This window comes from Electrophorus electricus, chromosome 1 (genome assembly GCF_013358815.1).
Source record: "Electrophorus electricus isolate fEleEle1 chromosome 1, fEleEle1.pri, whole genome shotgun sequence".
Lineage (NCBI taxonomy): Eukaryota > Metazoa > Chordata > Actinopteri > Gymnotiformes > Gymnotidae > Electrophorus > Electrophorus electricus.
Window position 1 is genome coordinate 29,477,095 of NC_049535.1, and position 72,089 is coordinate 29,549,183.

The 72,089-nt window shown below is 40.6% G+C and overlaps 3 protein-coding genes across 6 annotated transcripts; 1 reads left to right on the plus strand and 2 right to left on the minus strand.

Moving 5' to 3' along the window:
- Nucleotides 1-9,869: 9,869 nt before the first annotated feature.
- Nucleotides 9,870-16,991, minus strand: copz2 (COPI coat complex subunit zeta 2). Of its 4 annotated transcripts, XM_026998007.2 has the most exons (10): nucleotides 16,917-16,991; nucleotides 15,297-15,365; nucleotides 14,839-14,923; nucleotides 13,803-13,894; nucleotides 13,490-13,545; nucleotides 13,284-13,361; nucleotides 13,131-13,182; nucleotides 11,768-11,806; nucleotides 11,332-11,364; nucleotides 9,870-10,905 (listed from the first exon to the last, which is right to left on the minus strand). In XM_026998007.2, the coding sequence occupies exons 1-10, from the start codon at nucleotides 16,932-16,934 to the stop codon at nucleotides 10,858-10,860; spliced, it is 570 nt and encodes a 189-aa protein (XP_026853808.1). In that variant the 5' UTR covers nucleotides 16,935-16,991; the 3' UTR covers nucleotides 9,870-10,857. The 4 variants fall into 4 exon arrangements, 2 of the variants coding, with proteins under 2 accessions (XP_026853808.1, XP_026853809.1); XM_026998008.2 differs by lacking the exon at nucleotides 11,332-11,364; XR_003409849.2 differs by lacking the exon at nucleotides 11,332-11,364 and having other exon boundaries at nucleotides 10,845-10,905; nucleotides 11,768-12,683.
- A 1,386-nt stretch (nucleotides 16,992-18,377) lies between these two features.
- nfe2l1a (nuclear factor, erythroid 2-like 1a) lies at nucleotides 18,378-26,550 on the plus strand. The gene is given in 7 exon segments (XM_026997982.2): nucleotides 18,378-18,476; nucleotides 19,329-19,964; nucleotides 22,924-23,112; nucleotides 23,871-23,960; nucleotides 24,575-24,706; nucleotides 25,142-25,432; nucleotides 25,434-26,550. Coding segments are annotated over 6 exon segments (2,223 nt in total). The 5' UTR covers nucleotides 18,378-18,476; nucleotides 19,329-19,457; the 3' UTR covers nucleotides 26,448-26,550.
- Nucleotides 26,551-29,064: 2,514 nt separating this feature from the next.
- Nucleotides 29,065-38,830, minus strand: cbx1a (chromobox homolog 1a (HP1 beta homolog Drosophila)). The gene is made up of 6 exons (XM_026998010.2): nucleotides 38,649-38,830; nucleotides 35,373-35,476; nucleotides 33,252-33,426; nucleotides 31,792-31,975; nucleotides 31,404-31,498; nucleotides 29,065-30,424 (listed from the first exon to the last, which is right to left on the minus strand). Exons 2-6 carry the CDS (start codon nucleotides 35,419-35,421, stop codon nucleotides 30,280-30,282), a joined length of 648 nt encoding a protein of 215 aa, XP_026853811.1. The 5' UTR covers nucleotides 35,422-35,476; nucleotides 38,649-38,830; the 3' UTR covers nucleotides 29,065-30,279.
- Nucleotides 38,831-72,089: the final 33,259 nt, after the last annotated feature.

Here is a 72,089-nt window from a genome sequence, read left to right on the forward strand (position 1 = left end):
GGTTAGAGATTTAATGAGAGAAATTGCATCATGCAAAAGGTGAAATTCATGTCTGTATATCAGCAGCTAGAGAGAGATGCTCTTACTGCCAAGCACAGACCATGAGGCAGCACCAAAAAAAGGCACCAAAGTATAAACAGGCTAATTTGACCACACTAAGGCTAACGTGCAACTGTTCCTCCTACACATCAAACTGAATCCATGCATAACTTGCATAAAAAATTTAAAATCTTTTGGTCCACAGCAGCATCAGTTCTCTCTCTCTCTCTCTCTCTCTCTCTCTCTCTCTCTCTGTCTGTCTCTCTGTCATTCTTTCTCCCTGCAGTGTTTCAGAGTAAACAAGTAGATAGGACCATAAAGAAAGGGGTCATGCATTGGCATTGAGTGAGTTTTGATTGACCAGACGGGGTTGTCGAGGGTGAACTCTGACCCCACTCCCATCAGCTAGAGGGAAAGCATAACCCATTTAGGGGACAAAGAGGAGAGCCAGTCGGCCTGACTGAGACAGCTCTGAGAGAGCTCACACACACGCAAACACACATCAGCATTTCATGTGCAGAAGTACAGTGGTTAATGATAATATAAATATCAAGTTAATTTTGTATAATAAAACTGTTTTTGTATAATTAAACAATGTATGTTAGTGTGCACTGTTTAAAAATAATTTGAATGAAACAGACTGTGAGACTCATGAACTTAGAAATATTGGAGTGTTGTTCATGTGTTCATATCACTCTAGTTTGTTTTACTGACACCAGCATATCTACAGAAATGCAGACACAATTTAACTGAATTAAAGCACGGTGTTCAATGATTATACAAATATGTAAGGCATTTTGTTTCTTCCTTTATTCTCCAAAATAAAAAGCATGTGTCTGTGTGTGTGTTCTGTGTATTTTCATTTAAGCCCTCTTTAGTTCACACACGCTAACACGTGCGCACACACACACACACACACTACGGCTGACAGACAGCTTGAAGACATACTCAGCAGTCTGTGACTCAGTAAGACTCCCTGCCATGCCAATTTCTTCTTTCATCACCAGTTTTTTATCCCCTCACTGACTTCATGAATATGCAGGGCCTGAGGACTACAATGCTTTTTCATGATCCCTGGCATGGAAAGAGCAAGGACTGACACTTGAGTACCACACAATGCAGGCCATTCCGTGTCCAAGGCAGCACTGTAGATGTGATGCAGTAGCAGGCCGACTGTGTGCATAGCACACTAATCCACTCTATTAGTTCAAAACGTAGGCATGTTTCCCAGATGGGACAGAATATCGATCTAATATTCTGGGTTCCTTTACAAAACCTATTTCAAAAGGGTTCTTCCTGAGACAAAAAAAAAAAAAAGTTTTGTTTCTTAGCAAGCATTTGCAGTAATTTTATGGATCACATGGCAAACTTTTTTAGTTTGTTGGTAAAAGTATTTTTCTTCTGCTATTAATAAAATAACAGTGCATAAAAAAACCTCTTCTAAACCTAGACTTATAAACTTAATCAGACACGGTGCAATATGCAAGTTCTCATCCCAGAGAGCTGCTCTGCTCAGCGTCAGCTATTTCGACCTTTAAGGGATTACAGTGATGTCATTGGCAAGGTCTCACCCCTATTGGCAGTCATCCTGCTGCAGGTCACCGTTAAGTCCGAGCAGCGTGGCTTTTGCATGTGCAATAATTCAGCCTCTGACTTTGATGATAATAGCACTAATAATGGTTTGACAGTGACGGATGGATGCAGGCGATTTGGAGGCCGGTGAAGTGACCCCCAGCCCAATCACAGTACTTCCAGGTTAAACGTGACCCCAGGCAGCTTGAGAAAGGGTCCTCTGCAGATCTGCCGAGATGCAGAATGAATGAAGAGTAAAAGAGGAGAAAAAAGGAGAGAGGGTGAGAGGAAGAGGGAGAACAGTGACCGAAAAGGGCAGGTTGAAGCACATTGAAATGTGAACACTGTAGGTAATACATATACACATATACAGTATCACCAACATTTAGCTGCAATTCAGATTCCAACACCTAATCATACTGTGTAGCTCTAAGAGGAACCAAAATGCCACAGTTGCCACATCCCAACTGTTGCACTCAGCACGCTACCTCCATGCTTTCCAGATCCCTGCAGTTTCACAATACAACCCTCTGGCCACAGTCACAGTCGCTTGATCAAGCCAGGCGCCTCTCTCGGCAGTGGTGGGAATGCTTGGCCAGGGCCATGTGTTAGACATTAAACGCAATCAGTGAGTGGGTTTTTCGCGAGCACGCCAAGAGATTGAGAGGAAAGCAGATCCAGGTTGATGAATAGCAGAGCCCTTCTCATGGCTGTCTGCTTACAGGGAGCCTGGATAATCAAACTGAGGCCCGCTTTCTTTATTTACGCCACCCGTCAGCATGGGAGATTTATCGGTATTGCGCAACAACTCTTGATTAGCAGAACTATGCAAGCAGCTAAGTGCAAAAATGCCTACTGGTGCTTCTCATCCCAGAAACAAGCTTTGTTTTGAGCCATCATGAGCAAAACTAAATGGTGCCATGGGAAAAACATGCATGAGTGAAATTGGTTTGAAATCAGAGAGGTGACAGGGACAAAGTGTCCTTTGAGGTAAAGATCATGGCACATTGTGTGTTCTCTGATCATTAGCAACAAGCTGCCTTCTAGTTTAGCTCACAAACAACTAACATCTGATTACCATATAGCTAGATCATCAATAAATGAGACAGAAACACTAGAGATGGCACCAGACAGAAAAAAATATTCTAAGGGAATGCTTTGATTACACGAGTCTCATGATTTAAACCAAACAACTGTTAAATATATATGTTGATCAATCAAATAAACAAGTCTTCTGATGTACTTATGGTTTCATGTCTGACACACAAAGCTACATCATGCCCTGCCAAATGCAAATGGTGCAATAAGAATAATCAGGACAGAATAATCTTCCCTCTTCCATTAAGAGTAAGCCATTCTCCACCATTCTTACACTCTCATTGATCCTCCTCTATCACCCTTAATCACCACTACCATAGCTTAGCAACTCGAGAAGTGCCAAGTAACAGGCTACCTGTCAGATGCACTCAAGGTAAGTATTAATTGAATCCTGGGGGTAAAGTTTGGACAGTGAGCAGTGTGAGTGTGCTGAATATCGAGCCCTGGGGCACCCCTGCAAGTCATAACTCAGAGATTAAGAGCGGCAGCCTGCCCAAAGAAGCATCATCTGCCAATTGATTTAATGTCATCCTAGGTCTCACCTTCTCCAGATGATTATGTGCCTTATTAAGTAATTTGCTGAGCTTGACAGATTTAGTTTATTAGCTATTTTCTATTGCAGTTTTTGCTACTTGATCTTGCATTTATTTAAATTGGCTCTGTGTCCTTCCACTTGTTATTTTATATTGCTCTTTTTTGTGAGAGATTCAAACATTCAGATACTTTGCCAAACTGACTGCTGTTTCTGTAATATTTGAAATTTCCTTATCCCTTTTAAGTTTATCAGCTTTGTTATGACTCTAAATGGTCACGGCAAATAAAGCTGGAATACTTTACTATCAAAACAGTGTTAGAGAACAAGGATGTGCCCTGCTGAGAAAACCGATTTGCCTTCAACCTTTTCTGAGACTGGGAGGTTATGCATACATATATACTACGAAGATTTATAAGCTTAGTGTTTGATTGAATATGTGTGTGGAAAATTTCATTTGTGATTTTATCACAACCATAAGCATTTGCCAAGTACAACAAGACCTTTTTCCTCTTCAAAGTTTACACTTGGGTAAGGATGCTTTTTATTAAAAAAGGTCTCGTATGTGAAATTACTAGAAACCACTCAAGGTAATGTCTTCATCCTCAATGCTGGATAGATTCCTGGAAGAATGAGGTAGATGTAGACTGCCATGAAAATCAAGTGATTTAGTGGATTACTCTAAATGACCTGAAATCCAGATTTTACAGGCCTCAGTCATGGATTTCACATTAACATGCTTACACTTAACATATCTACATGAAATGTAAATGAGTAAACAAATATTACTGTCTTAATGTAAATGTTTCCATAGCATATAATTATATGCCTTTAGTTTGATGGAATCATAGCAGCTATCTGTAGTTTAGAAGTCAAACCTGTGAACCTAATTTCAGAAAGGCATACTTACTATGTGGCATTATGTTCAAGACACATCTTACTTCTGAATATGTGGGTGGGCTGTGTGTGTTTACATGTTTTTATGCATGTGTGTTACCCTCATCAGAGATTAGACCTGCCATAGATATTTCCCACCATGCACTGCACTATAGAGGGTCATTCTGTGGCCTACGCACTCAGTAAATGCTTGCTCACCAGGAGCTCACTGCACAAGCCAACAAAAGAGGTGGCCAGTAGCCCTGAATGCTCTTGTACTGACTAGACTGAAACAGCCAGTGAATGGAGCTGTCATTCCTGTCATTCTTACTTTCTGTGGCACAATCGCCCTATCACACCCACGCATGCCATCATGTCTGCCTCAATTACAGCCCAAAAAGGACACCTCCAGGCACAAGCTCCACCTCTTGAATGACAACACTGAAACAACCAATCAGCTTATTCTCCAGCCGAGAGAGAGAGAGAGAGAGAGAGAGAGAGAGAGAGAGAGAGAGAGAGAGAGAGAGAGAGAGAGAGAGAGAGAGAGAGAGAGACTGGTGTATTAATTACTGAATACAATACAAATAAAATATTTTATGGCTTAAGGAATGTAGTGATATGCATTCTTACAAATGATAAATTATGATAAATAAAATACAGCAGTTAGTCAGAACAAACAATATATTAGGACAGGAAGGTTTAAACTTTTATTCAGGCATGCGGTCAAATCATAGCTTTTTCCAAGGTTTTCCAAGCTTTTTCTCTTGCTTGTAGAATTCACATATCTGCCAGAACGCCTTTAGAACCCTGTGATAACGTCGTAGGATTGGTTCTCATATTAATTTTGATGGCAGTCTTCCATGGCAGTCTAAATGTGTGTTACAGTCGTCATGTCTTAGAGAAAATGCAGCGAGCCTTGTACTAATTCGGTAACTGCTCACCGATACTCGTATGCCCTCTGCTGGCTACAGTGAGGTTTACAATATAATGATATTGAAATATAATGCAATAAGATGGGGAAACTCATTTTGAAAAATACAAACTGTCTCTCTAATTAGCATTGGAATAAAGGCCAATACGTTATGTTGAATCTTATGAGCCTGATTTTATGTGTATAACATAAATACCTTTTGTATATCGACCTTGATGGGTCTATTTTACTGCTTCTGCAATTTTCAGCATGGTAGGCTAATAAAAACTGTTATCTCAGGACATCTAAATCTCTCAGTATATTCCAGTCTAAAATATCAACAAAGGTAGTAGTAGAAATAATAATAATAATAATAATAATAATAATAATAATAATAATAATAATAATAATAATAATAATTATGAAGCATTCATTTCTATGTGATATTTTATGTGACACACATCTTATGTCATCGTGGGCCTTTCCAACATGAACTCGATAGAGTTTGTTCAGCATACATTTGAGAGGGTAAATTACCTCTTTGTACCTCTTTGTTACAAATAGTTTTGAGAGGTAAGCTAGAGAGAACCACTCCGTGCTGGAATAATTTATTTCTCCAAATGACTTCAACTTCACTTTCGCTTGATTGCTTTCCTGTTGACGATATATTCTCTGAAACCTCGCCACTCCACCCGTCTTCACATATTTTCAGGGACCTGTCGCCGTGTTTACTCTTCGTGAGAATAAATCGTCCTTTTTTCCTTCCTACGCTTCAGCCTCCACGTAAATTTCGCTGAGCCTAAGGCCTAGAATTGCGCGAGAGTTTATTTGTTTAGGAGAGCGCTATCATTTATTTCCCGCGTGCTCTGTTTAGGCAGATGGCGGGCTTAGATACGCCAAACGGACTCACGTGTTTATTTGAAATGGGGAGCGTGGCACGCGAGGGTATTGAGGAACCCCGCGGACCATGTGTTTCTGGAGGCCCTGACCGAGAGATCGGAGGTTGGCAGGCGGCCTTAGCTTTTGACAAGAACCAGGAGAGAAAATGGTGTTAGTCTGGACAGAACCGTTTCTCTGTAAGCGCAGGCCTTCCATACGGCGTGGGCTGCCTGGTAGAAAGTGCCTTGGTTCCATGGATGGAATAATTTAATGATGCGCCGAGGTCAGACATAAAACGTAATTTCATGTGATTTTAAATTATGGAACTTTATAATGTGGTATAATATAAAGCGTAACGGGCATTAAAAAACTTTCACATGTATCTTTATTTAATGTGAAAGTACGAGTTTCATATGGCAAAATGTGAGTTTGCACCGTGAACAGCGTTATGAAGACCTAATGGAGTTTTATTTTATTTTACAAGTTATACATTTTTTCTCAAACTCAAGCTGGTAAATAAAATTCGTCTTGTACTACAACAAAGTTGTACTACCAAGTATTCTTGCAATGGTTCTTTTGTGTGCAAAGCCCCGATGATTGACAGCACACATAATACTAGCCACCTCCCCAAAGTTTGGCCCTGCCCATCACACCGAAACGTCATGTTTTGGAGAAACCAATCAGTACATGACCAATCCATCAATGTCTTCTCGTTCACCAATCAAGTTGGACCTAGTTTATAGTAGGCAACCAATCACACTCGCCTTGTTTACATGTCGCTATATATATGCAGGAACTCGAAGTCACGGATCATATGCTAGGGATTTATGGAAAGATACGTGATATTTAAAGGCTCAAGGGAGAAAGAAGCTACTGTAATGCAGCCTCTTAATTACTACTTTGGAATTATTATTGTTTATTTATTTGTTTATGAACTGTTAGAAATGGAATATTTTAGAAAAAAGGCCCCAGATAAAGAAGAAAGCACAACAATGATAAATACGTTTCAGTCTAATGATGAGGCTATTTTGCCTCTAAGGTATATTTGCATTAAGTGAAATGTTGCACCTAACGCACACGTACATCTTAAAGACTTGACTGGGCTGACTGTTAAAACCAACACACCAAATGTTTTACAAACCTCTTTCCCCTTTTACGAACGTACACCTCATTATGCTCTTTCGCAACGTACACACACCAGCATAAATCACTAACATAAAATGCACTGAAAAATGAGGAACGGTTCAAAGGTCTTCCCATTCACCAGCTGACCCTGGCATAACGTGACATCAGTTCTATGTAGCCATGCCATATGGAAGAGATATGCATAGATATAAAGACAGCATAGGCCCGGGTTTTTCGTCCTTTGTGGCCAACATAATACATGATATATCGTATGCCAAATATAAGTCTAACCGTTGTAAGGTGGCGCGCTGTCCTTGGTACCGAAAAAACATCTGACTGACAGCCGTCAAAGTGGAGCGTTCTTCGAGGTGAAAAACGAACTCTTAGCGAAAATGGTGATTAAAGAGCTAGCACTAATAGTGGAGTGAATATTTCTTATGTGTTAAAAGTGAGAAGCGAAGAAAAATACTGGACGGACTGGTTACTGCAAAGTTCAACTTCAAGTTTTTATGAAACGTCTGGGAACTGACCATAGTGACCTCATAGAAGGATGTCCCGTTTAAGCCGTGTGCACGTGCGGTGCAGGGAAGATTCTTTAAAAGTTTTGAAGAACCCGTGGCAGGTGGAAGTGGATTTGATTTATTTTACATCCTCTTTCATCGATGGTTATTAAAGAGGCTATAGGGACAGGTGTGTCACATGCCTACAATGCCTACAAGAAAATAGTGTCTAATAAGTTTGAGGGCAGATTAGATTGACGGACGGATATTGATAAAACGAACAACAGGGTAAAGTTCGAACAATGTGGAAAAAATTGCGAAGATTGTTAAGCATTTAAATTTAAATTATTAAAAAAAAATCTGGGTTTCTTAGAGAGACCCAGGCATATTCGCATTTGACCACTAGATGGGGCTACTCACGCACCAGAAAGCGCCTTTCGCTTATTATTATATGGCAGTGCTTTTTCAACCTTTCAGTCACCAAGGCGCATTTAAAGCGTCGAAAATGTGTAAAGTACCTTAAGTGCATTTAATAATGTTGAAAATAAAACCATTTCAGATTTAAAATAGTCTACATTATGATAATTCGGCGTTATGCCTTTTCTTGTTTTAGCCCAATGGTCCTGTGTGGCAAATTTAAAATAATAATAATCATCATCATCATAATCTGGCTGTTGCCTGTGTGTTTTAAAACTGCAACTATGAATTAATAATAGCAATAATTAAAATGTGTTTTACAATGTATTTAAGCACAGAAAAACAGAATATTCGTTTGTTTTGTGATATTATGACAAAACACATTTTACTTTCCTCCGAGAAGGTCCTTATTTATTAGAAAGTCTACATTAGACGTGTAATACCGTAACAAATTCACAGTTGACACTGAACACAAATTATGATTTAAAAAAAAAAAAGTGTAATAGAATCCCAAGGCATTTCACTTCACTTATTGACTTTTCACTAATTAACCTTTAATATGATTACGTACGATGAGCTGGCTGTATAACTGTATGTGACGTATTTAGCTGACGTACATCAGACACGCCCGTACTGATTCACAATATTAATCATGTAGAATTTCTGAAAAGAATCTAGGAAAGTTGGAAAAACAGCACACACTTTCAGGTTTTCAGTGTTGAAATAATACACTAGTTCGCACGAGGCATATGACAGTAATTTTAAAATCACACACACATGCACACACAGAAGCAAAGCAAACGTAACGTAAACGCTCTTTAATGATGTTGATTTTTTTGTTTATGTTGTTGCTGACGATAACAAGAACAACAACAACAATAATAATCGTAATAACAATATATTTGCTAGAACTACGACAATTATAGTTAATTAAAGATAATTATTTGGCTATTTGGGTTTTATCCCGCCCCCTCCTCAAATTAATAATAATAATAATAATGATAAGAAGAAAAAGAAGAAGAAGAACAAACGACAAACCAAACAAAATTAAATAAAACAAAAAAATAGACGAAACAAAATTAAATTAAAAAGAAAATAACACCAGACGAAGTTCCAACAGACCAGTCACAACATAACATTTTCAATATTATTGCTGTTGTACTTATTGGTCGGCCTATGCTGTATTATTCTTTATAGCTTTTATTTGCTTACATTTATTCGCCAAATGTGATGCCATTGGATGATCAGGTAGAAAAATACAGCATTAAAAGTATAACAGTCCGTACATGCATTGAAAGTATAAGTGCGTACCTGCTTTTCACCTTTTAGTGGAGAATTATTCAAAAAAGATTTTGTATTTGTCTTGTTTTATAATTGGGCAAACGTGTACAAAATGTAGGTTATAAATATTTGTGGCTGGACTGTAAATATAGATATTACATACACAATGTGTAAACGATAACTTAAGTAACACATTCAGAGTACTCGAATGGTTACACTATTTCCTCTGTACTTGTTTGTCAGCATATTCTGTATTAAGTTGTGCCCTATTAGTAACTTTGACCTGTTATTAACGTCTTAAAGGGTACAAGACAGTCGGTCTTGGATTTCGGTCGTAAAATCATTGGACTGTTGGGTTCGACAATTCCGACCCACCCACATTATTAAAGCCAGTCATGATTTGACAAAGCCTCCATTGGATAAAAATATGGGCGTACACACTATGACGTCGTCAAAGCCATTTCAAGCTTCCAATGGCAGTGTAAGTCACGCCTTCTAACCTTATTGAAATTCACGAGATGCACGGACATACAGAATATGTATGTCAGGTCAAGAACGATTGGTCAGTTCCAACTTTCTATCCGCCAATGCGCCTTATCGTCTTAGCTGGACAGAAAAAAAATAGGTGTCTTATAACAAGCATCGTACCAAAATAATATTTATTAACAGGTAATGACATTTTTGTTACGGATACAACTTTACAGTAACAGGTTTCGCCTATATAAAAAGGTCCATTCATTTATGCTATTGTTTTTAATGGGATTTAGCACCAAAATAAAAATGCCTCATTTTGGTTTGTTTGCATGACAGTGTAACCGTTTTAACTAGTTAAAACATTTATATTAGAATTAGGCTACATTAAGATCTGTGACCAATAGATTTGACCAGGTAGGTATATAAAGCCATTATATTCTCTTGGAAGCACAGTTATGTTAAACTGGCCTACAAATGAGGCATTCCGGTTACCCTTTAGGTTCCATGAATCACCAAGTTTTCCCATCCTTATACTCTTTGGCTTTTGAGCAAGACATGATTTAAGATGGAACATTTGGACAGACATATACAAAGACCCGCTAATCAGCCTGTGTAACAGAATGTGACTTGTTTACCTGATCTAAATTTGAACTTGGTTATAGTCAGAACAGACAAAATGACACTAAAACAGCAAATGATACACTAAATGAAAGGCAACACAACAGCCAGACATGACCCTAGTCACATAAGAACACAAAACAAATAAATATATGTAATTTGACACAAAATTAATTCAGAGCTAATTAATTGTTTTGCAGCATAGGTTTTAGGTAGCTAGGAGAGATTCATGCAGGCATATAGAAAATGTTCAGTGCAACCCTCACAACACCACTTATTATAAACTTAGAAACCTCTTGAATAATAGCCCTCAAAATGCATTGTGAATAGGGCTTCCTTTCTTTAAGTCTTAAACAATAACTGAACAATATGTTTAAACAAAGCATTCATGACTGAATGACTTAAAATCAAAATGTGTTTAACTAACCAACTCACAGTTAATTACCCTAGTGGGTTTCATAAAAACAAAACTGCATAGCTGCAATGCTTCCACATTGCCTTAAGATAATTTACAGACCAGTGAGATGGAAGTGGGATTATTTTAATATAGACCATTTGATCTGTTCTTTTGCAGACTGCAACACCTGTAAAATAGTAAAAGAACATTACAGTTCACCATACAATAAATGCAATACACCTGTAAGTGACAGATCAGGATTAATCAATGAGTGGTAATTTAGACTGTACAACATGTTTTAACTTTATGTATTTAGTATATAGCCACATATGAAGTGCCGTTGTACCTATCCCTGTAATGTTAATAACTGGTTTTATTTAAGTGATTTTAAGTTTGAAATAAACAATAAAAGTCTATTAAGGAATGCGCAATGAGCAAAAGGCGTAATGCATTAACGTCGGTGAAAAATACTTGCAATACTTAGCCACCAGGTGGCGCCCGGAGACCAGTATTTATTAGGAAATGTAAAAATTGGGTAACATCTAATGAAATGATGCAGAAGTGTGTGTGAGTCTGTGTGTGAGTCTGTGTGTGAGTGTGAGAACACACTTACATTAGTAGTGAGAGCCAATTTCTCTGTGATATGCTGTGTGGGTTCAGGGATACATATGATGCAGGGTTAGTATATCAAATCGAAATGTTGAAATTTTGGAATGGCAATATCCACCCAGTCTGACATGCCTGCCATCTCAGCAAGGGGTTAGGATCTTTTTACTTTATTAATTATACTGTTAGGGCAAGAGTATTGTGCTGCTTTATTGCATACTCTATAATGTGTAGCTGAAGAAAACAGGGTTTTGGGTTACAGATGGATAGTTGAAGAGTCACTTAGTCAAGCTCTACCTGCTCTTTAGATTTCTAAGCAAAATAAATAATACTGTGACCACATACTTTGTGTGCATGCATGCATGGGTACGTGTATGTTGTGTGTGTGTGTGTGTGGGGGGGGGGGTTATAATGAAGCTTATGTATATGTGCATTTGCCTCACCTGAGCAACACTCTGCTCTGATAACGGGTTGTCATCAGCCTAGAACAGAACCCAGATGTGAGCCACCCACAGATTAATCAGAGCATATGGAAACACACAAGACAGGAAACAGGTAAGAACACACATATGTACTTATGCACCACCAAAACCAAATTTATAAGAATGAAACCAGACAAATTAGAAAACAGCAAGCAGGAGAACTCAAACATGGGGCATAAGGAAAACAAATCTTTGGGATTTTCACAGACCAAGTAATTCAACAATGTTTTGCCCAAGTGGGCACATTTCTGCTCATTGACATTACACTCTACCTTAAAAAACCTGTTCTACAGAGGCCGAGTTCTCCCTGAGAGGCAAAGAGCTGTTTGAACAGTGCTTCAGATGTCTTTTCTAAGCCAATTTATTTAAAAACCATCCTGCTTTAACCTCTCCAATGCTTAAAAACATAAGGGTTTAATTTGTAGCAATCTGACTAATGATTTATCTTAAACAAACAAACAAAAAATGCAAAAATGTTAGCAGGACTATCTTCTTATTTTAAAAGTTCAAAGATCAATGTATGCTTTAAACAATGTCAGTAAGCCTGTATGTCTGCGTGTCGATTCTGCCGCAGCGAATTCAACTTTTGTAAAGTGTTGCTCATGCTTCGAGGAGAAGAGGCAGAGAGAGCACACTTGTCCACACCATGCAGTTACCTGCCCATAACTTCTCTCCCTCCCCCTCCTCTTTTCTCCATGCCTCTCTCCCCTGGGTGAGGAGAGGAGAGGAGTGGAGAGGAGAGGAGAGGAGAGGAGAGGAGAGGAGAGGAGAGGAGGAGCTCTGTGAGTTATAAGAGTTGGCTCTTCTGTCCCTGGCCCTCCATGTTACCCGTGATGTAATCGAACAGGACAAAGCCAAAGGCCTGCTCCGACACACACTGATAGGATAGAGGAGTGAATATTTAGTTCTGTGTGTGTGTGTGTGTGTGTGTGTGTGTGTGTGTGTGTGTGTGTGTGTGTGTGTGTGTGTGTGTGTGTGTGTATGTATATGTGTGTGTGTGTGTGTGTGTAAAAATCTGAAAATGCAGATATTATAGCTTTTAAGAAGTGTGTCATTAATGCATAAAGCATAATGTAGCACAATCATACCATTATTTTCTTCAACTGTAAAAGTATTTTTCAAGAGAAGGTAACCAAGTAGCTACTACTAAGAAACTAGATACCACAAAATCCTGGACCAAGTACTAAACCTTTGCACGCTGCCAGGGTCTGATTCCAGATTCCACAAATAAATTCAGAATCCAAAAGAGTCTGAACTCAGCTGTCCACTTCTACCATCGGCTCACACACAAAGCCTGCATCTGCATCTGTTTCTGTGCGCTTACCTTGTAGTTAACCTTCTCGACCACCTGCTGAGGGTCACTCTCCAGGATTACCCTGCCAAACAAGACCATCAGGGTATTAGACGGCATGCCACATATTCACCAATGAGACTCGGGCATTACTGTTTATCAGCATTCATAGATGTAAACTCTCACCCTCCATCGATGATCTCGTCCACTACCAGAAAGACTCCATCGAGATTATCCAGCACACATCTTCTCTCCACATTCTTCCTGAGAAAGGAGGCCATATTCAGAGTTCTTAGACTATCTCTGTGTTTTATGTCTTACTGAAAGCATTTACAGCTAATTAAGTTTTCATAGACGGTTTAATGCGTATTTTGTGTTTAAAACAAACATACCTCAAGATCTGGCTAAGAGACTCAAACAGACAGTTGAGCACTGCCATCAACATCAGCTGTGTAGAAAACAAGAGATGGTCAGACCATTTCTTTTTCTTTATATATACTTACTTATTGGTTTAGCAGAAAATATGGTTGCTTCATTTAATGTGCTTGAAGGCAAGGGGTAGTTCTGTTGTAGCAACAACTCTTCTTGACCTAAAAAACTGGTTACATTGTTTACTTTAATTTTCTTACTTAACATCATTTAACTGTGACAAAGACAGTAGCTCCACCATTTAAGTGACTGACTAAATTGTTCAGAAATACCAACCTCATTCTCTTGTGCACTGCCCACCACATAGAAGAACAGGTCTATGCTGCTCTTATAGACTATGGTTAGTCCTTCCAGGAAGGCTATTTCATCTGAGCGAGTGCAGAAAAGGAACAGCTATGGGTGTTACTGAATAACATCTGATAATCCACAAGGACAATTTATGACTCCATCACACAAACACAAACACACACAGCCTGGGCATGTAAAATAATAATTTTAAACATGATCAGTAACAACCTCAGGAAACAATATATGGCAGTCAATATTCAATTTCACCTCTTTTAGGGGAAAAAGGGTATATGTGTGTGTCATGCATCATGGGAGACAGAGGGTGGGTTAGCAGTATTAATATCCCAAAGTATCACCCCATCGGGCATAGGGGAAATTTCTATTGTATGAGCACTGCGTGTTTCATTCATACCATAGACAGATACAGCTGGGAGTGGATGAACTAGTTCTCTGCCCTCTTGTTAAATTGTAACTTGAGATTCATGCGTGAAAGGGTTAGCCTCCAGTGTCTGATGACAATGAGACTATGTTACGGACAGAGAAGTCCGTCATTTGATAAGCCATACTCTTAAAAACCAAAATGTCTAGAAAAATGAGTTTAGTGTACCAAACATTCAAAAAGGTTTCAAACTGGACACTGTGGTAAGCCATTACCAGCTAATAAACCATAAACCAGCTAATATTATAATGTTCCAGCCTTTTAAAGGCATCATCTTTCTGCATGTGTCCAAGAGTTTATTAAAAAGATATTAAAATGACATTAAAGATGGCATAAGGGTTTAAAGAACTCTTCCGATTAATTTAGACATATTCTACTATGAAATGGACACCATAAAAATTATTCTGTTTAAATAAGTTTTAAACAACCCTGACATGTCTTGGGGGAGCTTTTAAGGATAACATTGCCTACTTCTACTTGTATAAGCATTAGGCATATTTACTCTTGATGTTACTGTATGCTCCTAAACAAAACTGAAGGTCTACACTCAGTACATACACATACACTCACACTCACAGAACCTACTATCTGCTTTTTGTGTTTTGTTGAAAACATTCTTCTCAAAATTCTTCTGCTCCTTCATAGAGGGGTACAGCTCTGCATCATAGTACTGAAAGAACAAATAAGTCACTTCTAACACACATGCATCATACATATGGAGAGCATAATGTACCTGGTTTAACAAACAAACCACATCTAACCCTCATCCTAAGTAATCTGTAATTGTTTTTAATAATAATGTGCGCATCATGTTCAGGTGGAGTACATCTAGAGTGATGGAGCGAAAGCACCATCTTAAATTGCAGCTAAGCTGAAATCTTCTCCGCTTTCTTTTATATAGTCTCAGCTGTAAAACATACTGGTCAGCAAATGAGCTTCATTATTGAAAGGTGTTAATGCACAACTACCTTGCACAGTCCAATGATGCATAAAGATTCACAAAAGATTCACAAAAGCTGCAAGTGTACATAAAATACAAATACCTTCGAAAGCAGCCTGTTTCCATCATTATCCAAGATAAAGATTGCCTTTACTGTGTACAATGAAGGTTCCTGATTAAAAAAAGAAAAATAATTTTAAAAGAAAGATCTTAATACACCAGAATTTTTTTTTTTTGCTGTCCTTTGCTACATGATTCTGAAATAACAGCAATGTGTATTATTAAGTTTAAGATATATAATTAATTATGCATAATTTTTCGATTGAGAAATCTTTTACTACACATTCATTAAAAAAACTGTCGTCATCTTAAAGCATAAATCAAGATGACATAAATTAATACGCATAAATGAGCACAAAGGTGGTGCAGGACAGTTCGTGGTATCGTGCACATGCAGTACGTTAGACGTCATCAGTCCCCACGGCTTGTTAGCCTTTTCTTCCGTTCTGCAGTTTTGGTCTGTCCGGACCAAAGTTCTGTTATGCACTGACTGCCACTGATCCAGAGTCGGAGTGTACCACAGAACTTGGGCCAGGAGAACAGTTTTATGGCGGGGATGCAGGAAAACCGAGTTAAAGATATATGAAATGCCTTTACTATTTATGTTCGATGAATAACAGGATCAAGTTACTTTCAGAACACCTATTAAGATCCGGCAAACTCCGCCCACAACCCGTCATTCCCAAGCAAAGAATTTGGAACGATAGATGCTTTAGAGAGACAGTTAATGCGTTTTGTACGGTTTTACCATGTATACAATAGCTAATTTTATCAGAGGCTAAAGTAGCCATCCTTGAAATCTGTTCATTTTTGTGGCGGTGCCTGGACGTGGGAGTGAATAAAACAATAATGGTGTTCGTGAGCGTGTGCTTGGAATTGTTTGCATAAGCCTTTACGTGGTCAACTAGTCCAAAAGTACAAACGAAAAATCATATTCTTGTGCTGAAACTGCAAATCGAGACAATCCACCTGTGGAATCAATTCGCTTACTGTGCAACTCAAAAGAGCAGACGCTCCGGCGAGTCTGAAAAGACAGCTACGCACCGAGGACGTGGCATCCACGTCTCACTCGACTATGCCCAAGACAGCACCGTGTATATTTTAGGATATTGGGGTACAACTTCTAAGCATCTGCCAACTAAGTATAAAACATTTGTAACTTCAGTGTCGCTGCTCAAAATCCCCAACAATGTCAACACAGAGACACAATTAACAACGCGCAGCAGCGTATCATTCGTTCGGACCTAAACAGTATTTCTGTTCTGCCATATTCGGAGAAGTACCATCTGTTAGATTGCTGTTCTTGTCTCTGCGAAAAGAGTGAAACATATTGTGTCTTTTCACTGTCGCGTGCATTTTACCTACTTATTTATATTGCATTTTATGTTATTTTTTGCGCTAAGCGTAATGACTACATGAACTACTAAGAACTCACCGTATTTCCAGTAGTCCCATAATGTAAGATACAGGACCTTAAAAGTGTTTCAAGTTAGCACGCTAGCTTTTTAACCTTCTCAGTATATGCTGTTGGAAGATCCCCACGTCAGCATATAAACATTATCATTCCGCAAAAACGGCTAAAACCAAGTGGCGTATTTTTAACATGAATAGAGAATACACACATTTTTCAAACTGATTTAAAATGAAATCTCAGATATCTTACCAGAGCCACGGAGTCCATGGTGGCGTTTAGTGTTGACGTGGACAGCTTTGAGCTGTCAGTACTGTAGCTCTTGTAAAATCCTCTGACTCATAAAGAGGCGGGTCGAAACGAGTGAATGAGACGAACGCGAAACTAATTTATATGAGCGGCCATGTTGGCTCTGTTCTAACGGTTACAACCTGTTGAAAAGTCTCTTCTGTAGAGAACCGGAATGTCGTCAGTTGCGCATTAATCTGTTTAACTGAATTCAAGATGGATTGAATTTATATTGCGCATTAATTCAAAATAAAATTAATTACTCGCATCAGACTTTATCACTAAGCTTTATGCATAATTTTAACAGTTGATGGAATCCTAGTATGGGCGGTATCAGTCTTCAAAAAGTCTAAAGTAGTAGTCATTCTGCTCAACGCATAAATATACAGCACCATTAGAGCTTTGCTCGCCAGGCAGGTTGTCAAATTCAACAGGTAAGTTTACGCAGCAGCAGGTGAGAAAAACCAACGTGCAAGAAAAAAAAGGATATATCTTCCGTTCCGATAGGTGGCGCTGTTAACACGTCATTAAATCGAGAAGGCTTCTCAACCAGTGGGTAAACCAGAAGCTAACTAGTGTTAATTGGAAGTTTGTGAAATGTAAGTTTAACTGGTTTAGCCTGGAAAATGTCTCACAACATGACTCCCAATAAACAAAAAATACCAGTTTTCAACAGAAACTGTTGAATAACACTTAATTTATTACAGATGAAAATTAGATACATAAAATGATTTCAAATAAAGATGTTTTATGCTCGCGATGTATACGCGCTGTATGTATTTTATTAGCAGGACAGGAGCTGGTCACTAATTAGAAGATGGAAACTTGACCTATGAGGTTTCTATAAGCTATTTATAAACTTAAATCAATAATACAAAAGTATCAAGGGCTATATGTTAGAAGTAGCTTTTCATTTTGATCAAGATCAATATTTTGTTAAAATAAGAAACTTTAAATCTAACCGCAGCACATTAAGATAATTGTCGTTAGGTGACTCCTAACGCTTAAACAAGTATCTGTTTAGGTAGGCTACAAGGCAGGCTGACTCCTAAACGAGTCGCTCTCACTAGAATATGTTAGCAGGTAGCCTACAGGGATTGAGCCTAAACTTATACACTACAGCCTCTGAAAGTTTAACATAACCTAAGAACCTTGAGTTTTTCTAGTTGTCAGATGCGGCTATATAGAACTGTGCCGGGTGGGCTAGGCCAAACTAATCAAGAACGTTTTGTTTGTTTGTTTGTTTGTTTTTTAACATTTTTTTTTTTATTGTTGTTGCTGTTGCTTTTAATCACTCCTGACACTGTAAAGCAACAGCATCGTGACTTGTCTGAATGAAAGAAAACCGAAATTCGTAAAGCGTCACATTGGGAGGAGATAATAATGTTTGCCGCGTAGGATACCACTCGGTGCGTAACTGCCTACACACCCACTGAAACAGTGCGCAACGCTCAAGTCAGTGCATCGACCGCTTGTAGAGGAATAATCTAGCTTTGTTTTCAGAGTAAACTCTCCCAGTGAGAGGTAAGCAAGGTCTCTTTAATATTCACATAGAAGCATGTATCATAGTAATGCGTTATACGTTGTCTATGTGTTTACGAAATGTCATGCGTTACCCAGAAAAATTCAACGCGACAGGTGAATCATACAACTTTAACTTTCACCGTGAAAAATAAGTGTTTAGAGCGATTTCTGAAAATCGACGATTTTACAGCCGGTACATTGATCGTTTGTTTCCTACAAACAAAATACAAGGTGAAAAAAAAATAAAAACGTAAAGAAAATATTATATGTATACGACTTAACCCCGGTTATAAATCTATTCCTGTAACATTATTGTTTGACATCGGTAAGATTAATTTCTCCTAATCTACGGGTTTCGCATAGATTTATATCATTAGTGTGACCATCTAAAGCGGCAGAAATATGTTGCAATTATTTTGTTCATCTAACACCAGCAACTCTGTAGGACATATTTACGAGTTACTAGGGGGGAAAACTCACCGGGGCTAAACTGCCATGTTGATTTCCTCGGAGACATCCAGATTACATCACGTTCTTAAATCATCCAGATGTGACTCATATCGCCGCTGCAGTTAGCTAACAGTAGATCAGTGGTCATGACACTTTTTGATAAATTATCGTTATAGGTCAGTGTTGTCCAGACTGTTTTGTTTTAATACGACTTTCAAATAACACTACATCTTTAAGGTTGTTCTAGTAGTTTCTCGGAGCGCGAATGTTCAAGACTTATACTTCATAGTTGTGTAACATCACTGGCAAATATCCATCTTTGGGTAGTTTGGAGTGTTACGGGTATATTGTATATTGTGCTGTTCATGTTACATGTTATCCAATAATTATTTGTTATTTTAGGATACCATCCTCATCTGATGGAGTAAAAAAAATAAATAAATAAAAATAATTTTGTCATTTAAATTTACCACAATACCAACGTTCCCTTCATTGCTAAGAGAACTAATCACTGCTGCTTTCATAAGGACCATGCAGTCCCTCAAGAAGTACTTCACAGAAGGCCTAATTCAGGTGGCAATTCTCCTCAGTTTGGTGGGGATACGTGTTGATGTGAATTCTTACTTTCCCCCTCTTCGTGAGATCATCCATGGCCAAAGCTCAGCCCTCACCCAGACCCAGTTCCACAACTTCCACAACTCTCTGGATGGACATGGCCTCCACCCGAAAAGCGTGGACCTGGACGACTTCAACCCGACCCACAGGCTGTTGCGCTGGGTGCGCTCTCTGGATCAGCTGCAAGTTCCCTCAGCAGAGCTTGAAGCCTGGCTGGTCCACAGAGACCCTGAGAACAGTTCTACAATCATGCCAGTCCAGGCTGGGGCCCTGGATGGGGTTGATGTATTGGAGGACCCAGCAGGTTTGACCATGAGGATGGGAGGTGGAGAGACTGTTGGGTTGGGATATAGCCCAGTGGCCAGTGAGAGCCTGGAGTCAGTGGCTTCAGTCTCAAGAGTAGATAATGAGGACATTAAAGAGGTGAGTGATGCATCATCAGTTCAGGTTGTCATCATCACATATCGCCAGAGTAGTTATGTATTTTTACATCTGATTAAAAAAGTAAAAACTAGGATTATTTGTTATTGAGGAACAAACATGTGTCTGAAATAGTACTGTAAGCATGACTTGTTGTGGTGGGGCTGAGTGTTGGGCAACAGAAGGCATTGGATATTGCTCTGGCCTGATCTGTTGTTCAGTCTTGATCAGGTTTCTTGTTACTCAATCGCTGAGACCTGTGTGTGATCATCTGCCAGCACAGCAATGCTGACTAGGCTCTCTGGATACTGAATAATAGGACCAACACGGAATCTCAAGAATCCTCTTGTGTACATATTTGTACAGATATTCATAAACACCACACATATGCAAATATAGTGTCCAGAATTGTTATGGTTCTATACATGTATAATTCATAACTGGAATTATATTATAATTAGAATTTCAGTCTGAGGAGACTCATGTCACAGTCTCAGCTGGAGCATGGAGTTGGCTCTAAGACCAAATGACTGGCTGTGGTGAGCTTTGCGTCTCTTTCCCTTTCACTCTCTCACTGCATGCAGTGCTGGAGTGCTAGGGGAGATTTTGCCTCATGGTGCCATCTTTCACTTTCTGTGCACAGAGCATAATAGCACCAGAGCATCATGGAGTGATAATTGTAGCTTAGTGGCTAAGCTTGTTCAGTATAAAGAAGAATTACTGCACAGGGTGTCTGGTCATTGTCTGGTCCCTTAATCACACAACTGCAAGCTTTCAAGGATGAGGAAAGCCAGGGCTCTGCTCTTTACTGTGATTGTTAAATCTACAGTTTTAATCCAAATCAAACCACTGCACTATTTCTGGAATTAAAAATTTGCTTCTCAGCTGTACCAGTTTGACATGGGCAAAAGAAAATAAGAAAGATGATTGTTCATGGTCTTGGGAACTTCTTAATGTAAGCAGAAATTTGCAGTCTAAACTAACTAGGCACTGGAAATCTTTTGCAGTCTGAATACATATGTGAATCTGGAAAGGATAAACCTTGTACTGAACATGTCTATTCACATGTAATTTTGTGGTAGATATCAAACCTCTACAATCTGTCCTGTTCATAAATGTAATATTTGTCTTGACACCATGAACTGACAACAGAAACAAGGATTGCACTCTCAGACTAGACAGACAGGAGGGTTATTTGGGACATATGCACCCCCCGCTGTCTGTTCGAATTCCGCCAATGCCGTTATGGCTTTAAAAGGACCCTGGGGTTTACCAGACAGGCTTGTCATGACATGTACCCATAAGTATGGATGCACTTTAGGGTCAGATATGCTTGGGCCTGCGCTTGTATGCAGCATGGCTCACATGACCCTACGCTGAGCTGTTTGGCAACCCGAGTAGCCTTCACTGGGGTCTTCGTGTGCACATTCACTTTCGCAATGCTTGTTTACCAGCTGCTGATTATGGACTCTCTTAGACAGACAGACAGACACACACACACACACACACACACACACAAACTTGGCATTGGCATGTAAAATAATGACACAACATGGGGCAGACAATATTCCATTTCAGCTGTTTAGGTGAAAAGGGGTTATCATGGGGGTATCATCTGTGTGTTATGCATTATTGGACAGAGAGGGTGGATTAGCTGTATTTATAACCTAAAGTATCACCCCATGGGTCATAGGTGAAATTTCTCTTCTGTGTGACCTCTAAGAAAAGACCCACAGTGACCCTGCAGTAGACAGTAATCCTAACAAAACTTATCTTATCTAAAGACTTCTCTTATTCATTAAGTCTGATGCTCATTGATCCTAAAGTTAATGTTGAACTTTACATTGTAAAGCTACATCTTCAGACCTTATACCTAGCATGCAAGAGACAGAAGTATGTATCCAGATTTAATGAATAGAAAGTTTAGTTTTTTTGGAATGGTATGTTGTAACATATTATTCTCCAACCAATGACCTATAGAAGCATATATAGCTCTTCTGGTCTATAAGCGAGAAAGGACTCTCCAAGCCTAATTATAGTAGTACAAGGGCATAGACAACCAGTCGGCTTCACTAAACCCTTGCCAGCATAAGAAAAGGTTACGTTTATTTATAGACACTAGCTGTATGTCAAGCACATCACTGATCATAAAAGGTTTAAAAACAAACAAACAAAACAAACAAACAGAAATCTTTAGTGCTTGTGACTTAAGGTCCTGAATAATATGACCCCATGTCTATAGCTGATATATGCCAGCCTGGCAGTCTGGTTGCATTCAAGGCTACAAATACAGCCAGGAGAAAATTGAGTTACACCATTTGGGAGGTAGTGCTAATCACAACCTATGCGGGAAAAATGACTTGAATTAAAAATATCTTGGTATCTTGGTGGATCACATGTCTGTCACACACAGAAATTCCTGGCTAATCTTTACATCAGCCTAGACAGTTTGTCCCTGTAGCACAGAGTTTGTGACAATGAAGCAAAGGTGTATGATTTCTTAACAAGAATGGATCTTAAAGGATGAATTGAATGTACCTTTTTAAAATTGTTATTCAGTTGACCAACCCAAAGAAATTCAGAACCCTGTTTAAGGTTGCTGATTTCCAAATCAGGAGCTTACTAGTGGATTATAGTAGAAGCATTATCCACACTGACAGTGGTGTGAACAACCAGTTCTAGGGAGTCATTTACCATAAATAAATCCCAGCCATGTTTTTGATCATGTGGGTTGTGATTTTCTTTTTCCTGTTGAGGCAGTAAAAAGAAACACTTTAAGACAATATGTAATAGACATTTTAAATACTAACAACTATTTTGCCTTGCAATTATAGGTTATCTTGCATGGTGCAGTACTTTGTTATTGGCTATTAAAAGTGAATGTCTTAAATTTGTTGTTAAAAATGAAAAAGTTAACAAGCATTCGGGATACCATGGCTGAGTGATAATCTTATGTTTCCAGGAAGATGAAAATCTTTTGTGGCAACAAGAACCCAATCACGATGTCTACCAGGAGCAGCTATCTCAAAGTCATCACCAGCACCTCAGTTTATTTGATGAAGACAGTGAGAATGAACTTATGGTTGACAGATGGAGAAATCCATTCCCGTTTGATAATCAGTCAGGCAGCATACTCGGGGAGGATATACAGGTATTAAAATAATGTGCACTACAGAACTCTGACAGTAATGAATATGATATGCACACTTAAGTGTGGAATTGTGGGTTTTTGGGGTTATGGGTTGGGGAAATTTCCCAGGTCAGTCAGCTTAATGGTTGGCACCTTACTAAGGTTTGCATTACACATTTCAAGTCCCAACCTTCTTTCTCCATTAAGAATATTTAATGGGTTATAACACTTAATGTGTTCAAAGCAGTACCTTTCAAGAGACATTTGATATTTCACAACTTTTAGATTAATTAAATTCCACAATAAAAAAATAAAATGCTTTTTGTAAATTATTTGTTGTATAAAAATTCAGCTTTTCTGTATTCACTTATTTTCAGTAGAATATAATTGGTGTCTTTGGATTTGAAAAGCCATAACAGAAATAAAGAGAGAAATACTTACTTGCACCATTTATGCATGCACCCAATGAGTAGCGTAGCGCACAATTCTTGGGACCACACCACAAGGAGCATGGTGGAGGCTCTTTTTAAAATTATTATTATTATTTCTTATTATTTCCTATTTACGATCCCCACCTGGAGCCACCCCCTCAGCTCAAACCCCCCTCTCAGATATCTTACCAGAGCCACGGAGTCCATAGTGGCACCTTGTCTTTCTACATTCCACAGAGGCACAAGACCAAAGCCTCATTCTAGGAACTAAAACAGTTTCCTCATACTTAGTAACATAATTCAAATTGAGATATTTTCCTCATATTTACTCAGACACTCATCTACCAGTTTGCAGGTTTAGGGGAAAATACCTCATTTTCCATTGAGGAATGTCTGCAACTACTAGAAAATGGCTTGCCCCTAGAAGACCATCAACACGTAAGTTCACTAAGCCGCTCTTCCACTGTAGGGGCAAACAGTTCTAAGTATGGGCAGTAACTAGTCAATTTCCATTTCCACACAAACGTGGTTCAGCATGGAATGCTTACAAACTGCTCAGAGCCACAGAACCATTTAGATGGGATGACAGACTTGCTGGTTCTAGACAGGCATAGGCCACACCTTGTTGTCCTCTCTCTCGTCACCAACATGTAGCTTTTAAATGATGTCCTGTGCTGTTCTACACGCATACATAGCCCAAAAAACCTCCCCATTTTCTACCTTTTTAAACACCTGGAGTGACCGTAGTTATTAAACGACAACTGTCACATACTTCCTAGCCCCAATTTCCAGCATAACACTTGTGGAAAAGGCAACTGTAACCAGTTTTAGGAGTCTAGTACATGAATGACCTGATATGGTGCAGAACTACCTGATATGGCCTTATTAACTGTGACCGTGCAGTGGAAGGGAGGTTTATGTAGATGTTGCCAGAAAATTCTGATAGTTTATGGCAGCCTCTTGATCATATTAAATATACTACTTACTGTCTGTTCTTACATGTGCCCATTACAATTCAAAGCAGTCAGATTTGATCTATGTATTTTTCTCAGGTGGCAGATGCTGATGCAGAGGACCCATTATATCATCATGGGTCACTTTTCTCCCCACTACTGTCTGAACATGAGCCTTTACTGGACCTAGAACAGCAATGGCAAGATGTTCAGGCCATTATGGAACCAGAGGTAATACCACTGTTACCACTCCTCCTTTATGAAGTCCCAGCCAAGTATTTTCACCAAATGTTTGAATTTCTATATTTTGTTGTAATTATTGAGAAAATATTTTATTTATAAATGTGACCTCTGTTAAGAAATACACACAGCAAAACTGGCAAGTGCATATACTAAGAGCATATGTAAAATAAAATGGATTACTTGGCTTTACTTTCTAAACCAATAATATCAAATGCCTATCCCGGATGGTCACTGTATAGTTTAGCTCTTTCTTTGCTTATATTCCTGATTAAACTGATCGTCGGTCAAATGCGCTACAGCAGGAACATTATGAATATAGTAAAACATGCAATTAAAGCACAGCGCATCCTAATTCTAAACCTACATCTGAACAAGGTTCTAAACAAACCTTTTTACATTATAACACTTCTTTTGTCTCTGTAGGATATGGATGTTGGTGTCCCATCAGACAATTCTTACATCAATGTCGATGTTGGTGTAGGATCAAGTGAAACAGGATCTATGGAGAATCCTGTCCACCAGTATATTAGCCTTCAGCAAAGTACACTGCCAACATCCAGACAGATCTGCTTTGGAAGCAGCCACGAAGACAGTTGCCCTTCCAACCAAAACCAGATGCAGCACCTTTTAAACAACTCATCTAATATAAATTTGAATTTGAATGACTCCGACATTGTAGACTACCTTCTTTCTCCTTCACTAGTCAGCTCCGATGGAAACCACACTTACCTATTCCTCCATAGAGGAACAAAGCCTGTCAAGCCTTTTTGATCCTCTTTTAGAAGAAGCCATGTTTAATCAGATCAGTCTGTTGGATCTAGGCCAGGAGGAGGGATTTGGCCAGTTACAGGATTCCCAAATGGAAGAACACGAAGAGACAGACTCGGACTCTGGTCTGTCTCTGCACTTCAGCCAAAGCCCGGCTTCCCCAATTGGATCAGAATCCTCATGTTCATCCTCGACATCCTCGTGGTCATCCACAGAATCAGCTCCTGAGGGGGCTGTAGGATATGCTTCCCTCAAAGAGGAACTGACAGATGATGAAGAAGAAGAAGATGAAGAAGAAGGAGGAGCTGTTGGGGGTTTTAGTCCAGAGCAAAACAAGATGTGCAGCACTTTCCTGCAGGCTGAGCACTTCCATGTTGGCCATGATCACACCTACAACCAGCCCCAATATACTAGCCAATGTCAGGCCACCAAACAGCATGCAGATGAATCTCTTGATCATAATGTCCAGGACAAGCTCTCCACCAGAGATGAGAAGCGGGCACGTGCACTGAAGATTCCATTTTCCAATGACCGAATAATTAATTTGCCAGTCGAGGAGTTCAACCAACTTCTTGCCAAGCACCGTTTAAGTGAGGCACAACTCACACTCATCAGAGACATTAGGCGCAGAGGCAAAAATAAGATGGCTGCACAGAACTGTAGGCGTAGGAAAATGAACGTGTTACTGGATCTAGAGTGCAGCGTTGATGGCCTGCACTGTCATCGTGCCCGACTGCTCAGGGAAAAATCTGAAATCTTGCGCTCTGTCAGAGAGATGAAGCAACGGCTTAATGACCTTTATCAGGAGGTATACAGTAGACTCAGGGAGGAGCAAGGAATCCTCTGCTCAACCATTGACCCAACCCTGCAGCAGGGCAACCATAGCCACGTGTCAATCTCCACACATCACGGCTCAGAATCCAGACGAAAATCTAACAAAAGGCGCAAAGATGAGGAGTGAGATATATCACATTATTTTCCAGACGGTTTTATTCAAAGCGACTTACAATTTTGACTGAGTACAATTTGAGCAACTGAGAGTTAAGGGTCTTGCTCAGGGGCCCCAACAGTGACAGCCTGGTGGTGGTGGGGCTTAAACTGGCAACCTTCTGATTACTAGTCAAGTACCTTAACCACTGAGCTTCCAGTGGTTAAGGTGTTACTACTGCATCGTTTTCATGTTACACCTGCAGGCTGGACAGTGACGCAGCAAAATTCAATGGATAAGGCAAGACAGAAGTGCTATATCTCCTGTTTTTGCAGAGAAGTATGCTTCCTTCAGAGGGTTACCATAATTAAGATGGGGGGGGAAAGGCTGAGAAAGATCTGCTGTGCAGGTTGTAAGGCAAGCAGTTTGCAAAAAAATATCCTGTAATCAAAGCATTGATAGGCTTTTATAATAAATGTCAAAGTTTTTTCAGAAATGTAGAAATTAATGGCATTCATTTATAAAGTCAAAAATTAATGGTGTTAACATCTGATACATTATATGGTTAAAAGTATGTGGCTAGCCTTTCTACTTATTGAGTTCAGTTTACCCGTTGCATCACAAGGTAGATTCCCAAACTAACTCTGAAAGCAACATCAGCATAAAAGCTTTGTGTCAGGGACATCATGATGAGTTTCCATGGTCCATCAGCTGCATACAAGCCTATGATTACTATGAGCAATGCCAAGCTTCGGCTAGTTATGTAAGGCACACCATCACTGGACTGTGGAGCAGTGTAAATGTGTTTGGTGGAGGAGAGAATGATCTAAGATGGTTTTTCAGAATTTGGGCTAGGCCCTTTAGCTCCAGTGGAGGGCAATGTTAATATTATAGCAACATTTTATATTCCTACACCTTTGTAGAAACAGTTCTGAGAATAATCTGCAGCCTTCGGTGGCCTACGCCAAGCCTTGACCTCAACCCCCCCCCTCAACACCTTTGAAATGAATTTCATCAGTTGCAAGTCAAATTCTTGTACATTAGTGTCTGACCTCACAAATGCTGTTTGAACTGAATGGGCACTAATTCCCAAAAGACACTTCAAAATCTTGTGACATTCTCAGAAGAATGAAGACTGTTAAAGCGGCACAGAGAGGTGAGGATAACTCTACATTAATGTCCATGGTTTTGGAATGGGATGTCCAAGAGGCATATGTGACCTTTAGTTGTCCACATACTTTTGGCCAAATAGTGTATATGCCTGAGAAGAAAAGGAACAAAATAAACATGCTTAAAGTGCAAACGAGGAAGTGGTTTTTCAGGAAAGTGTCAATCAAGTGTGCTAGTGTTTTAGTAACAGTTAAATTCTAAACATTCACCTGGGAGGAATGGAATAGAATTCCAATAGCATTAATGTGGCGCCTAAGGATTTAATTTTTCTAAAATTAGTTTTCTATACCTCGACAACATAACTGCCACATAGGACCTTTGATGATATTTAAAACACACTACAGTGCCTTGTAGGCAGATTTGGCAGGACTATGGTTAACAAGTAGATAAGTGCAATACACAGATATTACTCATAGGTTGTAAATATGTGTTCAAACTTCAACACCGAGGATTAAGGGTCACTGAAATAATGTCTGTAGCACCAGGGAATAAGGATAAAGCTTTATTTTGTAAATGTCATGTTTGTCAATTTATTATTAGGGAAATATTTCTTATAAAAATTTGTAGTATTAACTATTTTCTACTTAGTCTTTGAAATTGTTTTGCATATGCACTTGTTCAATTGTTTTTAAATGTAATTTTGTTTACATGCGCTCCTGCCAAGCTGGGATTGTTTAAAAATTAAAAATATTTATTGTCTCTCTCTCTCTCTCTCTCTCTCTCCATTGACTCTTCATAAATGCTTTCTGCATATTTCAAGAATTAATGTCAAATCATCAAATCAGGCTGAGTAAAAGTAGTTGCAAATGGAATGTTCATTAAAACAAGCAACACTTAATAAAAAACAGGATTTATTTATTTTTTAAAAGATGATACTTTCAAAAACGAAAAATGACAGGTTTCACATAGAAAGCGCAGGAAAGATTACAATAACCGTAACATAAAACGTCGACTGAAGGAAAGCAAAATTCCCCCTTAAAATCAGTCAAAGAAAATAGCACCACTAAAAACACAATAAGTATTGAATGGGAGATCGAGTCACTAAACCAAAAACCAACTGAATCAACTAAAAAAAACTAGGGTTTAAGTGGTAGTCCAGCATTTTTAAAAAAAGTTGCTCCAATGGCAATATCCAGGTTTGACGGGGGAAAGTTTTTCAGAAGTAGTGCTTTATACGTTTAGACTTGTGCCATTTTACAGATACGCCTTGAAGCAGTTAATCAGAACTTTTCTGAAAATACTTTTTAGGTGATGGACTCTGTTCAGTTACTAAGGACAACAAAATCGTTTTCTCCAAGTGAAATGCAGCGTTTTGATACAACACTGGTTTGATGTGAAACTACCCACTGGATAGTTTTCTCCAAGTAAAATGGCCAGGTAAAAATCTCCTTGCTGACCTTTAAACATAAATCACACTGACAGGGTTTTGGGGAAAAGTAGTTTTCAAAGCTGAATTGTAACACATTTTTAAACTGATTTTTTTTTTGGGGGGGGGGGGGGGGGGCAATAAATCTGAGGCATTACCTCAAAATGTCATGGTTGAATACCTTGTGTGTGATCTGGCTTCTATGAAATGCAGCTGACATGATAAAGTCCCAGTCAGGATTAACTGTGAAACATTTAAGTACTGCTGAAGGTTTTAAACAGCATTGCAATTTCATGCAGTGCCTCCAAAATAGGAATTCTTAGAATGTTCCTTCCCTTACTTTAAATCTAAAATCACTGATAAATCTATTTAAACAAAGAGATTAGGCAAATACAGAGGAAAACCCATTATTTACTGAGTAACACAAGAGGTAAAACAGTACAGCAAATAAACAACTGCTGTTTCTCAAACAGAACCCTAACAGCAGCAAACTTCAGTATTGCATCTGTGATGTCATGGGGTGCCATGTCAGAGCTTTGCACGCTTTGAGTGATGACTCCTGCATCGCTGTCTCATAACACAAAACCCTTCCTTCCTATTGCATTTACTGCATCAACCACAGCCACACTATAGAACATTCTGGACCTACCACATAGAGCACTGGTGGCTGCTGCTGCTAATGAGACCATGTCCTCGGTTGCAAGGAGCTAGGACTGGAATCCTTGGAGCATGGAATAAACACTGCATACTTACTGCAGTACTTAGTGGGAGCCCATATTTAAAAGATCAATAAAAACTTACATATACAAGACAACATTGTATAGAAAGAAAAAACAAAAACAAAAACATATATACATATATCACTTTTTTGTACGTATGGACATTAAGGAATCATGGCCCTTACATTCTTACAGCAAACATGTAAAATATTAAGGTAAAACTTATAACCCAAAACAAACCTGCAAGACAACCCACTAGGAAGCTGCCAGCACTGATCTCGAGTGATCTAGCAGCTTGGTAGACTACTTTTCCCATACCCTCAAAAAAAAAAAGCTAATGAAAGGAGGAGATATTAAATGGAGAAGGGATTCTGTGGTTAGTATAGAGAAAAACATCCACTTTGTTCCCTTAAGGACTTTCCAACTCAATGTTCTCCAGATGACCTCCAATTCTGCATTCTTGTGAGTTCTACACAATATCGAGTGTCCATGGTTTATGGCAAGAGTTAAAAACAGCAAAAAGCTTTCTGCTGCCCCATCCTTGTTCCTCTCCTCCTAACATCACCCAATGTTTCTTAGCCACCCACTGACAACACCACCTGTCCGTTGGTTAGTTCTTGTCATCTTTCTTCTCCTCTTCCTCCGTGGGGTAAGAGTGCCATGTGAGCCGTTCCTCGTAAAAGGAAATGACAACCTGTGGGCACTTCACATTGGCTTCCTTTGCTGGCACAAGATCTGCCTCGTCTGAATTCTTCCTGCAGAGCAACATTACACATACAGTAAAGCTCAAAGTGAGGCCAACCTTGCTATATAGACTTATGAGTCAACTATATGTCAGAAAGAAATGCTTTCATTTACACACTAAAATGTGAAAGGGAAAAAAGACATCCAGATCCTTTTCCAAGACGACAGTGAAAAATCTTGCATTTACAAGAATCCCTACCTATCTTTTACTCACTAAAGTATAAACCAGGAATGGATAACACCAGTCATGTCTCTATTATATTAGGCCTTTCATGGTTTTAGCTGTTACATAGAAAAGAAACTGCCATGCTGTGGCTTTGCAGGGCTAGATATGCCCATCCCTGGTGTAGGTTCCAGCCAGTGTGATTAGTCATCTACAAGAGCTCCACAGACAGATCCAACTGCACACAAAATATATAGTTCTCTGTGACATGAAAGAAAATCACAACTGTCTTTCACAACACAGGAACCCTTGACGGATTCCAGAGCCATATATTTACCACACTACCTCAAAAAAACTTTCCACCTGTCCACGCTAAACACTGCAGGTGGGGCTGCACCACCTCAGCATATGTGCATGCAGAGGCAGGCTATGCGTAGGCACATTTGCTATGCTTCCAAGTACTAGTCTAGAAAAAGGCTTGTGCACATGGTACATAAATCATAGGATCCAAAGGAGAGCAGAGTCAAGAATGTAGATTTTACAGTGCATGTGTGTATTCGAAAGGAACACACCGACTGATGTGCATTTGGGCTTTAACAATCATGCTAGTGGGTTTTTGTTGTTTTCTTCTTTGGTTTTGCCTTCTGTGGGCTATTCTATATGGATATTACACTGCTTAGGTTTTTTCAGAGCTGGAACAGAAACAAAACTGTGCCCTGGCTGAGGGTCGTCAGAAACAGGCCAAGATGGTCTTCCCCACAGCCTCATACCTGATTGACTTGGAGGCAGGAGTTGTTGTTTGGGCAGAACTAAATATCTCCACTTACCACTTCATGAGGAACATCAGTTCTCCACTGGAATCTGTGGCTCCAATAATGCGCTCAGGGTCCAATCCCCGCGCAAAACCCCTGGGTTTTTCTTGCTGCAGGAAATCCAGATTAAGAACACGTTCCAACCTTCAGGCTGCAGTTCAAATGTGGGCTGCCATTTTGAGTCTCTGAGTAGGTACGTTAACTGCAGCTGAAGTGTCGCTATTCTCAGAAATGAAAGTGGTTCTCATCTGATACACCTTCAGTTGACAACTGATTTCTCAGTAAAAATCAGATTCATTTCTCTGTTAAATTCTTTTTTTTCCCCCCCTTAATATTTTTGTGAAATTGAGTCCAGGGCTAAACTCAGTAGGCATGTCCACAAAGCAAGGGCACAGAATCTCACCTCGTCTTTCCTCTTCTTAGGCCGGCTTTCTTCACTGCCCGCTTCGTTGTCCGACTCACCCACTTTCCTCTTGGTGCCCACCTCCTTTCTCTCTCCCTCGCTGGCCTTCTTTTGAGACTGTAAGAACTCTGCTATCAGGTCTGGACAGTCAAGGTTGTCTTCAGGTTCCCAAGTGTTGTCTTCGCTGATGAGGATATTCAAACGGTCATAAAACTGTCTCTCTAGAGTCAGTTGTTAAAACACACTGCAGGAATAACAATCTTTAAATAGAAACTAACATGGGTTGCAGGGGTCATGAATACCAGGATGGGATTCCATAAATTCGAGTCTGTGCTAGAGAGCTTAGTGTTGTTTTTTCTATTGATCACTGTGGTCTGATAAATACCTCGGCACTTTGTTGAGGATTTAAAAAAAAAATAAAAAATAAATAAATAAAAATAAAATAAAAATCGCCATACAAGCAAGAGAACCAATTCACAGGTTGTAAAACACTAAGACCACTCATTACTTTTAAAACCTTTCCAGTTTTAAAAGTTCAATGAATGCTATGAATGCTGTTTCTGCACATAAATAAAAGAAATGATGATTTAGTGCTGGCCTAAATCAACTGCACCAAATTCAGTGACCAGAGAACTCTTAAGATGGCTTTACACTGCGATTCTACCAGTCTTCTACATTTGCAGCAGGTCATACTGTACAAGATGCTGCAGGTGAAATCTTGACCAAATTCCATGAGTGAGTGTGTGATCTCACATGTGCTGAAAGTCAAACTATACAATAAAGATTTTCTGGCAATAAACCCAGAATAATAGAAAATTATATTCTGTTTTGTGTCCATATGCCATTTAATTTTGCCAAAATGAGACATCAAAAATGCACTCTCTCCAGAGCCACAATGAACAAAATGGCTTTGAGGTCCTCATACTTTGTTTTAGTTTGGCTATATAACCATTCATTTGTAGTTGACATGTGGGGGGGGTGTGTGGCTACTGCCTATTGGTTGTATTCAGATGTTCACCCTAGCAGTAGTTACACTGTGAGATTTTTGGAGACAAATTTAGGAGCAAGGCTGTCTTTGGTCACAGAGGCTCTAAATCGGTTGCCATCGAGCATGACATTGGTCGATGAATAGCCAAAGAAAAATTGCACAATCTGCAATGTTCGTCTACAGCAGCATAGTCTCAGTCTGGCTTTAGCCTTGCTGTGCAATGGGAAAAACAAAACCCCTTAAAGACTTTGAATGCTTATGCAAATATAAAGTTCTCTCAAACTAAACTTGGGAATTTTCAGGCCATACTGCTAGCCACATTATTTATTTATTTTTAACCAAAGGCTGCATCTAGGATATAAGCTATTATGATATTTGAATGATACATTAATGTAACATGCAGTTCCAGGTCAGAGGAAAACAGCAACAACTGCAGAAGACCCCTGCGCTTGCATGTGTCTAGTGCACTCACTCTGAAAAACCCTTCCATTTGAGGAGGTACTCAGTCCTGCCCTTGACTACGCGCCGGTCCAGAACTTTCTCGACCACATACTCCTCCTCCTCCTCCTCCACCACTTCCTCCACCTTCTTCTTGGTCTGTTTCTTTCCACCAGTGGTCGCCAGCTTGACATCTGCCTGTGGGGGTACTAGAGAGCAGAAATGTTTGAAGAGCTGGTAAACAAGTTATTTTTCTTGATTATTTCAACAAATAGGTTGGTACTGTAGAAAGAAAAGAACAAACATATACTGATGGTACATCTCTGATGGGTTTCAAGCCAAAAAAAACCTTCAGTTTATTCATTCCAAAGTTTAAGCGGTGTCCGATTTCAGGTGTGTAGACCTTACATAAAACAATCTTCAAGACCCAACAGCCTCTCTTCACATCCCACTAGTTTGCAATATTAAAGCAACAAATAAATGATAATCTGCACTGAAGTAGTGAAATCCACCTAAATCTATTCAGGCACAACTCTGAGCAACCCAATTCAAAGTCAGAATAATTTGATCAGGCAGATCAGACTAAATGGTCTCAGAAAAAGCATGGTGTGGTTAAGGTAGCCTTATTTTTTCCATTTCTATTACAGCAAAGCCATCAGGCTCTAGATCTCTAGTCCTCATGTACCTAAAAGGCTACCCAGCAGATGATCATCTGGACTTTATAGGTAATCACATTCCAGAAATGGCAGATATCACCACTGTATACAAACTAGTACTCAAAACACCTTTTCATTTCATTCATATTGCTGTAAGATTTCAATGCCTGTTATTAGATACTTCCCGTTGCCAAACATCAACTCATCTTAAATACTCCTTTTCTATATGATGGAGCATATAATCTGTCTGAACATGCATTGCCTTCAAAGCAGAAGTTACAGCATTACTTGGAAATAAACCATATATCAAACATGTCCAGTAGCAAACGATGAGAACATTACATCTATTTTTACTCAAAAGATGATCCATGGTGGGATATTCCCTTCATGTTCCTATCCATCATATGACAAAAAATCTCAACCTGGTAAGCAGTGAGCCTGTTTTGAAACATGCCATCACTTGTAAAGTTCCCCTTGTGGATTCACTCCAAAAAGAAATGAAATAAACCCACTTATACACCACACAAATTCACAAACACAAATTCAGCACATCCTAAACATTAACCAAATTTCCACAAAGGAAAAACAAAAGTAGGCAGGATGATGGTTTTTCTTTCTGCATTTGAGAGCTGATAAATGACAATCATAAATCCAATTTGAATGTTAAGAGAAAAATCATTTAGTTACTGTATTGCTGTAGTTTTCTGTAAAACACACACATACATTGACTATGTCCCTTAAGTTCTACAAAGACCCTGATGATCAAATATTTAAACATGAATTTTAGGTCTACATTGGCCAGAGAATGTGTGATCAATTCGCTTCAAATAGTCAATAGTGGCTAACTTTGCAAAATCATCTGCCAATTTATCACCACTGATCAGTGATGAACTTCTTTAGTCCCAAATTAGCTTGCTCCACAAAGCCCCTCCTCTAGATGGCATCATGGGGATAAGACACAGATGAGAGGGGATTGGTGGAAAAAGGAACAACTAACAGAAGCCATGAACCCAATGTGGACACAGAGAATATACCCACACTAACATCCAATCAAGGATAGAAGTGGGAAGAGTTTGAACGTTCAAACTTTGGATGCTCCAAATTAAGCAACAAACCTGCATGAAAATTATTGCTGAAACTGGAAAGCAGTATAATATAGGTTTAGCATATGCACCGCGAGCATTCATGTCCTCTCTGTAAAGTGATGTTTCAGAGGCACAGACAGTGACAATCTGGCCACAGCCAGAACTGTGGCTGCTCATCCGCTGAACTAATTAAAGCAAAAACATCAGCACCAAAGAATGGCCAACTACCAATTATCCTATCAATAGCAATAATATACAACTGTAACCAATTATCTACCAATACAGATGCAATTCCAGCAACTTGTAAAACTGCCACCGTGAAGCCAAATCTCCTCCACCCACCCCCAAAACACAAGACAGAGAGACGACAACACAGTGAATTGAAGGTTAGTATAGTAGAAAGATGTGAGACACCTGAGGTGACACTGGGAGCATCACTAGTGGTGCCTGCAGGCCGGCTCATACTCGTCAGGGCAGAGTCTGTGGAACCTTCTGGTTCCTTGTCAACGTCAAAAGAGCTGAACAGAGCAAAAGTGTGGATAAGGGGGAGGGGGAGGGGGTGGGAAGGGTCACAGTTCATGAATCAAGTGATATCAGAGAAAGAATAACAATGCAGCATAAAATATCATTGATAAGATTACACAGCATTATTATTACTATAAATACTATCAATTGTATTATTGCACAAAGTAGCCAATTGCTAACACCGGCACAGTTATTGCAGACAATGTACAAACCACTGTGCTAGTGGGGCTTTTAACTTTTAACCAATAAACCTTTGAACCAATCAAGTTTCGGTAAAATGGTTTACTTGGAATGATACAGAGAAACTGCATTATTATGTCATGTGTAAAGCACTGAATTAAAAACACTGAAGTAGTGATACTTGTAGCCTACAAAATAGAAAAGCTTTTCAAACTATTAGAAGGTAAGTATGACATGACTACTGCCATAAAAAGACTATTAAATGTTAACAGATTAAATTCCAACTATTAACAAAGTTCATTAAAAATGGCAAAGAAAAAACAATCATAGTAGTGCTAAGACACTGCTGTAATTTGCTTATTGCTATAAGGTGACATGTATTGGATGAAAAGTACTTGTGTGGTTAGTCTGTGGGTTTTTATTGTCTACTGTCACATAAAATGCTTGAAAGGTGTTTGAGCAACAAAGTAAAACACTGATTACAATCAGCTCTTACGCTACCTGTTTTCAAAGCAGTAACACTTTGACGGGTATAAAGGTCATCAGATGAAAAGTCTCTACTAAAACTTGTGAACTGCCAGTAACTCCCCACTCACCAGAGCCATTATGAACAAAACAATGGTTATGGTCACTAACATTTGCTACAGGCCAGAACTTGATTGTAGGTTACATACTTAGGATTTGGGGATGGGGTGCTTTAGGCCTCATTCACACAGACCAGTTTTAATCACTTGAAAGCCTACATGCCATTTCATAGGGTCAAAACCACTCATAGTACATTCTAAGCCTATGATCAAACCAAAAAAAGAACATAGGGAAGTCTGATTACAGATAGAGTTAGGATTAATGAATTTAGGAGTGACTGTAAGATAAGCCATTTATAAAGGAAGCACCCCTGCAAGAGAGAATACAGCAGCTGAGCACAGTGGAATTTCAGTGACAAAATTAGACAAGCACCCGAGAACAGAAACAAACCAAAAAACAAGATTAAATCACTCATAGCACAACTGCACAATTTCTCACATAACGAACTGGTTAACTGCTACAGTTGATTTACTAAAATGATACAAGTAATGCATTTCATTTCAGCAGCCATAAGTTTTACTGTGTGCTTTGCCTGCACAATGCAAAGCAGAGTGAGTGTTCTGTCCAATCACGGGTGTTCACATAGCCTGACAAATTTTAGCAGGATGTGCAGAGACTATTCAGAAGTGCATAATCACTCAATAGCAATTGTCACAATAGAGCATACAGCAAGCAGTAGTTGTATCTGGTATAGCTAATTTGTCCATTCAAATTGGCAGCAAACACCTTCTCTCATTGTACCTTTTTCTTCATCAACTTTGTGAGACCACTAAAACACTCATTTGTTACTGATTACAGGATGCTGCCTGGAGAGCATGACATGAATTTTAGAAACAAAACTCCTTTCTTTAACGTCCTAGAAGATTTAGTGCCTGGCTTTAACCTCATGAAAAAGGACAGAATGTGTATGTTTTAAAGAAGACACAAACACTGTTTATCTCTTGTCCAAGTCTGTGAATTAGTGAGATTTAAGTACCATGTACCTCTGAAGACCATACAGCACCATCAAAAAGCAACCTTCTCCTTGTACAGTAAATTCAGATTGGAGTCTCAGTCCACACACTACCAGCTCATCTCCTACATGCACATCTCTCTGCACACCTGCTGGCAATATCTACTAAAACAGGAACAGCCATGCATTCTGACCTTTAATACCTGATTGCCCTGTTCGTCAATAACACATAAACCAACAAGGTTTGTGACAAGGTTTTCTGAAAATTGAGCACATGCAGGTTGCTTCAGGACAGAAATTTGACACTTGTGCATCACTTACACAAATCTGAATGAGCATGGCAAAAAAGAAAACAAAAACAACACACCTCTGCTCATTCGCTAAGCCTAAATGTACTGGAAAAATAATTAAAATTCATTGTTGTTTGCAGTCGTTTATAATCAGCATCGTCCCGTGACAAAATAAAAATTAATATTTTTGTGAATTTTTCATCTTCTAAACTCAACACGAGAAGGGTTTTATAATTTCTAGATTAGTTCAAATCACAAAATTGAAACTCAAACATGTGCAATGTAAACTAGTGGTGATGTGTCGATGCGAGACACCCGATTCCTTGACCTTTTCTACCAGCAAGTACTTTCGCTTCCGGTGCGGGTGAGCGCAAACACATCGGTAACTAGAATATTCGACTCGGTACATGGAACAATATCTTACATGTAGAACACATAAGCAAATCAAGTTTTACTTCAATCTGAATTCACATAGTAGGAATCAATGCATAGTACATCCGTGCTAAAATCAGTACCGTTGCCATGCTGACGAACGCAAGGGAAATCGTTTTTATTTCTTGCAAGTGGAGTGGGTTGAACCAACAAGCAGCGCTTACTACATTGCTCACTAGCTTCTTTAACGTTACCTCTTGCCCTGCTACACTGGCTGGCTAGCCTAAGACTGTACAAAAATGGTAACTAATGGAAACCGTCCACATAAATTAACTGCATCCAAATTAGTTTCCAAATTACTATGTGGAATTCGCTGTGTTTAGAAATCCCCTGTTAGCTACGGGCACAAGACGGACCAATGAACTGCTCCGTCGACACTAACCTATCCTAGCTAACTTGGCTAACTAAGGGCTAGCAGCCTACATGTATCGCTAATGGCTGGCTGGCAAACCTTACACGCCTGGTTCTCCATGTTGACCTGGAACAGAGCTGAAAAATAACTAGATACGAACTGCTAAATCAACCAATAAGAAAAATTTCAGACTCAGCAGACTGTTTTCACTACTCAATGGGTATTTGTTTGCCGTTTGAAAATAATGCAACTAGTGTCGTCAGTTTATTGCCATGCATTCAAAGGTGATCACATTTTTTGAATATGGTGTTGCTAGCACACCCCTCTGTAAGTTAATATTAGTTAAAATGCAGTGAGCATAGAATACGACTTACCGTTAGATTAATAAAACAACGTTGCGACACCCAACTGAGTGTTAAATTAAAAACGTGTTAAAAGTGCTGCAAAATGATTTTTCACAATGTTTGGTGGAAATAGACCCCGTAGACAGACAAAAGGTGCACGCAGTCTTTGCAACCCGCCAATTCTGACGAGCGTGCTTATGCTGGAGACTGTAGAATCCTGGGAATTGTAGTTTTCTTTCCAAGCAGAGCGTACTGGTCCGTTTGCCTGTAAAAGTTTGAGAACGTTTTAGAATTTCTCGGGTTTCTGCGCGAACATACCTTAATTGTGATCTTATTAGTATTTGTCATAATGACAATGAGTTAAACAAGCATTACATTGCGATTGCATTACTGAACAAATGGTTTTACAGTCAAGGTCACTGAAGGAAAAAAGTATGAACTCTAAGCTAGTTAATATGTTAATTATTGGCAATAGCATAAAATAAAGGCTTGCTGTTGCTGTTAACTAGTCTCACACAGAAGTAAGTATTTTGGTACATTTTCAGTTTATTTATAGGGACTCAGATTTAGATCATGAAAATTGTATCTAAAATAAAGAATTTCTTCAATTTGTGACATTCTGTTGTTGATTTCCTTCTTTACTGTCAAGCAGTATGACCAAACCTCTCTCAAGGATTGTAAGCTATCCTAGCCCTGGACCAGCAAAGCAGCACCACACCATCATGCTTGACAGTTGGGTTAAGGTTTTGATGTTTGGTGGTTTGCAAAGTTTTGTATGGCAGTAGTCTCTAAATATAATGTTGAGTACATTTACCAAAGAACTATTGAACACCACTCTTGTTCAGTGTTTTTCTTATGATAGACTCAAGAACATGATATCTTGTGCAATGAATGTGTGCAGATTCTTAGATCTTTGTGGTGTGTTTGAAGATTCTGTGCCATTCATGTACACTCATCTTTGTTGAATGACCACTGATCATACTGAGTTTCTTGTAGTTGTAGGTTGTATGCCTAATTGATGGAAACCCAAATCTTTAGAAATGTTGTGAGACCTTTCAGTTTTATTAGCTTCAACTTTTCTTCAGTTATGCAATAAAATGCTTTAAATATAGAATTTGCTACTGTGAAGGACATGTTGTTTTTTTTATAACGTATATACAGTATGACAGGGTGCAATTATAAAGTATTGGAAACATCTGACTTCTGTTTTACTTAAAAAATCATTAAAAATGACATCTAACTATAATCTCTAAACTGAAAACAGATTGTTTGGTTTAAGGGTTTACCAATTTGTCATTTATTTATATTTATTTCCAATGAGACACGTACAATGCACTTGCATATAACCAGTTCCAGCACACCAAAGATTTATGGTTGTTCCAAAATTCCAAAACCCAGCAGAAGATCAAGGTGACCTGCTCTAAGTTGTTATGGTTAATACTTTCAGCACTGAGTTATGGTGAGTTATGATTGCGACTGATGCGTGTGTGTGTGTGTGTGTGTGCGATGCATTAGGAGGAATGGGTGATGACAATTTATATATATATATATATATATATATATATATATACTCAAAATAATCAATTGTCATCACCCATCCCTCCTCATGCATTGTGGGAGTTGTCTACTGTATTACTTGTAAGAGATGCAAATCATCTTTATGTTGGAGAAACAAAGAGAAGGCTTGCTGATTGGTTTGTTGAACACCTTCGGACCATCAGAATGAAAGATTTGTCATTTCCAATGGCAAAGCATTTTAATAATGCTGGACCATAATTTGTTATCTGTCTGGATCTCAAGGTCCTACAGAACTATAACTTTGCTGTTTTCCACCACTCTCTGTGGCTCTTCTGAATTGGGGGTATACATCTCATATGTCTTACATATTTTCCTGTATAAGATTCCTGCTACTTGGTTGTGTCTCTTAGTGTATGCTGTCTCTGTAGCATCTTGCACCCTGCTACTTGGTGCTCTTTTGCACAGTTTGTATCTTGGGTATTGTCCGGTGTGATATACCGCTGCTTCAACTGACTTATTGCTTAGTGTTTGTTCTTGTACTGCTATAGAGCCTCTGTGCCTCTGTCTTTCATTCCTGCCTTTTCCAGCCATTGGTGGGATTGTTTTACATCAGACACATTTGCTGTCTGTCAGTGGTACATTTCATAGAGATTAACTTGCCATAGCACCTACTCTGTTTCCATGGCACCCTATCTGCTTAAGGCACTCTTTCTTCAGTCTTCCTTGGAGGCCATTGCTTGGGTGTCATCATGGATGGGCCTTTCCTTCACATTTCCACCTGGTTTACTGCCATTACGAGAGATTTTTTTTATGGTCTTGATGTCAGCAGCTTCCAGCTCTTCTATTGACCAGCTTATTGTGTCTGCTGGGTATCTGATGATGGGCAGATACATGTTTATGGCTTTGATCTTATTATTCTCATTCATCTGGATCGAGTACCTATTACCCCGTGGAAGTACTTGGGTGTTGCTGTTCTTTATTGTTTCTGCCTCATGGTTCCTATGTGATTGGTGAAGCCCTAGGTATTTGTAGCTGTCCACCAGGTTTGTCATATGGCCTTGTGGTATTTCAATCGAGGACAAGGGAGGGGCAAGAGATAACAGAGTGGGTGAATGAGGTCTTGGAAGCCCTAACCAGATGCTTCAGAGACACATTGTACAAACCTAAGCATAAAACCTGTAAGAAAGTATCATACATACATATCATACAGTGTATAATAATAATAATAATAATAATAATAATACAGGATCAGAAATAATAATAAATGAACAAAAGCATATACAAGAATTCCTTCAGAATGATCCATAACATGAAATCCATTTATAATGCAAAGGTATACTACACTGACAAGAAAGTTGTCATGACACAAAAAAGGGAGACAGGCATCCGTACTCAGGAGACAGATGTCCATACTTGGGGGACAGGTGTCTATACTCAGGGGGATAGGCATCTATACTAGGTGATAGGTGTCTATACTCAGGGGGATAGGCATCTATACTAGGTGATAGGTGTCTATACTCAGGGGGATAGGCATCTATACTAGGTGATAGGTGTCTGTACTCAGGGGGATAGGCATCTATACTAGGTGATAGGTGTCTGTACTCAGGGGGATAGGCATCTATACTAGGTGATAGGTGTCTGTACTCAGGGGATAGGCATCTACACTAGGTGATAGGTGTCTGTACTCATGGGGCGGGCGTCTGTACTCGACAGAGGAGGAGCAAAGGTGGTGGCTTGCCGTAGATGCATCGATGACGTATACATCCACAACTAAAATTTATAATGAGGAAAGAAAAACAGAAAACTGTGTATTCAGATCAGTCTAGTCCAATTCAAATGCTGCATTGAGATCAAGCAGCATGAGGAAGGAGATGTAACCATGCTATAGCCTTAGTAATTTATTACCTTAAACAGTACCATTTCTGTACTGTGATAAGGCCTAAATGCTTTGTGGAATATTTCATGCATACGATTCCTATAGAAGGTTTATCTTTGCTGAGCTATATCTATCTTTAGCATCTTATAAATGAAAGCAAGTTTTGAAATTGTCCTGTAGCTGGACAACTCATAGAGACCAATTTATAGTTTCTTTCAAAGGTCTGATAACCACTTATTTTAAAGTCTATTTTTTCCTGCATTATTTCTATATGTTAATTCATATAGTGGCTCAAATATATAATACTTTCTGGTGAAGTGAAGGAATCCAGACAGTCTAACAATCTAATAATATTGCTCTACCATATATTCTTGTATCAGTTGTGTGCCTAACTACTTTTATAAGGGCTGATGTGCATATATTGATGTTCAGATGTCTTATTAATAATAGAGTATACATATTACAAAGTTCTTATGACAGCGTTCCTGTTAAAGGTAAGGCATACACTAATATACCCAACAGTTTTGCATTAAAACATGTTCATTCAAAGCCCATTAATTGAAAACTCTCCATTAAACACATAACACCAGTTCTATCAGTTTATATATTATCTTGATTGGCCTGCAGTGCTCATGTAATTTATAATGTGATAACTTCACAGTCAAAAATCTTCCATGGGTAGACAGCATGCAGGCTGGTGTAAATGCAACCTATCTGTAATAACTGCAGTATTTCACCTAAAAAAATTATATTAGTTATGGGTCATTACCATCTTGGTAAAGACATGGCAGCAAAATATGAGGCGAAAACCGAAAAATCTCCAGCTTAAGTGTGTATACAACTAAGATCCAAGCACTAAATCCAAGCACTAAAATGTTGCACTTTGAGGCCATCAGCCTGGTTCACCAGTCTCTCTTCTTTCTAATCACCTTTCCTTTACAGGTTGGTAGAACATGACACGAATGGGGCTAAGAGGACATTTACCCCAAGGCTGTTTCCCCTCCCTAAGACCTTTAGACATTTGTCTTCCCCAGCCCCCTAACATGCATTTTTTTTCTCTCACCCTTGTAGACATGTTCTTACTCATGACTGAGCAACTGTATCCACAGGCATCTAAGCTCACTGACTTTAAAAGTGAAAACAGAGCTAGTAGACCAACATATTTACAAGCAAAGCAGAAAATTACTTTAGCTTTCCTAACCCCAAATACTATGTGTACACTAAGGGCTTGATTCATATGAACATCAGACCACTTAGGCCTGTGTCAGGTCCAAAGAAGAGGTTCTTTGACTGACAGATGAAATTGTTACTGAAATCCATTCAATGTGGTGCCCATGTTGCAACCAAGCAGAAGGCTTAGAGGGTTTGCATGACTCAGTGGTTGGTGTATGGGAATACGATTTTGTATGATTTATTTTATGTGTTCTGATTTCTGCCTTATGCAAATAGTTTCTTATTATAAGATAATGGCCATTCCAATAAACATGGCCTGGAATTTTCCATAAGGCACGCGCTTCTCTGAAATGCTCACAGACTTTCATATCTTACTTTATTCTTACACTCTGCCTTGGTTGCTACAGTGACCACCCTGGCCCAATCTTGTTCTGAAAGCATTTTTGTCTGTCCTTGAATAGAACTATCTTTGCACAAAAGTAGAAGTCTCGCGTTCACTGTTTCCTTATGCCCTTCTCTCACTCAGTCTCTCTCTCTCTCTCTCTCTCTCTCTCTCTCTCTCTCTCTCTCTGTTTGTCTATTAGAAAGACATACCAAGGCTCCATATTCCTTAGAAATTTCTTGTTTAAATTATATTTCAGTTATCATTTGTCTTTCTGCAACAGTGGTCTTTGTAGCTCTTTGTTGGTAACATTTGAAGTTTTGAAAAATTTGGAACTGAATATTTCATTAAACAATCACACACACACACACACACACACACACACACACACACACACACACACACACACACACACGCACACAGAATGTGCATCAGAGGACCCGTACTGTGTGCTGTGGGCGAATGTTGGGTGGCCCTGGATGAACAGGGAGGGGTAAAAACAATGTGTTCTGCTTCATTAGCCTCTTGTAGCACTTTTGATGCACATCATCATTTCTCACATTCAGCCCAGTCAATTAGCACTAGCACGAAGGTGACTTTGGTTAGAACTTTCAAGAATTTCTCAATTCATCAAAACCTGCATTTGATAACTGATTGTTCAATATAGAAGTGGAGATTTTTGTTGATCTTGATTTGTACACATTCACTACACATGTTAGAAATATTATATTTACATTTTCTTCTATTTCATCTATGTATTAAAAAACCTAATGAATGGATATTCAGTTAGAGACTCAATCTCACGTGACCATGTTTCACTGTTCCTGACACCAGCATACAGACCTCTCATCCACAAGAACAAATCTGCAGTAAAGATGGTCAAAGAATGGCCCGATGAAGCCGCCTCGTAATTCCAAGACTGTTTTGAATGCAAAACAAACAAGTCCCAGGTACAGAGGAGGCACAGACATGGATTTGGACATCCATGGTGCTGTAAAAACATAAAGATCTTTCCAATCTAGAAACCATGGATGAACTAAGAGGGCCATAATTTTCTAAAAGACTGCACCAGTGTCTGTAAATCTGGTGACATTGCAGCATATAATTACGCCAGGTCAAATCTGACCAAAAAAACCCCTGTCTTCATATATGCCTATTGTTTTGTCTTATTGTCTTATCCTTTGCTCATACAACTGCACTGGAGAATAGCCTGACAATGTTTCACTATACTGCACAGCCCTGTATTGGTATAATGACAATGAAGTTGAACTGAACTGAAATTAATTGAAAAGGTATTAAGAAAGTCACACGGCCACAGCCAGCATGTAGAGGATCACTTTAACACTGCTGACACCCGAAGCCTGTGGCAAGGCATTACTGTCTACAAGACCAAGCTTGCCTGCTCCTACAGCAACATCACACCACCATTGAGCTCAGCACGAATCCCGACCACAGGAGATGATAATGTTCTCACGCCAATGGGTGAACCCACACAAAGTTGCAGGCCCTGATGGAGTTCTAGGATGGGTGCTGCACGACTGCAGTGAACAGCTAGCAGAGGTATTTACAGGAGTCTTCAGCCTGTCTTTTTCTCTGGCAATGGTCCCAGGTGTCTAAAGTCAGGAGCTGCTAGGCAAGCTATAAGACACGGGTACATAATGTGCATTGGAACCTACTATTTCAATGCAGTCACTACAAGTCTGATGAGCAGAGTTGTGATCAAGAGTCTACTTGGAAGCTTCATTGAAAATTATGGACTATCTACAATGCAATATGATTGACACATATATGCAAATGAAGAAGGTGCAGTAGTTATGATAGTGTCAGGCAGACAACAAACAGCAGAAGGATGAAGAGGCAGTGGAAAGAGGGAGGAGTGTATAGAGGAGAGGACATATACTAATGTATAGAGATTTATATATATATATATATATATATATATATATAAATATACACACTAAATATACACACTAATCCTGTGTGTTCTCACAGGGTAAGAACACACAGGATTAGAACACATAGGTTTAGATCACAGAATTAGAACACACAGGATTAGAACACATAGGTTTAGATCACAGAATTAGAACACACAGGATTAGAACACAGGTTTAGATCACAGGGTTAGAACACACAGGATTAGAACACATAGGTTTAGATCACAGGGTTAGAACACAGGATTAGAACACAGGTTTAGATCACAGAATTAGAACACACAGGATTAGAACACAGGTTTAGATCACAGGGTTAGAACACACAGGATTAGAACAGATAGGTTTAGATCACAAAATTAGAAAACACAGGATTAGAACACAGGTTTAATTCACAGGGTTAGAACACACAGGATTAGAACACAGGTTTAGATCACAGAATTAGAACACACAGGATTAGAACACATAGGTTTAGATCACAGGGTTAGAACACAGAATTAGATCACAGAATTAGAACACACAGGATTAGAACACATGGGTTTAGATCACACAGGATTAGAACACATAGGTTTAGATCACAGAATTAGAAAGAGAAAGTATTTGCATGTGCATGCATTTGTGTACTTGTGCATGCGTACATTTGCATGTGGATGTGTATATGCGGGGGTAATGTAGAGGAAAGAGCTCTAATCTAAAATGTGTGGAAAAAAAAGGACGCACACTAACAAAATTTATCACCTGCCCGAACACCATGATTGTCTTAATTACCCAATTACTCACGTTAAACCAGGAACCTTGTTTGAGCCATGAGGACACAGTCATACGTTTATGCACAGATGGAGAGCTACAGTAGAGCAAGAGAAGCGACTGTCAGCTCTGCCATGACGTTGCACATGCTCTGTATGTCAACTCTGTCATGTTGTGTGCACAATCTGTCTGTTAACTCTGCCAAGGTGTCAGGGACCTGACTTAGGTGTTCTCATGCTCAAGTCGTTTTGTGAAGAAATAAGGCTTTATAATTTCCCAATAATTGTGTGAATAGTTCAATAAAGCTTTTGAACAAATACAAAAACAGAATCTTCCAATGCTTCTCAGAGTTTCTTTCTTATTTCATTTGATCTTTTCTTATTTGATTTGATCATTTGAGAACTTAACCAACTGAGGAGATACCCAAAGGTCCTGTGGATCCATCAGTAATGGCCTTCTGATACTTCACATGGTTCAGTTGGATTTTGTTTTTTGTTTTGGGTCAGCTCTGGTTGAATGAAGTTTATTTTGATCAAATGCTATTTTGGTGTAGTGGTTCCCAATCTTAGTTATGCCGATCTTGTGCTCTGTAGATTTTTTTTTTTTTTTTGGGGGGGGGGGGGTTTCCTCTGTTCCTGCTTAATAATGAACAAACCCGACGTAGCTGATGAAAGGCCTTGATAATTGATGGGTTGATAATCTGATGGACTGAGAACAGTGTTAGAGTAAATGAACCTGTGCCAAAGATGGGGTTCCTGTCAAGGACTGGGATTAGGGACAAGCACTTCAGCGGACACCATATTGTAATCCAGGCTCTAACCAGTTAGTGAGGTCTACGTCATAGAGAGGTGACCAAGCCTACTCCAGAGTAGTATAGCACACTGCTGTATGCAGACCTGGTTATTGCATGCCCAAATCATCTTAATGGTTTTCATTACTTCATTATTACCTTTCTCCTGTTCCATTATTCATACCCCTCCTTCTCCTTCAACTTTTGAACATGAAACACATCGTCACGTTGGTCAGAAGAATTTTCATTTAAATAGGTAATTTCCACCACTCCATTAACTATTATTATAAACTATAATATCTATCTATAATATCTATCTATAATATCTATCCATCTATAAACTGTCATTACTTTTAAATGAATTGATTTAACTAACTGCTTTTAAATATTTAACTTTAATTAATGAAACCTTTAGACTGTTTAAATTTACTTATTCGTTCATTTACTTATTAGTTATATAACACACAGGTACAACATGTTGTTCATATATAGTTTCACACTCGTTTTGATGTTGATATACTCCTTTCAATTTATAGCATTTTATACCGAGGGGAAAAAATTAGGAAACTGCTAGCCTACTTTTAAATACATCAGACAAATGAATGACAGTTAGAAGTTTAGCTACGTACGTGCACAGCTCAATTGAGAAACATAGCGCCGCTTATAGCTTCCGGCTGTAATTCGATTCATTTAGGATGTTTACATGTACATTTACAGTATCGAGCTGGCGGCATTTAGGATGATTGAATACATGTTGTATGGTCTACTGCCCTCTAGTGCAAAAAAAACCCCATACTACATTTTACACGGGTTAACATATAGACCAATGAAAAATTGTCCAATTCTGCCATCTATTGGCCAGACGTTGAATGCCACCTGAATTAATTATATTTCTTCACATATAAAACAATAATTTACTACATTAAAGTGAACATTCATTCCCATTAATATCTTGTCGTCTCGAATGCCAGTTGATAAAAACATGAACTCGACTGCTTGAATATATATCATTGGCAATAAGTAGATCAGATAATTTATTAGTAGATATGAAATAAGCAGAATTTGTTGTGGATGAAGAAATATACACCTATTTACAGTTTGCAGAAATACTGCTGAAGAAAACTGCCAAGGGAGGCAGGCTAACTTTAGTATAGTTACTTTTATTCAGTGTGAAACGCAAGAGGAAAGAAACTCTAAGAGACTACATTGGTTTGATATACTTCATGGATTTATTATGATATGGGATCTCTCGATTCCAGAAATGAATCTCCAGCATGTGGAGACGGAATGAATAATTTTTCATCATCGCACTGCCTTATATTCCCGTGCAGCTCAACAAAACCCATAGTAATCTCCAATATGAGCGTGGTGGGAAATAAAAATCAATATATCACCATAGCGGCTCAAGAATGTAATCCCGTTCAGCCTCTGTTTATCGGATGTTACGACAGAGGCGTTCACACCATAGAATAGAATATCACTCCTGTCCGCTTGGGAGTGTTTTATGTATCTTGTCTTTAAAAGTGTCGAGACTTTATATAATGTTGCTGGCATCTGTTGACCGCCAGATGGCGCTTCGGAGCAGGATGTTACGAATGTATTTGCAATTGTACGGGCTAGGGGCGACATTTTTAAATGATGTGTTTTCTGAATATGTAAATAGTTAGTAAGATCCGACGACGTGCGACCCGGAGTAAATGTAAAGTTGACCAACTCTGGAATTGGACCGTGATAGCAGCTACATAGCTACACTTGCCATTGCTTTTATGCCTGAAAGTCATGCTTCATGTTAACACATTTTCTCTCAATCATATCCATGCGCTTTAGCCAAGTTCAAGCCCCACAGAATGGAACATCTTGAAGAATGTTTTGTGAAGCATATGTCTTTTGTGAACCCCCTTCTCCCTCTCTCTTACTGAGTCCTGCTGTGCTAGGTGGTATAATGTGTCTACGGTCCATATGTGCGGCACTCTTTAAAATTCTTTCCTCTGCAAAGGAGCTGTGCTGGCACTGTCTTACCCACATGCATCACAGACTCACACAGAGAGACTGATACGTGTTCTTTCTGCTGTCTCCCTCTCGATCCCCCTCTCGCTGTCCGTGAAAGGCCAAAGAGGGAGGTCACGCAGAGGTTCAAACACCCCTCTTCTACTTCATATGCTTTTCCCTTCATCCGCTTCTTTTTTACATGTTTTCTTTCCCCACATCACTCTTCTGCTTGATGTCTTTTTCTTTCCTAGTTATCTTTCCATTTTTCATTGCTCTCATTTCTTTTTATCTCTGATTCACACAGTCTATTTTAAACTACCACCACCACACCAGCCATTTCCTTTTATTAACATCTGGTTGGACACCATGTTTCCCCACCCCATTCCACCCACCATCAGCCATCATCCTCGCTCACTTGAACTTATTTTGACTCGGTCTGCAGGATCGATTGCTGTGATCAAAATGCCGTTTGCAGGCAAATGGCCTTGCAATGCCGTAATGGGGCCACAGGATCACAGTCTGTCCCTGCAACTGAGGGGGGCTCAGTGCCACACAGCACTTTGAGCCATTGATGTTCTGCCTGACTGATCTCTGATCAGGTTCACCTTTTGCTTTGAAATGCAATACTGCTACAATTGAGTGCAGACCAGCAAGAAAATAGTGATTTCTAGACAACTATTTAAAAGTTCTGCAGTGGCAGTGATGTTAACAGGGAAGTGATGTATTTTGCTACATCTAATTGAGATTTTGAGCACCAGGCTGCAGGGAATGTGTTGGCAATTACAGGATTCACAGCTTCTGCGTTCATGGTCAGGTCAACCCAGATATTATCCTCAGCACATGCCTAGGGCAAAGGTCATGGGGCAACAAGGGAACAGAGAAGAAAAAGAAAGTGGGACGGGTGAATGAACAGAGAAAGGAAGAGCCTAGAAGCTGACCTTTGATCCCTGCTCTTCCTCCCCTCTTTTACTTTATCTCCCTCTCCCTATGTTCCACCACTTGTCCTTTTCTGCTGTGTTACCAGAGACTCTTTGTGTCTGGAGCTGACCTGACCCCAGGCTCTGCCCTCTGTGACCCCTTTGCAGGTCACCCAGCGGCCATGGTGACGGTGGGGTCAGTCTGCGGCCTCAGGTCATCTCCTGGTCAACATCAGGTCATCTGTTGGTCAACATCAGTGGTTTACACGGGAACCCTAATGCAATAAGGCTCTTGTGTTGAATAAAGTATCTTCCATCAAAAAGCTGCTTTGACCCAAGTTTTCAGGTGCTTTCTCCTCTGGAGTTTATCTATTGAGGCAATAAATGTATGTGGAGAATCCTTAGGGGCAAAGCATCCAGTAGGTACTCTCTGGCCGTGTTTATTTGGTTCCAACAGGAGCCTACAAATAAACATTATACATTTTTAAAAAAGCAATAACTTGAAATTTGATTTACCTGTTCAGTTGCATGAGGAGAGCACTGTCCACTAAACTCTGACCTGTGCTCCCCCTAGAGCCCCTGCATGTTCCCATAGCCAGCATATCTGTCTTTGAGGTAAGCCTCTGTCACTTCCACCGTAGGGTCATTTTCCGGTCACCCACAGGGTGACTCTCAGGACCTGCAGGGTCTTGCAAATGTTTCAATTAACACTGTGGGAAATGGAAGACTCTGCTTTCCCCTATTCCAATATTTGCCCTTGCTATGAGACCAAAGTGGAGGTCACCCGGTTGCTGGCATTAAGTGGCTCATTTGGACAGCTGTGCATTTCAGGCACTAAATATTGTTTTTCAGAGAAGTGAGCCCAAAGCAGTTCAGACCTGAATGAGACATGTCTACTGAGGTGGGTGAGTCCCCAGCCAGCTTCGCAGGGAAGTGTTTAAAACAAAAGGGTTCAGTGATGTTGCTCAGGGTGATGACCTGACCCAGATGATCGCGTCTGACCTCTTATGCAGTACTAGATGGAGTTTTGCTTCTTGCCATTATAACATGTGATGCTAATTCAGAATCATTCAGAGCACACAAGATTTTATGGTAACCTGGAATTTTGAACATTCGAAGCATGAAGCTGTGAGTAGCTTTATGCACATCAATGCTCAGTTTATCTGCCAATTTGTTGTCACACTGCCTTTGCCAAAGAAATCATTTCACATATAAGACATATGGCAGCATTTGAAAGGGAAGCATGAACCAACTGCATGTTGAAATGGCATGTTGTGAACATTTTAGGCAGCTGCCTATTTACTGCTGCGCAGGTTTGTTGCCTCCTCTCCTTTTGTCTGCGAGCAAGGCTTATTCTCAGATATTTCTACATCATTGGGTGGCTAATGTCTGTAGCCTTCACTTTTGTTTTGTACCATATATGGGAATATTTGAATTTTCACACACTTTCATGAATATTAATGTGACCTCAGATTCACCCAAAACACAGGCAGTTCACCAGGTGGTCAGCAGTATGGATTGTGTTTAAGCTCTTCAGTACTTTGCACCATGCGAAAGGGCCAACCCTACTGGACAGAAAGTAGTGGTCATGGCCGTCGAAATGCAAATGAGGTGCATTTGACCTGGCCCTGACCTGCGTGTAGCCTGGGTCACTTGTTGGTTAACTTGTGGACCAGTTTTTGTTTAGACCTCTGCCCTCTGAGCCACTGTAGGGTGGCAGAGTGTCCAGGTTGGCAGGCAGTCTGTCAGGCAGGCCTGTGCACTCATTCATCCTGCCTCTAATCATTACAGATGTGGGGGAGCGGCGTAAACAGGCTTCATTAGGGCCACTCATCACAGCCACTCACGTCCACTTTAAAGCACCATTATGACTCCAAGGGGCCATTTGTAATGCACTCTTTCAGGGAATGAGTGAGAGAGAGAGAGAGAGAGAGAGGATGAAGTCATTTTGGTTAAGTCTGCTGTCATTTAGACGTGCAATTTGGGAAGTAATCATTTATATATTTATTATGCACATTCTTAATTTTTGGATCATGTTCTGAAAGGTGCCATACCTATGACCTGTGGCAAAACGTGTGTAGAGTTGCTGTAAATATGCTTTAAAAAGGTGCTGTGGAACAGCAAAAAACAGAATAGAACAGAACAGAACAGAACAGAACAGAATAGAATAGAATTTCGTGTGTGACACTCTGGTATGTGTTACAATTTGAAGGGAAATTGGAGAGAAACCTCTCAGACACTCTCGTTGGCAGTACAATGGTGGCATGGCTGATGATGTTTCTATGGGTTTGTGTGTGTGTGTGTGTGTGTGTGTGTGTGTGTGTGCAAGGAGGAGAATCTAGTAGGCAGCGAGTTCATCGGCGGGGCAATGACAGACTCTCCATTCTCAATCACACTGTAGTCCCCTGGGGCATGCAATGCTACTGTGTGTGTGTGTGTGTGTGTGTGCGTGTGAGCGTGCGCGTGTGCTTGTGTGCGTGTGTGTGTGTGTGTGTGTGTGTGTGTGTGTGTGTGTGTGTGTGTGTGTGTTAGTGAGTGTTTGCATGGGTGAGAGAGAAAGAGAGAGAGAGAGAGAGAGAGAGAGAGAGAGAGAGAGAGAGCAAGAGAATGAGAGCGCATGAGAGAAAGATAAAGAGGAAAATGAAAAGAAAGGGAAGAAAGGAACACATTAAGCAGACAACAAAGGCAGATCAGAGAGAGAACATGGAGACAAACAGAGCAAGGAAAGAGAGTGAGGGAGGCTCTCACATAAAGAGCAATACAACATTAAACACATTCGTTAAAAGGTTACTTTCTTTTTTCTGTGTGCACTAAATTGGCTACTGGTAAACAAATGACATCGGAGGCACACCATGTGGCATTGCCATGGTAATAGCCATAAGCAGCAGGCGGCTATGCTTTCCTGGAACCCCCTTCCTCTGACTGCATCTCTCTCTCTCCTCTCTCTCCTTCCACCTGCTCTTCACCCCATCAGCACCGGGGTCGTCGCCAGGGCGGCAGGAAAAATGAAGCGTCGCTGCTACGCTGTGTAATGCCACTCCATGCCCGCTGATGGAATTCTCTCTCTCTCTGTCCTTCTCTCTCTTGTTCTGTTCTTCTCTCTCTCTTTCTCTCTCTCTCTCACCACATTTGCACCCTCTCCCAGCTTATCTTGCTCATACAATCCTCCGCGCTTTCATTTCTCATCTCTCCTTTGGTACAGAAGGAGGTCAAAAATGGACAGATGTGATAATGGAAGCGTAAAATGTTCGATGGTTGATCTACGCTTTGATGTGGATGCTGTGAAACATTTATGATTGTTCAGCTGGGCTTTAGAAATTGATGTCACTGGTAAAAGAATTAGATGCAGGGGAATCTAACATCATTAACTGGCTAAAACTGCTTAGAGTTTACAGGCATTGTACTGAGTCCCATATATAAGATATGCTAAGAGCAATCTAGTACACAGTCCAGGACTGTTTTCATTGCTATACATCACGCTTTCTGTCTACATTAGATTTTACTAATATGTCTTCTGGTCTGCTGATAGTGTCCATGGGTCCAAAGGATATCTTTATTTAGACTGAATCTTTTGCCTATTAACACTTCCTCAATTGGATACACAATCACTGGCTGGATGCATTCAAAAGACATCCTCACTATGTCTAATGTCGCTGACTTCCCAACTCTGGACTTCATTACAACCCTTTCTCCAGAAATTACAACTAAACTGTGCCAAGCACCTTAGCACAGGAATCTCTCAGCCTGCCTAAGCTGGCAGCACCTCCATATTCAGCAACGGGGAAGTCTGACTTAGTTAGCCATTAACTTCTGTGACGGTCTGCTGACTCTGGTAAAGGTGACCATGAGCTTGTGCCCAGACTACTAAAATGCACTAGTCACAGTTAAGTGGAAAATACCCCAAGGCTTTAATACTTAATTCCAAAACCTGCAGTTGTTGCAGTTGTACTGCACTACAGGGGCTGTGCGGCTAAGTCTGCCTTACTTCTCTCAAGTGGAAAACAAACCTTTTTCTTCATTTCCTGGATGTCTGTTTGGAATGTCTATTTCTATAAACCTGGCTCTGTAGTAAAACTACAACTACATCTTTACTTGTGCATTTCGCTATGTACATTGAGATCTATTTGAGATCTATTTAACATTTCGCATGCCTCTAACATAGACTTTCACTGCAGGGTTATTCTATTAACTGTGGCTCCAAAATTAAGCTCGATAAAGCATTTGAACTTGACATTTACAGCAAAACAAAACAACAACAACAAAACAAACAAACAAACAAAACAAAAAAGGGCTAAATGGCACTGGAGGAGCTGAGGAAGGAGAGTAACATCATTCGGCCTCTAGATGTCAGCAGTGGCTGATAGAGACGCGAAAGTTTTCCCAGTCGCAGATCACACGTTAAAGTGCACGGTCAGTGGCGACGACCCTTCGACGGCACAGTGCAAGACAGGACTTAATCTATAAAACTGGGGAGATCTATTCAATATCAGCCTTAGTCTCAGCTTCCTGGTAGGTTTGTGTTGTTAGTATGCCAAAATAACCTTTGAATAAACTGTTCCCTTATCGTTTGACCTCTTTGTAGTCGAGCATTACTAGTCTCATGCCTTTTCAGGAGAATAATTCATATGGAAAAATTTCTTTGCTAAAGTAGCTTGATGTTTATATATATATATATATATATATATATATATATATATATATATATATATATATATATATATATAAAAGGACCTTTTGGCATCAATATTGAAATATTTTCACTAATTCTCAAGGATCTACTTACGCACTCATTTCTCCCATACAGGACTCCATCTTTAAATTTCATGAGGAAAAACCCCATATAACTGTCGTTTAGTGTTTTACTGCTCTGAAATCCCCAATGGTGGACAACTAGAGTAGAAATAATAGTCTGAACTATTTTATTTAGAGAAATCCAACACTGTCTTGATGAGAGAATCCTGGCCTGAAACCTCAGGCATAGTCAAAACCCCATTGAATGTTATTCTCTTTTATTTTAGCTTTTCCACATTTCTCTCTTCCACCCCTTTGTTCCATCTTTCATAATTTCACTCCATCAGTTGGACAGCTGTGGGCCAAGGTTGTCAGGGCAACTGGTGGCATGGATACTGGGCATGACTGGTAGCCATGGGTGGCAGGTGCCTTGATGGCCAGGTTGGCATGGTTTCTAGAGGGACAGGCACAAAAACGGCAACATACAACATACAAACATACACACACTTCGGCACACGGCAACACAGCACAGACACACACACACCCACACACACACACACACAAGATATACACTCCCTGTTTTAAGATCCCTCTCTTGTGCTAAGCAATACTGAGGCGTATATTGAAGAATAATGATTTCAACACAGATTTTCTGGCAGACACACACATTACTAAGTATAAAATTGAATGCAAAGAATAGCCTCTGGAAAACAGGGCCCAGCTGTCACTAATTCTGCCTGGATCCCCTATAGTTTCACTGTGAAACCTGATTTATTCCCAGAAACCTAAACCAAAAAAGAACACCCCCCCTGGAAAATAACAAGCCTGACTGTGCAGGGTATGAACTATGTTTTATGATTTACAGAAGCAAATACTAAGCTTTCTTTTCAAAGGTTATCTTTCCTCAGTAAGAGATGGAAAGTGTGGAGCATGACGTGGTGTCATTTGACATTAAGTATAATTAAACCTGAACAAATACAATAATATTTTAGATCAGTACATTTATTCTAGTACACACATACCGGGCCTGGATTGAAACTGGTTTGTTTTTATGAGGTTTTAAAACAGTAGTCTCCATGCAACTTTCCAGTCCACTACAACGTCTGTGATTTTGTCTTTTGTCACACATATATACATTATATTCATTCTTCATATGAACACACATTTAGCTTAATGCTTTGTAATGAAGCTTTGAACGATGACATTACCAACCTATTGTAGGTTTACCTCTTTTTGTTTTATTGCATCTCTTTCATTCCATCCAGTTAGCATTTCCAAAGTGCCACCATCGTATTTCATAATCTCTTGTTTGTAAGAGTGCAAACAAACCTTAAAACGCTTATTGCATGAACATGCATATTCTGGCCTGTTGTTGTTTCAGGGAGGTGAGCTCTCCAAGTACAGAATTCTAAGTAACTCAGCTGGGATATATGACTGAGGCCTTCTGGGAGTGTGGAACTGTTTTGGCGTCTGAATTCCTCCTGGTGGGGTGCTCTGGAATGCACAAAGTGCAGCCTCTTGGGATTGGATGGTGCTTTCTAGGACACATAAATTAGGAAGCTGACATTGCACACCGGTCTAAACTAGTGATCATGAAGGATTTAAGGGTGTCGCGGCGGATGGAGGTGGTCATTGGCGGCACTTCCTGCTGTCTGCCGTGGAACCTACCGCAGTTCATGCAGACTCATGAGCAGAGACGTGCTCTGATTACTGAAGAAATGTATTCCAGCTCCTGGAGAGATGTGCTCCTACTCCTAGAGGGATGTGCTCTTCCTCATCTTCATTCCTGACTAACACATCCAAGAAACATTCAATACTGTAAACATTTCTAAACAGCCTGTAACAAGTGGCTGTTTGTTGTATGCCCATTAATCCATCCATATCCATCCAACCATATCCATCCATCCATCCATCCATCCATCCATCCATCCATCCATCCATCTATCCATCAGTCAATCTGTACATTCCTCTGTTGTTTTACAGTCAAATGGAAATCAAACTGAAATCTTGTGCAGTCTAACCCATGAACTGGAAAGGGCTGTGAAACTGAGAACTCCGTCAACATGGCCAGCGTGTTTCTGCCTGCATGAACACAGCGAGTTCTTCATTAGCTGAGGAAATCATCCCCCATCCACTTACACCCCCATCTCCAAAATGTCAGAGAGGATGGAAGTGTGTGTATGTGTGTGTGTGTGCGTGCGCTTGTGTGTGTGTGTGTGTGTGTGTGTGAGAGTGTGTGTGTGTAAAGATGCCAGATGGATGGTGGCATGAGACACTATTTCATGTTTCACTGTGCCACGTGATGTGGGGAGGAGATAATATATGTGTGTGTGTGTGTGTGTGTGTGTGTGTGTGTTGGGAGCGTCTGTGCACAGCAAGAGATTAATTCTGTTAAATTAATTGGGCTGAGATTGAAAATGAGAGAGCGAGCGGGGTCACAGCTGAGCGCACAAGCCACCCGCCTCGCCCTGAAGTGCAACACACGCGTGCTTATTTGCACGACAACCCTGTTTGTTTGCATGTGTGAGCGTGTGCATGCACACACGCCCATTGCAAAGATGTATATGTACACAAGCTGCTGCAGTCAGAAATGTATTCAAACACACGCGCACACACACACGGACACACACACACACACACACACACACACACACACACACACACACACACACACACACACACACACAGACTCCATGGTGTGTGGGGACACAGGGTGGTGCTTTTGAGATGGTGGGCTGCTATAAATCTCTCTTCACAGAGGAGCCTGCACTGTGCTGGGAGGAGAGGGAACATTACCATCTGGAGAGAGAGAGAGATATAAGGGGAGAGCAAGAGAGAAAAATGGAAATAAAAAAGAGCGTGCGAGAGAAAAGAGAAAGAAAGAGAATTAAAAGAAGCACCCGTTTACTTCTGAAGATCTTAAAAAAAATGGCGTTCATACTTTCTTGTGTTGAGCTGTGTGGACTGTGTGCACAGTGCAGGTGACCTTTCCTACTGCACCTAGCAGCACCTCATAATGCTGAGCGAGGAGGGGGGGGGGGCAGCTTCCCCAGTCTGACTCCATGTATCTATACAGAGCTCCGTTGTGCCTGAATGAGCAACTCAATTATCCCCGTTAATACCGCCTCAGTCTCGAACACTGATCCCATTACGTGAGAACACATCGCCTCTAGGCTACGCACGCGCACACGCACGCACACACTGCTGCAGTGACAACAGGGCCTGCTGATTCACTATAAAGAGAAGATTTTAGCAAGATGAAAATGAATCAGTTTATAGACACAAATACCAGCACTGTGTGAAGCAAGCTTGTGAATCCATTAAATGTTCACAACCTTACTGATGTCCAGTAATGCATCCTAAAGCTTCACAGAACATACAGAGTCAAATCATAAATGTAAGTTGAATCATACAGTGATGATTCAAACTAATACCAGGCAGCAATACCGTTCCACTATGCTTATGCAACACAGCCTGCCTGCAGGGCCCGATAAATATTACTTCAGACTGATGTACATTATTGATGACTGTCCACAACAGGTAGGCAGGAGGTGAACAAGGTCTCACCCTCTTCCTCTGTGGTGTGGGCATGACTCTCCTCTTCAGTTATAATGATGGTAATGTAATGAAGTTCCCTCCGTTGGCCTCCTTCCTGTGAGCCCGGCGGAGGGCGTCACCTCGGTCACTCCCTTGTTCTCTCAGCCTCTCTTCCTCTCTCCTTAATTGAGATGATGCAGATAATGACACGTGAAAGGTCTGTGTTCTCTCTCTTGTGCTCTCTCACACGCTGTTTCCCTCTTCCACTCTCCTGGCATGGGGTAGAAGTCTGGCCCAGCGAAAACAAATCAAATGTAAAGTCTGTCAGTGAGGACAGATTGATGCGTCTCTCATCTCCAGGCTGACTGCACATAGCTCATCATTACTGTCATCTCTAGTGCAGAGCAAGTGGTCGGCCGAGTGTGTGCGTGTGCTTGTGTGCATGCGTGTGTGCATGTTGTGTGTGTGTGTGTGTGTGTGTGTGTGTGTGAAAGAGAGGGAAGTGTCTGCAGGCTGGGAACAAAGGACAAAGATAAAGGTACAATACACAGAAACACCTGAGAGAAAACAAAAGGCATATAAAATGAAGATAAAAGAGAAAAAATGTTTTGTAAGGGGCAAGGCAATGTGAAATTAATGCTTGAGAACTGACAAGAGAGGAAAAGAGAAAATAAAGATTTTTAAACAGTGAAAGCTTTTAAACAGTGTTGAATAGAGGATCGAAAACAGGAAAAGGAACCTATTTTTTGCAACATGCAAAAATTGAGATGAACTCTGTGCTTTCCTCGTCAGGGCAAAGTCAGGTAGCATTTTCTAAACATTCTCAACTTCCTAATCAAACAGGTATTATAGTATAAACTCTTCTTAAGATCACTTAGATTATGTGTTTGGAAAGGCAGGCCATAACTAATAAGCACAGCTTTGAAGGAGTTCCCTGTGGGAGTGAATGTGGATGAGTGAGAAGTGTGTGATGTACTGTAGAGTGTTTAAGAGCAGAGGTGTGGAGCCCTGACAGGGACATTCCAAGCACTGGGCTCATGCTGGTGTCTCCTTCCTGCTTCCTGACTGGTTTACCTGCTAAAAGAGTACAGGGATGTAAGGAGGAAGAAGTGTGTAGTTCAGTATCCCATCTGGTGTATGGTGTGTGTGTGTGTGTGTTCGTGTGTGTGTTCATGTGTGTGTGCATGCATGTGCACATGTATGTGTGTGTGTGTGTGTGCAAACTGAACATTCCAGTTAGGATGGAGTTGAGGGATAGCTCATGGTCTGTGTGCTCCATGGGGAGAGACCCACAACAGTAGAATGTCTCTGAGATGGACTCCCTCTCCAACCCCACGTTGGTCTGTCAGATGCTACTCAATGGCTCTGGGCTCCAACTGTGTGCACCAGTGATGCCACAGTGGCCAGAAGCCCAATCTGATCAAACTCACCAGAAGAGGAAGCTGTGGAGCTCTAGAGAAATGCACACCCACACACTCAGGAGATGGCACCGTGGACTAAAGAGAGGAATACATAATTATGGATTTCATGTAATTCTCTGATGCTCAATATACTTGACCAATCAAATCACAGAAGTTCAGCAATAGTTAAAGCAGTTTAAAAACCCAACCCGGTTTTATGCTTACCATAATATGCAGTCTGTAGAAGCTATTCTCTATAATATCCCTGCCAAAGAATTACAGATGGAAAGTAGTATTATAGTTATAACTGGTACAATTTAACTGAACTGTCGGAAATTGAGCAGACAAACTCCCCTGCTTCCTTTAATCTCCTGCCATTAGCCAGCCCTAAACACCCTTTCACTCCGGCCGACCGCAGTGTGTCACAGAGCTACGCGCCCAGTTCTAGCACTCGGACGAGTGCACTCCTCTTTCCATTTCCTGCTGGTGGAGAGCGAGACCCTGTGGCTCAAGCGGTCCAGACAGTGGAATTTGAGAGTTAAGAAAGAGAGAGACAGAGACAGAGAGACCGAGACAGTCCCCAATATCCGAGCCACCCAGCGGCACGGCACAGCCTCCCCGTCCTCCTGTTAATGAGCCCAGCAGTAAACAGGAAGCAGTGGGCAGAGTGCATCTCATCGATTCTGTTGCCTTCACATCTGAAGTGGTGCATCTTAAGAGGGATTTGTTTGAGTATGCATGTGTGCAATATGGGGAACTTAGACTGCTTATTGTGGCGTAATGCCGCTGAGGTTGCAGGCCAGATGGGAGCCTGTGCCAGGTGCCAGACAAAGTTCATCAGGATTCTTATGAGGAGAGGAATGCACTGCAGGATTTCATGTACATGACAACTTACTGCGACGTGAGGCACATGCCACTTGAGCCAGCAATTTAACCATTATGTTGGTTTCATCCAGTGACAGTGAATCCTGGAAGGAGTCGTTACGATGGAAGGAGTCAATATTGTGGAAGGAGTCGTTAAGGTGGAAAATGTCATTAAGTGTCGTCAAACCCTTTCACTGCGAGTTATACTGTGTATGACTATGTATGTGACAGATAAACCAAACTTGAAACTTGAAAGGTGGAAGGAGTCGTTACTGTGGAAGGAGTTGATACTGTGGATGCGAGCGTACTGTCCTCTGCTTAGAGCCAATCAGGATCAGAGAGCAGAAGGAAAAAGATTAGTGCTCTGTTCTTGAAACTCAAGGAGTGCCCAAACCCTCCACACATGGGCTGCTCTGAAGGTGAGAGGAAGGAGCATGGGGCCCCTGAAGCATCCTTACCCCTCCCCCGAACCCCGCTACTCACCCTCGTCATCGTTCAAATAACAAATCAACACACCCGCTGTGGAGGCCCAAGGCCGCCGACTGAATGGCCGGTTCACACGCTACGGTGATGGGAACCAAAAACAACATCCGTGTCAGTTTTACGATCTGGGAACAGAACACCCCTCCCACCTCTAAGCTACAGGTGAGTGCGGGAGATCAACAGCAGGGAATCTGCGTGGCTCGGAGCTGAGCATTTGCCCTGCCAGCTCGGGAAAAAAAAAAAAAAACCGCATCTGGGAAGCAGCAACTGACCTGGAAGGCTCTGTGGGAAATGACCCAATGACGTGAAGGATGACCCCTGTACTGGACCACATAGGAATGGGGGAACAGGAGGAACTGGAGGCGAGCGACTGGAGGGAGGAGAGCAAAAAGCCGCAGGCCCCCAGGGGCCCCGCGGACGCTGGTGCGAGCCTCCGGCCCAGTGGCCCTTGGCTCTCTCCGGCCCTGAGAGTGATCAGGCTGAGAACAGAGCGGCAAAAGGGTGGAGGGACCCAGAGAAAAAGGCCAGAGGGTGGGGGAAAGCTGCATGACCTGGAAGAGGAGGGGGGTGGGGAGAGTGTGTGGTGGAAACTGTCACAAGCTCAGAAAATGAATGTGTGCACTCTAGCTATATTTTAGAAGGTTGAGGGACCTTCTCTGCGGGGTATTGAATGTTTTGTGTGTGTGTGTGTGTGTAAGGCTGTGTATGTGAATGTGTGTGTGTGTGTGTGTGTGTGTGTAAAAGGATGTCAGTCATTTTGCCTCCTGCTGCCCTTAACTTCCTGTCTGTCTGAGAGGTTCTTCTGCTTCCTCTTAGTTTGCAGAGCCGGTGTTTCCTCATGCGTGCGCGCGCACGCACACACACACACACACACACACACACACACACACAAAAAAAAAAAAAACCCCCAATCTTTCCACTCTTCATTTTCTAATGCTTTCCCCTAAACAACCATAAAAACACATCAACCATATCATTAACCCCCAACTCAATTGGTAACTGTTAGAACTTACTCTAAAGAAATCTACTTTTTGCATATTTAAAAAGCACACTATCTTAATGTTAATTAACATAAAGTCACCATTGCTGACCTCTTTACCATCTTATATAAGCTTGATCACTTTTGTTTTAGTAGGCAACTTACTAAAGTGAGTCATTAGGCATCTGCATTAGCACATTAGCATCCTGCTTCTGCTTAATTGTATCGCCTGTGGTCACTGCTACCACTGTGGAGGACTGAGGACAGAGCAGCGTAGCTCAAGCACAGTGAGGTAGCCCCCCTGCCAAGTTAACCCTCATTAATTCTCATCAACTTTCCTCAAGGTTCCGTAAAGTGCCTTTCCATTAGCAACTTCCAAACAAGCCACTTTTTAACGCAAGGCAGGCCGAAGCATTTCACAGAGGTTCCATGAAGGTATGTGTGCACCTGCCACTAAAGGATGCTGGGAACCAAAAAAATGGAACCTCAACCCTGGGGTCTAAGGGGGAAGCAGGTCAGGATGGGATACTGAGATTAAGTGTCTGCATGGATTTTGGGGCACTTATGCACCATAAGTAAATTCAGAGCTGTTGCCAGTGACTCACTGGTGCATGAGCTTCCAGCCGTTGGAATCATGTTGTAATCATTCCATATAACAATGGCTGAATCTTAATAAAGTGGAGCAATGTTTAAAACCAATAGAAGTGGACTTTTTTATGAACAGAGTCTAAGTTCAAAATGAAACACTTCCACTTCCTTTACTCCTTTGGCAAAGCTAGGATTCACACTTTGGCATTTTAAACAATTGGAACACACTTTGGCCTTTTGAACAGAATTAGTTTTGGAGGCTTATAAAAATAATTAGAATTGAAAAATATTATGCAGCTTTCTGAAAGAGCCACACTTGGTCTTTTTTCATACCCAAATACAAAAAAATATATTTTGCTACATTTTGCCACATTAAGTATTTAGTTGTGAACATTTAGTATGCAACTGGGTTGCTAAGGACCAGTCATGCTGGGCAGAGGCACATCCAGAGTTAATGAGCAGTTCAGGCAAGAGAATGATTAACCAATTAATTAATTACAGTGAATCCTGATTAATGACACTTAGCTGGTTGGTGTGTTTTTTTCAGATTCACTCTTCTGTCCTACTGTAATCCATTCTAGCCCAGGTCCTACATCACTCTTTTCCAAAGGTAAATAATCACAGTATGCTGTAGCAGTGCACTGTGTTTAGCTGATAAATGTTAATGTACACAACAGAATGTGCACGCAAACAGTGTCTCAGTTCAACTCTATAATTTGCAATTACCTGAAATTTCCATAAATGTTTCCAGAATCAATGTCTATTGCAGCAAGAAGGATAATGGAAAATTGAACTTATGGTTGTTCTATGACCAGAGAAATGTAAGCGACAGCCTTGCAGACTGAGATACTGATGGACTTTCAGCATTCTCTTTATCTAAAGCCTTTTCTTGAGGTTTGAAAAACTGACAGCTCTTCTCAATTGTTTGTTTTTCTACACTAGATCGAAACCAGGTTTGCTCATTCGGTCTGTTACATTCTGCAAGAATAAATCCCACAGACATCCCTGAAAATTAGCAGTGCCGCTCTCTGGCATCTTTTAAAAGTGTTGCCCCTGATGACAATTTTTCAGTGGTGCAGCCTCACGCTAGCCGAGCCTGAGCCCTCCCCAAGCACCAGCATGACTCAGAGCGTCGGTGCACCAGCAACTCCAAGCCATGTCAATATTGACCCTGCTCTAATGTTGCATATCAGAATGGGTGGTGTGTTATTACTGGTGCCATGTTACTGTGTGGAACACTGGACATTGCCCACACGGGACCAATCCAAAACGGCCTTTCAAACTGCTTCCCCCATAGCTTTAAATGAGAGAGATTCACTGTCCAATAGCACTGGAGTAATGTTGAGCCAGTCAAAACTGGCATGCTATCAAGTTCACAGTGATATTTAAAGGTTTGGCGCTAAAGAGAGGGACTGGGAGAGATGTGAACCAGCGCAAATCATCTTTATGTGAAAACATAACAGTTATAAGGCATGTTAATCTTAATGTACATGTCTGGGAAAATGTAGAGACACTTTTGTCCCAGATACTTTGTGATTAGCCAAGACTCAATTCACATGTAGAGTACATGAGATTTTTTCTATAAAGAAGCTGCCCAAGAAATGCATTAGGAAGCTAAGCAGGTCTTAGCCTCTTTCAAGAAAGACCTTGCAGCACTAGATCAATATCGCACAGCTGTAGTGGTGCTAGCACTGGTAGTACTGCCCTTGAAGCTCAGCGTGGCGAGCACGCAGGTCTGCGAGCCGCCATAACTTATAGACACGAGTTCTGTTAATCACGGCCAACGTCATGTCGCCCTGTCGCACGGGCGGCCCGTATCCGTCACTCACTTAGTTTATGGCCTCTGGGAATTGTGGCGATTCGGAGCATCGATCGGTCCCTAATTAGCCCTGGATTAAGAGCTGCGTTAGTGCGAAGTAAACATGAGTGGGGAGCTCTATTTCATAGCGCTGCATTGATTTCTGCTAATGCTCCACTGAATCAGTGCACAGAGCCAGTGGCATGGCAGAGCACGAAGGAGGTGCTTGGGCTCCTGAGCTGCCAGTCTCATCTAGCTCCTGAATTTTCTGACAACGCTTGACGTGAGGATACGGAGAATGGAAGCAAGACTCCGGATCAGTTGTTAAATTAGTGACTGTGAGGCTAAATGAGCAATATTTCAATAATAAAATAATAGTGTAGTATTATTCTCCTGTGGTTTGGCGTTAATGTGTTAATGCCATTGGCCAGGTTGCTACACAAAGCCATCATGCCTAAGGAGATCCCTGCAAAGAAGTCATTTTTTTCACCTTGAGGTTTGCTCTCGAAATACGCTTAATGTGTGTTAAATATTTAATCATATGGCATATTTCCCTTAATATAATCCAGTGGGTACATTTTCATTTTGTCTCCACACATCTATTAGATTAGCCCTTTCATTTTGTTACTGCACATTAAATTGTCATATTATATGAAATGCCACAACAGAGTCGTTTCCTAGTACTACCAGCAGACCTGCTAAACTTGTTGACAAAGCTGGTCAACGACAGTTAATCGAAATGACAGGTGAGAATATTCCCATTTCTGTCCCTCAAGGGTCATTGATAACCTTCATGCACAGAGCAGCAGCACAGCTTGAACATTCGAGCTAGACTCCAAACCAATATCTTACTACAACCTATAAGAACCTATATGGCAATGTCACATTACAGTTTTGTATTAGGTTTTCCCTGACTACTATAATTGATTCAAAACACCTAGTTCTGTTAGTACTACACCAATCTTTACACATGTTTAATATTTCTTAGCATGGAGTCCATTTGTATTAAACTACAATATTAAGGTGGTGGTCATGTCATTATGTAGATTTGCGCAAAATTGGCCATTAGCCATTTTCTCTGTTCATGGTTGCTGGCCTCTGTTTGAGATGCAGGGAGAGAATAGATGGCTATTTCTCCTTGGTGTTGGCGTTATGGAGCAGATGGTTGGTTTCCAGGCGAGGGGAATGGAGGGCCTCTCTGCTGCCCAGCGTGGGGGAGGTACTGATGCAGCATCCCTCTGCAGCTGATTTACTGCCTCCGGTCTGCTCTGCTCCTGCTCAAAAAGCTTGGGAGGCAGTTGCCGAGGAATATGCTTTTGTGTGTCACATTCTCTAGCATCGGTTGAAATGTTGCGTGTTGATGCCGAACTTGAAGAAAGGCAGGAGCTTGACTTAGATGTGTGAAAAGACAGACAGCAACTGGGAAGCTTGTTCTGGCTTTGCTCGGAATGCTGAGTGATCCGGGAGCCAGCTGAAGAGCGGATACCGGTCAAGGGGTGGAAGAAAAGGACAGATTGAGAGAATGTGTGTGGACGTGTGTGTGGATGTGTGTGTGTGTGTGTGTGTGTGTGTGCACATGCGTAACTGTGTAAGTGAGTGTGTGTAGGTTTGTTATGGAGGAGTACAGGCTGATTGTTTCAATGAAGCAATTTGATTCAATTTTCCACTCAATAAAATTAGCCATCAGGACTGAGGCCGTTTGGCCGTCCGCACTCACTCATTTCCAGATTCCTCTCCTAATTGAACGAGTTTATGTACTTGTCTCCGGGAAATTGGAAAAATTCATCACCTGGAAAATGTTATATTTTTCTCCCTCCCGGCTGTGCACAGCATGTGCCCCTACCCCTAGCCCCTCACTCTTTCTTAACTTCATCACAGTGATGAGCTACTATGAAATTAATTTGTTAGAATATAACAGGAGGTGCTCTTCAAAATGGCGTGCGCACACGTGTGTGTGTGTGTGTATGTGTGTGTGTGTGTGTGTGTGTGTGTGTGTGTGTGTGTGTGTGTGTGTGTGTGTGAATGTATTAAAATTGCATGTTAATATTTATCAGAATGGTGGCCTCTGTAGTGCGATAATCACAAAAAGCTGCAATTATTTAATTCCGTTTAGAAGTATGTCTGGTGAATCAAAATCAAGCATTCCTAGTTATATTATTGGTAGTGGTACCAGCTATTAGTGCTCTAACAAAGCATAAATTTCTGTTGATGTTCCCAGCGAGGGTCATGTGAGCATTCTGATGATTCACAGCCATTCAAGTGGTCAGCAAGATTGCCTACAATCATTTTTATCATGATTGTAGGTCTTTTCATTCATGCCACAAAAAGAAAGGAAATTGCAAGTCATATCAAGCTCACAATTTGAAGTACAATGTGTGACCTTAAAAATATTAATGCATGTGTGTCAGTTAGGGTATGAACATTTGTAAATTATGGTGCTTATTTTTAAATTTTCTATTTGTTGTTATTATGCATGGATTCTCTGTTTCCTTACCAAGATAAATTCTTCACTCTTATTGTACTTTTCACTCTTCACTCTTATTTTACTGTTGCACTTTGAAACGTTTCTTTGCACCACTTTATGTTTCTAAAATAATCAGTCTGCCTTTTCAACCAATAAATTAATAAACATTAGTGGCAATATGATTGAATTATGATTACACGTTTTTCTGACAGATTAAATTTATTACAATGTTTTAAAGCTATTAAATTCATACATCTATGACATCTTATTTATGGAGAAATGTTATGTTGAGCTAAAGCATAATTATTTTAAAGTCCATAGCTGAAATAATATATATGCATTGTTCAGGATAAAGTCTGAAGCGATTTCCATTTGCAGTCTGTATTTTTTGGGTGCTGCCAAAAAATATATCTTGGGATGGCAAGCATATGCATAAAATACTCTTTGAATGCTGATAGACAGCTGCACTTCAATGCTGAGAGAGAGAGAGAGAGAGAGAGAGAGAGAGAGAGAGAGAGAGAGAGAGAGAGAGAGAGAGAGAGAGAGAGAGAGAGAGAGAGAAACAAGCGGAGGAAAGGTCAAAGTTGCCATGTGATTCACCTACATTTTGTCATATAGATCTCTGACTTGTATTTAATGGGAGTTGGAAAGAAGTGAATAACTTTAAGATGGAGAAAAAGAATGCGTGTGATGCAGAGCAATGGGCGAATTGGAGTGAGCGAGAGATAGATGGACGAGAAAATGCTGTGTGATCCACCATCTGTGTGCAGGGTCCCTCTCCTTCGCCCCATATGGCCTAGTGTGATGAGCTTAAACTCCCCATCTCTCCCTCTCTCTCTCTCCCTCTCTCTCTCTCTCGCTCTCTCTCTGTCTCGCTTTCTCACACACATGCACATGCAGACACTAACTAATTCAATCACACACACGCATGCACAGACACACAACACTGAAACTCAAAGAGGGCATTTTAGAACTAGATGATCCCATCTGTATTCAGCATCTGATGGATATTATATTGATTTATTGATTCTAGATAACTATAACAGTCATGGAGTAATTTAATTACAAATGATGATTTGGGGATGCTAGTTTTAAGACCATGTGTGAGACCTATTTTTGACTTTTAACATAAAAAATTCACTGCTGTTAGAACTTTATTATCAGTAATGTAGATGAATAGAAAAACCAAGAAAATGTATAACATTTAGGTATGTGGCATGAAACCTCTCTATCTCAATTTTCGTCATTCAGCAGTCAGACACGCACACACACACACACACACACACACACACACACACACACACACACACACACACACACACACACACACACACACACACACATACATTATGGAGGTGGTGATGGACAGACACCTCGAGGTCCGTCAAAATAAAATGAGTGCTATTAACAGAGGCAGTGGAGTCTGTGCCACATTAAGCTGTCCAGCCGAGCAGAAGCTCAACTGAATATGATGACCAGTCTGCCCAGGAGCACTGAACACAATGGCTGCTATTAATGACATCACCTGAACATGCGTTAAACTGCAGAGGCTAATTCCACTGTGCTGCCGGAGCTGCCATCAAGCTACCACTCAGTTTAAAGCAGATGATCACAGCAGCGGGCTGAACTAACTCAGGAGCTCTTATGGAGTGCATATTCTTTAAAAGAATCTGAAATGATGTGTAGACGTTTACACCTCTGTAACTCTACAAGCTTTCAGCATGCCATCGTAGGCTGTGGTGAATGGGTCTGTGAGATGCATAATCAAACCCGCGGTTCTTTGTTTTATCTTCTTTACGTTTCTTTTTTCCTTACATGCAAAAAAGCCCAAAATATCGGCACGGCTGTGTGGATGTAATCCCATTTGAGCATGTGACTGAATACACTCAGGGTGGAGAGAGAGAGGCAGATGGTTGCGACTTCAGCGGGGTTTGTCACCACGGAGACAGAGGGTGCAGCCTAGGCCTAATGCCTCTGTGTCCAAGAAGAATGGAACAGCAGAGAAGCGTGGCTTTTTCTTTATCGTATTCCACTGGTTTATGTTAGAGTAGTGTAGGCCTCTGTTATGATACATATGTATATGATACATATGTTATTATTAATATTAAAGGAGAGTAACAAAGGATATAGGGCATGGGTCCCTGTGCAGGTCACCATGTACCATAAGCAAGCTTATAATTCTGTTCTGTGTATGAGTGGGATATTAGTTATTAACGTGAGGTTACACTTAATAGCCTATGTTATAAGATAACTATCCCATTAATTACATTATAATATCCTGGCTATCAATCTTTAATAGCAGTTTGATACTCTTTTATCATTTTTTCATACTCTTTACTCATACTCCTTATACCTTTTATGCATTGTTTCTCTATACATTATACCGTAATTAATAATATAGTAACAGTGGCTATGTATTGTAAAGTATTATCCAACACATTAGTGATGTGCTGTTCATGTGGGGGTTGGTCTTCCATTGTGCGCTGTCACCTTTTTCTCCTGCAGCCTCTCCGGGGCTCTCTGGGGAGTGTAAAGCTTATGCCCGAGAACATGCAGCATCAGTGCATGCTAGGATAGCCCAGAGCACATCGCCTCCAGAGGAGCCCAATGGCAGTGTCAGTCAGTGGTAGGTGAGGGAATAAACGAGGTCGTATTGTTCGAGCAGACAGTCTAAGCCAGCTGCTCCGGACCAACAGCAGCATCTGGACGCAGTGTGGTGCTTCTGGACTAGACTCAATTCAAGTTTATTGTCACTGTACTTAGTCACGGGTGTATAGTATAATGCTGAAATACTGCAAATCTATGTGAAGTTGCAGGAGCAATCACTTATTTGAAGTTACAAATCTGAGTTACTACTTACATTGTACAGAGGTTGCGGATGTGGTTGCGTATGAAGTCGACTGGATTTGGCTTTACAGATAAAAGTTGATTGTTAACTTCTACTTTCAATATCATGTTTTGAAGTGATTCTGTTCGCGGCTCATGTGTATATCCTCCTGGACTGTTCATCTGACTCAGAGGATACACAGGCGGATGGAAAAGCTTAATTATTAATTGGCTTGTTGTGTTTGTGCCAGGAGGCAATAAATAACGCTCTTGTCTAATGAATAATGAGCTTGGTTTTTGGGCCTGGCTCAAGCATGGATCCCCACGGTGAGTCGTTAATGTTTTACAGTATCTCCAGTGCTTGGAGGGAGCCGGTTTCTGGCCAGCCCATTAACTGAGCACCAGGGAGGCGGTGACTGGACCCGCCGTGAGCCAACATGGCCGACCCTGGCGGCTCTGGAGGACAAGTGTAGCCGTAGGGTCGGCCACGAGCCACTGAAAGGGAACGAGGAGATGTGTGGGTGGCTGCCCAGAAGTTTTATGCCACAGTTAGCACCACTAGTAACGGCAGCTCGAGCAGTGCTGCAGGCTCTGTTAGGCTTGGGCTGACCTCAGCGTTTCAAATAAGTGAACTGAATCACATATGCCTGTCAGAGCACAGGTCACATCAGCAGGTCTTTTAAAGTTGTCCAGGCATTGAAATGGAAAAGGAAAGGGAATGAGTGATGTGAAATGATCCTAGTTCAGTCTACTACAGTGAAATGCTGTTTCCCATCTGTCAGTCATTTATTTTCCACATAGATCCTTTTCACAGACATGTGATGTTCTTATCCTCACGCATGGCCATGAAAACCTCACATTCTTTCTCTTTCACACACACACACACACACACACACACACACACACACGACCGCAACCCCAAAGATTTTACTCTTAAATACATTCAGGACACATACATGAATCATGTTCATACACACACACACACACACACACACACACACACACATACACACACACACGCTCACATATACACACATACATACATATACATTTAGCTCAGCCTTCATGTCACTTGATCTTCTCTAAGAGGCCATTAGTCAGTCAGAGTGAAAGAGAAGCCTGTTCTGAGATCAGATTGATCTGTCCCTAAACTTCATACAGCTCCAGCAGGAGACCTCACAAATCAGCACTGCCTTACCTCCTGATGAAAGATGTTCACTGTCTGTGTGTGTAAATGTGTGTGTTCACATGTGCAGGCACATGCATGCATATGTGTGTGTGTGTGTGTGTGTGTGTGTGTGTGTGTGTGTGTGTGTGTGTGTGTGTGTGTGTGCCTGCGTGTGAGAGTGAGAACTGAGAGAAAAGAGATTTAAAGGTTTCCCCAGTTCTATGTGAGAAAAGCATATTTGAGAACCTTCTGCAGTTCACATGACTAATATTTTTTAAAAGGGAATCTCTTACATTAACAACATACATTGCTCATATCACCTGTGTGTATGTGTGTGTGTGTGTGTGTGTGTGTGTGTGTGTGTGTGTGTGTGTGTGTGTGTGTGTGTGTGTGTGTGTGTGTGTGTGTATGCGTTTCTTGATACCAAACTTGTCTATACTCTCTCTCTGACTCTTTACCACTGACTGGTAAGACTGTGTGTTCTTTGTGGAGAACTTGGGGAAAGGGGGGTAGACTAGGAACCATGTGCCTTCATCAGTATGCATGCCATGCCCCACTAGGCCTGCAGGGGGAAGAGTTAGGGTGCGACACGCATGGCTTCCCTGCTTTAATTTCCCTCCATTTGAGAACATTAGGTCTGACAAAGACAAGGAGGAGGAGGGGACTACACAACAAACAGAAAGAGAGAAGGAGAGAGAGATGAATGGTGGTTAAGGGAGCGGGAGGTGGGAGGATGGAAAAGAGCAGAAGAGTGGGGAGTGGAGAGAGAAATGACTATAAAACGTGGGAGATGGGAGGGTTTGCATGTAGAGCCTGGTCCCCACAACCCTGGCTTTGTTGAGATCAAAAGTTAATAATTTCACAATAATTGAAATACAAATAAAGTACATTCTTTTAACATGACCACCATATATGACATTTAATTACTTTATCTTACGAACAACTGTGATTTATAAGATGACTATAAGAATGTGCAGAAATATGCAAAGGATTCACTCAAACATTAGCATTCTGTCACTCTGAGGCTGCTGCCCTTTCCTGACCCTTCCAAACATGAGCGGAAAGACTCTCTGTGTCCTCTGATTGTACTGGAATTGGTTACGGCCTTCCTGAGTCAGAAATAACCAATACTGTGGACCTCAGGCTGAGATCAGAGGCAGAGTCGCCCTTTAGGTGGTGGGTTCCATGGGCCACTCGCCTCAGCTCTCCAGAGCTCATTGGAGGGCTGGGACTGGGAACACTCGCTGTCTCCCCAGAGACCAGTAAAGACGTTCCAGCACCGCTGCTTTGAAGCATCAAGGAAAAAACAAGGA

What these genes read in the sequence shown, in the direction of transcription:
- copz2 (XM_026998007.2), bottom strand. An exon ending in CAAAACACAAAAAGCAGATA is followed by an intron (nt 13,895 to 14,838) that starts GTAGGTTCTGTG and finishes GCACTCGCTCAG; the next exon opens with ATGAAATAGCCTTCCTGGAA. An exon ending in AATTGGCTCTCACTACTAAT is followed by an intron (nt 10,906 to 11,331) that starts GTAAGTGTGTTC and finishes ACTATTTTACAG; the next exon opens with GTGTTGCAGTCTGCAAAAGA.
- cbx1a (XM_026998010.2), bottom strand. Translation starts at nt 35,421, where the DNA reads ATGAGCCGGCCTGCAGGCACCACTAGTGATGCTCCCAGTGTCACCTCA. An exon ending in AAATGGAAGGGTTTTTCAGA is followed by an intron (nt 31,976 to 33,251) that starts GTGAGTGCACTA and finishes TATCCTCATCAG; the next exon opens with CGAAGACAACACTTGGGAAC. An exon ending in CTAAGAAGAGGAAAGACGAG is followed by an intron (nt 31,499 to 31,791) that starts GTGAGATTCTGT and finishes GATTTCCTGCAG; the next exon opens with CAAGAAAAACCCAGGGGTTT.